The following is a 60948-nucleotide window of genomic DNA, read 5'->3' on the forward strand; positions in this document are numbered from 1 at the left end:
GAATCTTTTGACTGGTGAAGTGTAATTTTGGAGTCTTGTGACTGGTGAAGTGTTATTTTGGAATCTTGTGACTGGTGAAGTTATATTTTGTGGTCTTGTGACTGGTGAAGTGTTATTTTGTAGTTTCGTGACTGCTGAAGTGTTATTTTGTAGTCTTGTGACTGGTGAAGTGTTATTTTGGAGTCTTGTGACTGGTGAAGTATTATTTTGGAGTCTTGTGACTGATGAAGTGTTATTTTGGAATCTTGTGACTGGTGAAGTATTATTTTGGAGTCTTGTGACTGATGAAGTGTTATTTTGGAGTCGTGTGACTGGTGGAGTGTTTTTATGTAGTCATGTGACTGGTGAAGTTATATTTTGTGGTCTTATGACTGGTGAAGTGTTATTTTGTAGTCTCGTGACTGCTGAAGTGTTATTTTGTAGTCTTGTGACTGGTGAAGTGTTATTTTGGAGTCTTGTGACTGGTGAAGTGTTATTTTGGAGTCTTGTGACTGGTGAAGTGTTATTTTGTAGTCATGTGACTGGTGAAGTGTTATTTTGGAGTCTTGTGACTGGTGAAGTGTTATTTTGGAGTCTTGTGACTGGTGAAGTGTTATTTTGTAGTCATGTGACTAGTGAAGTGTAATTTTGTAGTCATGTGACTAGTGAAGTGTTATTTTGGAGTCTTGTGACTGGTGAAGTGTTATTTTGTAGTCTCGTGACTGGTGAAGTATTATTTTGTAGTCTTGTGACAGATGAAGTGTTATTTTAGAGTCTTGTGACTGATGAAGTGTTATGTTGGAGTCTTATGACTGATGGAGTGTTTTTTTGTAGTCATGTGACTGGTGGAGTGTTATTTTGGAGTCTTGTGACTGGTGAAGTGTTATTTTGGAGTCTTGTGACTGGTGTAGTGTTATTTTGTAGTCATGTGACTAGTGAAGTGTAATTTTGTAGTCATGTGACTAGTGAAGTGTTAATTTAGAGTCTTGTGACTGGTGAAGTGTTATTTTACTGATGCAATAAACCCTGTAATTGTTTAACATTTAATTTGACGTTTTTCAGAGTATCGCGATATAACAGGGTCTGATTCGGATCATCTAATATATTTCACTGATCATCCCTCGGCAGTGTCGCGAGAATGTTACTTCATTTGTATCTATAAAGAACACGGTAAATCACGTTCTTCAATACTGTCGTATACGCAATACATTGACAATTGTGATTCATATGCATTGAAGAAAACCACTTCATGTTTGTTATAAACCATGGACGAACAAGGTGGGTGATAGACATGTAAACCGTGTCCTATCTATCTTCACGGTGACTAGAGAATCGTAAATATCATCCGGCATTGGCAATTCTAAGTTATGTGATTTATGAGGAAAAACAGATAGGATTTCACATCGTTATTACTGAATCGTGTAGAGGAAGTGTCTAGAGGAGAGCTAGGATGGACGGCCGTGGAAAGTGGTCGTACAACAGATATAAAACCATACAGCTATATAACTATGATCATATGACAGTTGCTGAAGGCGTTGACAAACGGTCTTGTACGGATGAAAACTCACTCGTAAAAAAGGGTTGTTTGTTTGTGAGAGTCCCATGGTGTGGAGGACGGTAACGTCTGCTATCGTGTGGCGTTTTGTTTACTTTGAGCTCGGTAGGTGTGTGTGTTTGTACATAAGTTCTATCTAAAAGTCACTACCTCAGTCGTCACAGATATATCGGCAAGTTTTGTCCAGCAATGTGACCCTAATTATTGGAATATTTACTCGACAGAGGCACAGATGTTTAAAACACGCCGAGAATAAGGTAGGTTATGTATTGTCACAACTTAGGGTGGTTAGTGGTCAGCTTTAAATCTTTCAATCGATACATCTTCCGCACGTTATATTACAAGGACTACGTTTAAACCTCAACAACAATATCGTGTTAAAGAGTGCCAGCTATTCGATATCTTTATATTTGGTGAAAAAAAACACAATGTCGGGAAAAAATTGTTTACAAACACTATACACAATGTTGTAAGTTGTTTTTTTACCTACTTATGCGCAGCCTCGGTTCCTTGTTACAAAGTTGTTGATATTTTAAATTAGTGTCACGAAAGTGGCTAGAATCTACTTTATATTTAAATGATAATGAAGTTTGAAATAAAGGTTGCCAGAAAAATAAATATATATAACTGAAGTTAAACCTTTGAAAATCACATTTATAAACATTGGTTTATATGAATTATATATATATTGTACATAACTTTTAATATTTGAAGACCTAAGTTGAAACGCAATGATTTATCAATTTTCGAACGTTAAGCATCACAGCTCAGTGGACTTAAGTTACGTACATGGTAAATGTGTTGTAATACTAGCGATGTGTGACCCCTCGTTCTCCCGACATCAGAGAGATCAGTACACGTGTGTCCACAAGGTTCCAGGTCTTTGAAGAATGTTGCTACAGTCTTGCACCATTCCCTAACCGACTTTGCGATGATTATTATCCTGGCGAAACATACCAGCTGATATTATTTTTAGGGGAGAAGTACTAGTGTGTTTTTCAGTTCAATGAGTCCAAACCGAAAATGTAACGTCCCTCTATAAATTTAGCATTTTTGCAATGATTTCACGTGTCTGGCCGGGGAAGAATTTTGTGTGAAGGACAGGAAGGGAATGAGAGAGCCCGATATTGAAAACTCCAGAAGATTTCAGCAGCTTAATTTTGCTTGTGGGTATGGGGAGGTGTTTGGTTACACCTACATTTTAGATATTATAGATACAGAAAGTTTAAGACAATGTGCTGATGTTTTCACACATAGACTAGACATCAAAGTTAGATGTTGGTCAAAATAAGGCACTTAATTATATAAAAGTCAAAATAAGTTACTTAATTACAAAGTCAAAATAAGGAACTTAATTACTTAAAGTCAAAATATGGAACTTAATTACAAAGTCAAAATATGGAACTTAATTACTTAAAGTCAAAATATGGAACTTAATTACAAAGTCAAAATATGGAACTTAATTACTTAGAGCCAAAATATGGAACTTAATTACTTAAAGTCAAAATATGGAACTTAATTACAAAGTCAAAATATGGAACTTAATTACTTAAAGTCAAAATATGGAACTTAATTACAAAATCAAAATATGGAACTTAATTACAAAGTCAAAATATGGAACTTAATTACTTAAAGTCAAAATATGGAACTTAATTACAAAGTCAAAATATGGAACTTAATTACTTAGAGCCAAAATATGGAACTTAATTACTTAAAGTCAAAATATGCAACTTAATTACAAAGTCAAAATATGGAACTTAATTACTTAAAGTCAAAATATGGAACTTAATTACTTAAAGTAAAAATAAGGTAGCTAATTACTTAAAAGTCAAAATAAGGTACTTAATTACTTAAAAGTCAAATAGAAAAGATACAGAATTCATCATTACATTTGCTCGATAACAAATTAAATAACATACTCCACAGATATTAAATTTCTAGAACTAAACATTAAAATTAGACATGTTAAATAACACGGCATGGTTTTATTTCGCTCCAAATTATTTTCACTGATAGGATCATCTTATGGGCTACTTGGCAGCTCCAAATTTTAGATTTAAATTGACACTTAACTAACTTGTTTGTCAAAAGTTTGAAGTAAATTCGTTGGTGTTTCTGATAAAGTAGTTAATGTACGCTGAATGTATTAAACAGATAAAAGGTTGACATGTTTCACAAAAACAAATTGATGTTGAAGTTCTGAACTTCTAACATTGAGCGTAAAATAAGGATGACTTAATTGGTGTGAAATTAGAGGTTTGTAGGTTTTACTGACTACAATCATTTGTATGCATCCTTGAATCTAATGAACAACTATAGTGAAGTAGTGAGATTGTCTACAATGCAAAAACATTTAGTTTACATGTGACCTTGACATCAGCCCTGCAGATTTATCCTGTTGAAAATTCTGGTGAAAATTCCTTTGAGAGAAATAATCTTATTGATGACTTAAGTTGTCAAAGTTCAAAATCCTAGTTCATGCTCGTCTGTCTCTCCAGGTGATCTTTGACCTCAAAATCCTAAAATCCTTATTCATGCTTGTCTGGCCTGCAGGTGATCTCTGGCTGTAGGGGTCTGCGTAAGTCTTAAAAAGGGTGTGTTAAAATGTTCAAAAAGTGTTTGATTTCAGTTATAAATTCCTGTTTGAAAGTTGAAGTTGCCTGTAAAGTTGACCAGGCCGAGAACAATGTGCCCACTTATGACTGTGATTATTACACACTGTGTAGTGTGTCCTATTAAGGTGAGGACAGAGTTTGACAAGTAATGCGATAGGCTTGATAAACATTTAATTTGGGTCAGTGTAAACAAGAAAGGACATATTTGACACAAAGTCAACACTAATCTAGTCAAACAACTTATGTAATTGGCAGTGACTGTGTGACGTTTTATGTGTCACTCAGTTTTATGTTTTGGGAATTTGGACGGGGTTCTACAGTTTCATGTGAAATTGGAAGATGTTCATACCCAGACATTCATTCAAATATATTTTCAATTTTTTTACTGAAAGAATGTGTTATATATAGTAACTGTTATCTTGGTAATAGTGACCTCCATGTGTTTCGAGTACAAAGCTTCATCATTTCAAATATTAATTGCATGATTCTCAGTTTTTGAAACTTTGAAACAGCTTCAGAGAACCTAGGTGGGATGTAGGACTAACAATTTCAGGAGTCATCTTTGTTTAACAACTAGAGGATTATATGAAAGCTGTTAAAATCACAAATTTAAAAAACTTTAAACTTTCACCAGACATCATTTACATGATTTTGGAACAAAGTATCTATTAATAATTATTGGAATCAAATTGTAGATATATACATAAATGACTGTTCAAACAGCCAAGATAGTTAAAGCTTGGTGGTAACAGTAGTATTATTTGATGAAGTTGAATTTTACATTTTTATTTTTTCTAAGATTTCAAGTTGCTCGAGGTCAAATGTCAACATAGTGGTTTGTTACAAGCCCTATTTACCTCTTACTTTTTGAAAAATTGAAGAAAAATATTTTAATCTCATTCTACTGTATTGACTTAATGGACCAAAGGAAAATTCGAAAAAGGAACATGATTTCGCAAACACAGGTAGAAGTGAGAATTAATTTTGTGATTTAGGTCAGCTGGTTATTAGAGGCCTGATAAATTACATAGCAGCAAAGTTAATGGCAGTGAGTGCCAATACATTGAGTGTGATAGTGCATGTTTTACAAGTTATTTTGTCATAGGCGATTGTGTAATATGTGGTTTGGATGTTATAATTAAATGTCACAATATCACACCTGTGGACATTGTCCTTCATTGATTTCAAAACTAGTCTAGATCAGGGGCTATTAAACCAATTAATATTGATAACTTGAATATGTTGTCCAGGTGATAAAATGTTAAAATGTCATTGTTTTTTAGTATAAATCTTAAAAAAAGAGTCTGGGCATTGCCTTTGTTTTTACTCTGTAAATCTCAGAAATTTTAACCGGACTATTTGGAAAAACTGTCACAGATATATTTGAAGATATTTAGAGTGAGAAATATCAAAATTTTGGGCCTTTATTTGTTTATCAAGTCAGAATATGTTTTCATTCTGATCAAATTGATAAACAAGTTATATTCACTTTTGTGTTCAAATTGTAAACAAGTAAAGAAATATCCTTGACAATGATCTCTGAACTCTTTATCTTGACAAATGTTGTTTCATTGTCCTGTAATAAGCCAATCTTACATCACAGGTAACATGCTTGTGTATGGGGTCATATAATAAGCCCACCCCTGATTTTGAGTCAAAGGTCATATGTTGGACCCCTGAGGTTAGGCAATAAGCCCACCCTGACTGTGAGCTAGAAGTCATGTTTTTCCATGGGGCATTTTACAGGATGTAATTCATATGTCGCTACCAAAATTGCCAGATTCATGCAGTATATGCCTGATGCTGAAGAAATGCCCTTGATTGTGACATACAAAATTATCTCTACAGCAATAATATATACTTGTAATTAGATATTTATCAAGGAAGAAGAATTAAAGAAAAGGAATTAAAACAAACACTTTTATCTTTAGAGACTTCATATTTGATACCCCACAAGATGATTTGTAGAAAAAAGTTGCAATTTAAAGGATCATTCTGTTATATAGGAAAAGAATCCAACAATGTCAGGTAAATGTCTAACTATTTTTTCCACTAATTTATCTCTGAAATGGATCATTCTTCATGTTAAGGTTCTTGACCCTAATTACTCAGCTGTGAAAAAACCACCAGGTAATAAAAACAGTCACAACATTTGTGACAGTAGGTGGCTCAAAAACCTTGTATTAGGGTTGTCGATGACTGTGATGTTTTGACAAGAAATTCATTGGAGACTTTTGACGAACTCTAAAGCTACCTGTTACCATTGTGCTTGTATAAGTCAGTAACGGAGCTGAAGGTTGTTAGTAATTGTAGGTAGATAAAGGGGGATTAAACCTCTGTTGTGCTTCAATAAACCGCACAGGATGGTTCAGAGTATTGCCTTTGATGTATTTCAGTATTGACGAATGTCGATACAGGTAAAAATTCCACAGGTATGTGCAGGTATCAACACTACTACGATCATTTCTTAAATACAACGATTTAACAAGGGTTGCAAAGGTTGAAGAGGTCTTCCTCATTTACAATGGTATGGTTCTGCTTGAGTGATTTCTGCCAGATTGAAGACAGGTACGACTTGACAGATAACATGTACAGGTGATTAAGAGGTCAATCTCATTGTTTTTATTTACACACATGTCTACAGGTAGATGTTATACAACCAACACAGGTAGGTAGCTTACCTGTCAAAATACAGCTAATACAGGTAGGTAGCTTACCTGTCAACATATGACCAACACATGAAAGTCACTTACCTGTCAAAATACAACCAACACAGGTAGGTACACAGGTAGGTAGCTTACCTGTCAAAATACAGCTAATACAGGTAGGTAGCTTACCTGTCAAAATGCAATAAACACAGGAAGATAGCTTACCTGTCAACATAAAACCAACACAGGTAGGTAGCTTACCTGTCCACATACAACCAATACAGGTAGGTAGCTTACCTGTCAACATACAACCAACACAGGTAGGTAGCTTACCTGTCAACATACAACCAGCACAGGTAGGTAGCTTACCTGTCAAAATACAGCTAATACAGGTAGGTAGCTTACCTAATACAGGTAGGTAGCTTACCTGTCAACACACAACCAACACAGGTAGGTAGCTTACCTGTCAACATACAACCAACACAGGTAGGTAGCTTACCTGTCAACATACAACCAACACAGGTAGGTAGCTTACCTGTCAACATACAACCAACACAGGTAGGTAGCTTACCTGTCAACACACAACCAACACAGGTAGGTAGCTTACCTGTCAACACACAACCAACACAGGTAGCTAGCTTACCTGTCAAAATGCAATCAGCACAGGTATGTAGCTTAGCTGTCAACAGACAACCAACACAGGTAGGTAGCTTACCTGTCAACATACAACCAACACAGGTAGCTAGCTTACCTGTCAAAATGCAATCAGCACAGGTAGGTAGCTTACCTGTCAACATACAACCAGCACAGGTAGGTAGCTTACCTGTCAACACACAACCAACACAGGTAGCTAGCTTACCTGTCAACATACAACCAACACAGGTAGCTACCAGTATCTTACCTGACATTCTTGATTCAATAAACTTGTTATTAATTGCTAAATAACCAAAATAAAAATTGTTTGGCCATTTTTCATGATCATGCTGAACAGCAGCAATACATGGTTTAATTATTTGTTCATTAATGAAGTAAAATTCAAATTTTGGCATAATTATTTGAGAACAAACTAAAACATCTTGGATTGCTTCTCTAAAACTTTCCTCATGTTCATCCCTCAATTTTCCTCTTATCCAACGGAAAAGGAACGCCAAAAAAGGAAATTTAAAACATAAAAAGACCAAAGAATCATGATGGATTTGTTGCTATTTTGATGATCATTATTGGTAGCAGTTACACTCCTGACCACTGCCATTTTGAAGAAAAGTGTGCTAGTTCCAGAGATTTCTTAAATGAAAAATATTGAGCCTAAATTGCAGGATTCACAGTGCTGAAATATATTAAAGGGCACAGTACACAATTTTTCACAATTTTATATTTTCTGCTAATATGACATAATGAAAGCTGTGATTGTTAATGTTTATGCTTCAGTGAATTGGAAGCCATCATAAATGTGATTGACAAGAAAATATTGTAAAAATCCTCTGTTTATCTTTAGAACTATAAGTCCTACCTCCATCATGTAACTCTTCCTCAAAGCAATAAGTCTTTAATCTATTTATCGTGATAAATTCTTCTTCAAAACCATAAGTCCTACATCCATCATGGTCACTTCTCCATAGCCATAAATAGATCTTTTATGTTTTCATTATTGTCTAGCCTTCTTCAGAACCATAAGTCCTCGGTCTATCTTGGTCAACTCTCCTGATGTAACTATCATTTTATGATTTTATGTATGATATTTATGATATGATCATTTTCAATAAAGTCAAACAATGCCACTTTTAAAGATGAAAATTTGAATAATATTTTATTAAATCTTGCATCAATGAAATAAACTGGATATTTAAAAAGAACACCTATGCCCATTGACACACAAGTGTTACCTGATTGTTTTACAAGCCAGTATGCTTTACAAATCAAATCTTGATTTCAAATTAATGAAAAGTTGATGGTTACAAATTGAACAATATCTTTATAAGAAACTAAAAAAATTCTTTTCCTTGTATTTGTATTGTGAAATTCCAGATTTTTTTTTTATGATATTCAGGGGGAGACCATTTGTTGTGACTTTCACAACACAAGTTGATCTTAGGTTCTTAAGTGCACCTGTTTGAGTGCATCATCACTGACAACTCCGTGAGTGCAAATTGATTCGGGTTTTTTTTCAGGCAATGCAGGTGTTTTAGTAACAATAATGCCAGATATTTCTAATTTTTGTAAGGTCATCTGGTGCAAGAATTTGTTGTATGTATGGCCGTGGTGGCAGTTTGAACACTCATTGGGCTAAAAGTGCTGCGTTCAAATGATAAATTTCATCCTTTTAAGTTGGGCTTAATGATGCAGAGATTTTAACATGAATGATTGCTGTTTTCCAAAGCTGTCTCCCTGCTGAAGCATGCATGGATCCAGTATTCTGGATCAGAGGGGGCACACATTCCTCCAAAGTTTAACTTTAAGACATAGGATAATAATCATGCTGATTTTATTAATAAATTTGAAATAAGAAACTATAGACACTGTGCTGAAATAAAAGTAATGCACACCTTTCCCCTCGGCTCTCGTTATTACATATTTGACAGCAGTTTTACAAGTCCATGAAAGAATGATGGTGAGTTAAGATTTTATGTGAAAGTATGTCGATGATTGAAATTAATCTGCCACTATCTGATCTGAGGCATATCCATCCATCCATTTTTTTTTTTTGTAAATACTAATAAATGTTCTCAAGTATATATATATAGATATATATATCCCCAATGGTTCCACCATTGTTACTGGTCATTTAACATACAACAATTAGTTTGATCATTATTTGCTAATGATGCACAAATTTCCAAAATCTACCTGAAATATTTTATAATAATTAATACAGAGAGACAACATGTTTATAGATGAAACATTCAGTGACTGCCTGGTCCTGGTGTAGACCAGGCTAAGGGCTTAAGAACAGTAGCTGCCTGGTCCTGGTGTAGACCAGGCTCAGGGCTTAAGAACAGTGGCTGCTGGTCCTGTTGGAGACCAACTCAGGTCCTATGAACAGTAGCTGACTGGTCCTGATGGAAACCAACACAGGTCCTCTAAGTAGTAGCACTTGTCTGTTAATATGATTGATTATGCATACAAGAATGTGCTTTATAAGCTACACTAGCTACTTAATTATGTGGTTTGCATTACTTTAGGCTGCAAAGGAGTTATTTCCCTTGAGGAAAATAGTTTATGATTTGGAGTTATTCTACAGAGGAATATAGTTTGTAATCAATGAAGTTATTTCCCCTAGTGGAATATAGTTTGTGAAGGAGTTATTTCCCCTGAGGAATATAGTTTGTGAAGGAGTTATTTCCCCTGAGGAATATAGTTTATAATCAATGGAGTTATTTCCCCTGAGGAATATAGTTTGTAATCAATGGAGTTATTTCCCCCTGAGGAATATAATTTGTAATCAATGGAGTTATTTCCCCTGAGGAATATAGTTTGTAATCAATGGAGTTATTTCCCCTGAGTAATATAGTTTGTAATCAATGGAGTTATTTCCCCTGAGGAATATAGTTATAATCAATGGAGTTATTTCCCCGGAGGAATATAGTTTGTAATCAATGGAGTTATTTCCCCTGAGGAATATAATTTGTAATCAATGGAGTTATTTCCCCAGAGGAATATAGTTTGTAATCAATGGAGTTATTTCCCCTGAGTAATATAGTTTGTAATCAATGGAGTTATTTCCCCTGAGGAATATAGTTTATAATCAATGGAGTTATTTCCCCTGAGGAATATAGTTTATAATCAATGGAGTTATTTCCCCCAAAGGGCTGTAGTTTGTAATGTAGTAAATTGGTGGTTGTAACAGACAATGGACAGATGGTCAGTATGAATACAGTAAGTTAGCATTATATACAGATTTCAATTATATATGTTAATAGTTGTTCATTATGGATTGCCTATAGACTGGTGATTAGCTTTATGAACAGATGGTTTTACTCATATTATTAATGCACAACTACAACATATTATGTTGGTCTTTGTCTTTGTTAACATATATGTCCGGTACAATAATAATTATATGATTACTGCTGTCAGTGTAACAGGTCAGTCAACCCATGCTTGTCTCCCCTGATTGATTGGGCATGTCTAATTGATTGTTACACACCCATTAATTTGTCATCAAGTCATGTGGTGTGGGCTGACCTGCCAGACAGACAACCATGACTCTCATATTTTATTTATTTGAGTTTTTTTAATGGATTTTAGTGTGAATGCAAGATTTAATAAATGTATAGAAATTTAAGAATTTGAAGTGAAATTCGAAGAGACTTGTGCCTAGATGGGAAGGGTGGGATGGGGTAGGATGAGGTTGGGCTTGGTGGATGAATTTGCTACTCTTATTGTTACTGACTCTACCTTTGGTAACTATGTTATAATATACCATTGTTTCTTATTCCAACTTAAACCAAAAACTCAGTGGACTGTACTGCTTTCAAAATCAGATCCATTGAAAAAAAAAAGTGGATTTGGTCCAGTCTGAAAATTTGACTAATGTAAATTAAATTGTTCTGTTCCAACCTCTATAGCACATATTTCACTGTAAATGGTACAGACCCTAGAACAGACTGGTCTTTGTACAACAAACAAACATTAAAGTCATTTTCCATTTCTTCTACCCTTTTGGAATGTGATCAAAAGTTCAGTGAGGCCTAATTAAAACCTCGTTAGTTGTGGTTTTTTTTTTTTAGTAAAGTTCAGTTGACAAATATGTCATATCCTATCCCATGGTATATTACAAATAACTGTTTTAATAACTTTTTCTCTTCTTCTGAAAATTGATGTTGTATTTGAAGTTTGTGTAATTACTGTGTTTTAGACGCTGTGTTAACCAAAAATGTGAGATCTGTGGTGAAATGATTAGGGACTACGTATACATCACTGTTTTATCTTCTGTGCTTATAGATACTCCAGATCAGGCTGAACAATAAAAACCAAACAGCTCATATGTTGTAGTATCTGAAGACTGAAGTGATTGATTTTTATAGATAAGATAAAGTGAACATGGTGTTTTACACAGGTTTTTTTCCTTCTTTTCTATCCTATATGTTACTTATCAGAGCTCCCCTGGATAACACAGAGCTTTAAGTCAAGGCAAACAGTAACTCTGTGTATTTTCCGTGAGTATGAAAGCCGTCAATTTTCCTAATACAATGGCCTATCACTACGGAAGATCTGACGGCTCGATCTGATGATAAAGCTGTGATCTCTATAATCGCGAAAAGTCGATAACCGGTCAACCATGGTTGTATGACCCCTGATGGGTGATGGGGTCACTCAGTACAAGGGTTGGTTTTACACATTCTTTCTAACCCAATTATCAGCCATATTAATACTCTTTAGAGTAAGTTTTGCTAAGTCGGCCCCAGAATTATCAGCCTACTGCTTCCATAAAAAAAAGGTGTTTAGAAACGTACACACGATATCTGCTCTAGGTAGGTTTTCTTTTTCTTTCTTCATGCTTGTAAAAAACATTGTATGCGTGAGGAGATCTCTGTTTATTAAATTGACTCGTTCAGTGTTTGCGCTCGTTGACTGAAAAGAAATTATAACAATTCATTGAACTTTACTACCGATAATGTAGCAGGATTTCTAAAGGAAAATAAGAGTGAAAGTTAGAGCTGGATTTAAATTGATTTGATACGAACCTCATGGCACGTGTGACTCTGGAGTTAACGAGCAGCTATTTATACCACAGTAAGTCTACAATTCTTTCACTTTTTTTCTTCAAGAATCGGGTCTCTCTTTTCTTAAAACTTGCATCAAAAGTTTCAAATATTTTTTTTGTATTTGCCGTTTCTTTTTAGTTATCAAAGCAATCTGTGTGTAGAGGTAGTCTGGTTACCTTGTTCTGACAAGGCAAGGAATGTTTGAGTGTAGCGGTCTTACACAATTTTCATCAGATATTTCAATTGTCAGTTGTTGAACAACACAAGGGCAACAGGTTTAGAAAAAGGTGTTAAATTTCACAACAGAAACACAACAATTGACAATTGACTAAACGTTACACTACAGCTTTACATGTTTATAAAACTATAACACCTGTCTTTGTTGGGAATTTCGTCTTTCTGAAAAATTCATAATTTATATAGAAGTGTTTTTAGCTCAACATTATAATACTGCTGATTGTTGTGTAAGTCACATGATATCTGTAACATAATCTATATTGACATCATAAGACGACAAAAAAAATCATGTGACAATGTGACAATGTGACTGTGACCTAAAGTAACTAAAAAAATTATACGGAAAAGATTTTGTTGTTACAAATCTGCAAAAAATCCATCATTCACATGATAACAAAGTATTAGATTGATGCACCTTGTCATAAATTGTTCGTTTTAAATTGCCAGTTAGATGCTTGTAAACATTAAAAGTTCATTAGACTCCTTTCACAAAGCTACCATGATATGGGATCTTGTGTAAGATATATATGACAGTGTGATATGTTACAATGACATGACATAAAGGTCACGTGACAGCATTATTTGAGGGAAACATGATAAAGTTCTTTCAAATATCTGATATAAACTGATGTCTTTAAACTTTAATGAAAAAAAATGCCACAGAAATAATTGGACTGGAAGAGTAAATTTTTTGTCAGTGTTAATGTTCTGAAGTAGATATCAATTTAGTGAGTTTTAAGAAGTTTATTTCAGAATTTTTCTCCTATATTTAGTTTAAACTGAAATGTACTGTATACACAATAGTACTGTAAGAACAGGGCCGACATAAAGACCTGAGACATGTGGACAGAGGTCCACCGCGAAGTAAAAACAAAATTCATTATTTATGACGGGAGTGATTTTTCATGTGGTAATATCACATCTTCTATGTATAATTAAAATTGTATAGAAGTGTTGGTTTTGAAATCAGTGAGATGTAACCCTAGTGACTAGAGAGTTTATTGAGTTTGGTGTGGGCTGTTATAATGATTAGACAATGAAATCTATTACCAGTGGTACCCGAAGGCATAAAACATTCATTTTTAATTGAATCGCCTGACCATGTTTATGGTTGCCTGATCCTTATGTTGGTATTTGTGTAACTTTGACACTTGTTACCTGTCAGTAAAGAGCTTTTTTACGAGGCGTTTTCATGTGATATTACCTGTAGTTTTGTATGAAGGGACAAAAAAACCTAATAATTAGACACGAAGTTACCACAAAGTAACACAAAGGACAGAACTTATTTATCAGTAAAACAAATTTTATGGAAAGCTTTGATGGTTCTCGCTCCGACCTCTCTTTAAGGGAAGGAAAGGTAAGAGTTCCTTTTGAACCCCCTACCCAAAGTGGCTACCAATGGGTTATTATACCTGGTAAATATAATACAAGTGTCTGAAAGGGTTGATTTCAAGACCATGCCCCAATTTTTCTTGGTACTCCTTAAAATAAACCCTTTTAGATACTTATTATAGCACACTGGTAGTCATTTTGGGTGAGGGGTTCAAAAGGAACTCTTTCCGAAGGAAAATTTCACTTTACAAAGTGCATGTCTGGATTATCTGTAGATAGTGAGTTTTTTTGTGACTTAAGTGATCAGGTGCCACTCAAGGTATTCGTCATTGTAATGTTTTTAGGCTGCTTCTAAAGAAACACAACTAACAGAACACATATATCAAAATAGTCCCTGAAAAAAAGGATAAAAAAATGTAGTGGTCAGGAGATTTATTATTCAACCAGGTATATAGATAAATTTTCATTCCAAAGTCTTGAAATTGGAGGTCAAATAGGGAATTAGATTTGAAATTGACTAAACAGTCGCTGTATATGAATAGCTTAATGCTGCAAAAAGACCTTGAAATATATAATATGAAGATATGTTTTATGTGAAAGCCTATTTATTATAGTCATGTTTTGTATCTGGTATTTAGTTTAAAATAGATACACCTAATTTGATTTTGGACTTGAGGTTATAAAATGTTCAAAGTTTGGATTTTATTGTAAATATATTGGCTTAATAGGTTATTATACAATTATTGACTTCGGTGCTGGTGAATATGATGTGATATGAACCTGAAAAAATGATATTGACCGAGACGAAGCCAAGGTTAATATAATTTTTTCAGGTTTATATCACATCCTATTTACCAGTACGGAAGTCCATAACTGTTTTATTATATGTTCAATAAGAACACAAACATAAACAAAGATTCTGACTTTATTGAAGGCTTTAACATCCTGACAGCAGAATGAGACAAATACAGTATAACAAAATACATTGTATACTCTTTTAACTTAATAATAGTGGAAATTGATCAGAAGAGATATCATCGGCTATATTTAGAAATCGATATTCACCCGAAAATCAGTCCTCATCAGTTTCTGAGAACTGATCACATGTATAGGATCCAGCCAATGCGATTTTCGAGAAAATTTCATGCTTATGATAAATAATTAATAAGTTGTTCTTTTATCAACACAATTGATATGTAAGTAAGTATTTTCCTAGTTTTGTCTGTGTTATTATGATATGGGTAGTGGTGTTCGAAAATGGTCGCACATTACATGGAATATAAGAAAAATTGTTATAACATACACTATATCTGTACAACATTGTGAAAATGTGGCCTGTCCATCTAAGGACTGTGGTAATCACTTTTATTTCGCTGGCGATTTATTTTCATGTAAACAGGTGGTAAGAATCAATCTCTAATTTAAATCCTCACTATTGTTGTACGTAAATAACTCATGTTGACTTGATAACTGTTACAGAGTAAACTTTAGGTCTGTTATAGCTCATCATGGGGGAATTTGAAGTTTTTTCAAGATCAGCATTTGTGAAATCATGTAGAGAAGAGGTGACTTTGCGAAATAAAGTATTTGCTAAATCTAAGTGATTTACACAGTGTGTACATTTCCCACACAGTGGTGTTAACTGTGATGATATGTGTACAGTTCCCACACAGTGGTGTTAACTGTGATGGTATGTGTACAGTTCCCACACAGTGGTGTTAACTGTGATGATATGTGTACAGTTCCCAAAAAGTGGTGTTAACTGTGATGGTATGTGTACAGTTCCCACACAGTGGTGTTGACTGTGATGATATGTGCACAGTTCCCACACAGTGGTGTTAACTGTGATGGTATATGTACAGTTCACACACAGTGGTGTTAACTGTGATGGGTCCCACACAGTGGTGTACTGTGATGGTATGTGCACAGTTCCCACACACAGTGGTGTTCCCACACAACTGTGATGGTATGTGTACAGTTCCCACACAGTGGTGTTGACTGTGATGGTATGTGTACAGTTCCCACACAGTGGTGTTGACTGTGATGGTATGTGTACAGTTCCCACACAGTGGTGTTGACTGTGATGGTATGTGTACAGTTCCCACACAGTGGTGTTGACTGTGATGATATGTGCACAGTTCCCACACAGTGGTGTTGACTGTGATGATATGTGCACAGTTCCCACACAGTGGTGTTGACTGTGATTGTATGTGTACAGTTCCCACACAGTGGTGTTAACTGTGATGGTATGTGTACAGTTCCCACACAGTGGTGTTAACTGTGATGGTATGTGTACAGTTCCCACACAGTGGTGTTAACTGTGATGATATGTGCACAGTTCCCACACAGTGGTGTTGACTGTGATGGTATGTGTACAGTTCCCACACAGTGGTGTTGACTGTGGTGGTATGTGTACACAGTTCCCACACAGTGGTGTTGACTGTGATTGTATGTGTACAGTTCTTACACAGTGGTGTTGACTGTGATGGTATGTACACAGTTCCCACACAGTGGTGTTAACTGTGATGGTATGTACACAGGTCCCACACAGTGGTGTTAACTTTGATGGTATATGTACACAGTTCCTACACAGTGGTGTTAACTGTTCCAACACAAAGGTATGTAAAGTACTGTTGCACTTACTTGATATCTGGTGTGTACACAGTTCCCACACTGTGGTATATTAATAATTCAAGAGGAGGACGTGAGCTAATGATGTTTTTAGTGGCCAAGACGAGATATCAATAAAAATTGGTCAGGTAACGACCACACCAGGACACAAATCCTCTTGACCACTAAGGACATATGCTTCATACCACCAAACACATTGGATGATACGACCCTGATCCCGTCAAACAACATACAGGAAAGAAACTGCAACTGCAGATGCTGATGTTAGGGTAAATGATTAAACACTAGAAAGACTAAATACTGAAATAGAGCTGTAGATTACTGAGGTCTTGACCTCATTGTCCTGGATCATTTAACTGCTGTTTACTTCAGGTTTGCTGGTATCATGGCTTAACATATAGATAACTCTATCACTTGTAAATCAAAAGAATGATTGGTCAGCAAGGTTTGGGATGATCTATGATAAAACAGTTCATTTATAATCTATTTTTTAATGACTTAACATATTATGATGTCCCTGACTGTGACTCTGATTCTATGGCATGTTTACTCCTCATAAATGAATTCACATGATATAATGTCCCTTGCAGTGACTGTGTGACAGAGGTTTTTCTCCTCAGAAGTGAAATTACATGATATAATGTCCCTTGCAGTGACTGTGTGACAGAGGTTTTTCTCCTCAGAAGTGAATTGATATGTTAAGATGTCCCTTGCAGTGACTCTGTGATTCTGTAGCATGTTTACTCCTCAGAAGTGAAATTACATGATATAATGTCCCTTGCAGTGACATAGGTTTTTACTCCTCACAAATGAATTTACATGCCATGGTGTCTCCAGCAGTGACTCTGACGTAGGTCAGACCTGAGCCCATGTGTCCTGTGATAGGGACAGTCAGTCTCCTCAGCATCATTTCCTAACCTGACTGGAGCCTACAACAAGGGACAGAAATGTAGGTACACATTGTCAGGTTTGTGGTAATTTAAACATTGCCAAGAAGAAAGTTAATCATTTTAAAATGAGAAGTATAATTATATTGTTTGATTCAAGTCTGAGATAAGTGTGACAAGTATGTGTTAAATGTATTTATGCATTTAAATTGATGTCCAAGAATGATCTGCTTGATGCTTATAATGATATACTTATATCTTAGCTGCAGAATTATATACTTAATCATTTCTATATAGTTAAATTTAAGTTTGAGAATTAAGATATATACATTATAAATTTAAGTTTGAGAATCAAGATATTTACATTATAAATTTAAGTTTGAGAATCAAGATATTTATTTTGTTAAATATAAGTTTGAGAATAAAGATATTTATTTTGTTAAATTTAAGTTTGAGAATCAAGATATTTATTTTGTTAAATTTAAGTTTGAGAATTAAGATATTTATTTTGTTAAATTTAAGTTTGAGAATCAAGATATTTATTTTGTTAAATATCAAGTTTGAGAAGTGTCTGCAAATTATGTGTATGTACTTAAATTGAATTCCAAGAACAATCTTCTAAATATGTTAATAATTTACTTAAATTTAAGTGTGAGAATTATATGCTAAATATATTTATAGATTTTAAGTGTGAGAATTATATGCTAAATATATTTATAGATTTTAAGTGTGAGAATTATATGCTAAATATATTTATAGATTTTAAGTGTGAGAATTATATGCTAAATATATTTATAGATTTTAAGTGTGAGAATTATTGAACTTGGAAGATCTTTATTATTAGTAATTCATATTTTCTTTTTTCAACACAAATTTTCACCATTCTTAGTCACTTGAATTTAAACTGCCATCTTCGTTAAACTAAAATCCCAAGTAGGATCAAAACCCTGTAGAATTTTTTCATGTCCGAGTTATATAAAAATAACAAATTAGTCTGCAGCCTGAAAGTTCCTCAGATTTGGTCCAAATATCGACGTGTCTGTGATGTGAGGTAAATTCACAGTTTGTCTCTTAAAATCACTAATAATCACTTTTACAGCCAAAAGCAGTTATATTATCAATAGTAGGTGTGTGACTGACTTAGTGATGTAGAAATAGGAAAAAAAAGGAAATTGACCCACAACAGGGTTTTATCATTAGTGGTTTCTAGCTTTTATTAGAATATTGAGTTCTAATTGTAAAGAAGATTTTCAACCCCTAAGGGTTATCTATCAATGCAAAGGAGTTCTGATACAAGGATTACTAGTCTTGATAATACTAAATAAAAAAAAAACCCACAGAAATGTCAGGATACGAAAGGTGCTGAAGTCAGTCTGTTTCCTTACCTTCATTGATGGAGGTAAATTCACTTTTAGTCTCTGTGTCTAAATCACTAATAATCACTTTTCAGCCAAAAGCAGTTATATTTTCATTGGAGGTGTGTGATTTGTCTGTATGATTAGAAATAGGAAAAAAAAGGAAATTGACTGTCCATTTGTCTGTATCAGGGTTTTACTTTCAGTGCTTTCTAGTCCTTTGTCTGTATCAGATTGCCTTTAATTGGAAAGAAGATTTGTCTGTATCAGATTGCCTTTAAGGGTTATCTATCATTTGTCAAAGGATTGCCTTTCATACAAGGTCCATTCTGTGTCCATTTGTCTGTATAATTGCCTTTCAATAAAAAAAAAACCTGTCCAGAATTTGTCTGTATCAGATTGCCTTTCATTGGTGTTCTGTCTGTCCATTTGTCTGTATCAGATTGACTTTCAGTGGTGGTCTGTCTGTCCATTTGTCTGTATCAGATTGCCTTTCATTGGAGGTCTGTCTGTCCATTTGTCTGTATCAGATTGCCTTTCATTGGTGGTCTGTCTGTCCATTTGTCTGTATCAGATTGCCTTTCATTGGTGTTCTGTCTGTCCATTTGTCTGTGTCCATTTGTCTGTATCAAATTGCCTTTCATTGGTGTTCTGTCTGTCCATTTGTCTGTATCAGATTGCCTTTCATTGGTGTTCTGTCTGTCCATTTGTCTGTATCAGATTGCCTTTCATTGGTGGTCTGTCTGTCCATTTGTCTGTATCAAATTGCCTTTCATTGGTGTTCTGTCTGTCCATTTGTCTGTATCAGATTGCCTTTCATTGGTGGTCTGTCTGTCCATTTGTCTGTATCAGATTGCCTTTCATTGGTGGTCTGTCTGTCCATTTGTCAGTATCAGATTGCCTTTCATTGGAGGCCTGTCTGTCCATTTGTCTGTATCAGATTGCCTTTCATTGGTGTTCTGTCCGTCCATTTGCCTGTATCAGATTGTCTTTTACTGGAGGTCTGTCTGTCCATTGGTCTGTATCAGATCACATTTCATTGGAGGTCTGTCTGTCCACCTGTCTGTATAAGATTGCTTTCCATTGGTCTTATGACTGTCCATTAGTCCGTCTGTCCATTAGTCCGTATGTCCATTAGCTTGTTATCAATGATCTTTGTTTAAGTTTTGTTTTACAGTAGAAATGTTAGCTTTGGTTTGACATAATATAATTAGAAGGAATTTGACCCACTCTGCCATCTGCCTCCATTTTAACAGGCAACTGGGGTGAACACATCCACTTGGCTGTAAGTCACCGAGAAATGGCTGCATGTTTTGCTTCATGCTGTATAAACACAAGTAAACAGAGTAATTATTAAAAAAAAATCATCACATTATCTGGAATGAATTCCCAGCAAGTGGTGAGAACCATTACCATGGACTGGTTTGTGTGTAAACTCTCTACATTCATATCAAAATGAAACCTAGTATGTGTCTGTAATGTGCCTTCCTGGAACGCAGCAGGGTCTACAAACTCAGACAAAAATATCCAAATTTTGTGAATAACTTTCTGCAAGATTAATTTCAAAATTTGGGATGATATGGCATAAGCAATTGAAGCTTAATGCTACTTAGAGAATTTCTAGTCGTCTGTATACACAACAGTACTGACAGGGTGGCTCCCCTCTAACAGGGTGAATAAGGGGGAGTCACTGCAGTTAATGGAGGGACACACCTCCTTATATATCTATGAGTAATCTCGGTAGGTAATTTATTCCATCATCACGGAGGTATCAGAAATGGAGCTGCTGTTTTAGGTTAGTGTGTTGTGAAAGCAGCTTGTCAGTACTAAATGGGTCAGTCTATGAAATAATTATTAAGGACATTAAAACCAATTGCAGAATTTTATCTATTTAGCATGAAAGGAGATTATTTTGGATGGAATACCGGTAACTAACAAGCAATTTACTGCCATTAGACAGGCCTATAGACTAGAATTTTGAAAAAGAATGTTGACAATTCTTCATTGAAGTAAGTTATGACAGTATTCCTAGCTTACAATGTCTCCTATTACACTGTTACAAGCATCAATGTACTTGATCAACACTTTACTTCTTAAGATCTTATTCGCATTTTTAAACGGAAAATTTAAGCTATCAACCTGTGCTATGGGTGACCTGGTTATGTGATTGTTTCAAGCTTGCGAGGCCGAAGGTGGAGTTTGGTACAAGACATGTGGAACCTATTTCTGAATTCAGTGCTGTGTTTCTTTTCTCACATTAGAAGACCTATCAGATATCTTAGGCACTTCCATATAATCTAAGGGGTCATCTCCAAGGTCAGTTAGGCACTTCCCCATAATCTAAGGGATCATCTCCAAGGTCAGTTCCCTCCTTCATTCTGTCATACTAAATGTGGGCTGGGATGATCCACTGTTTTCTAAAATCAAAATATTGACTTATTACTGACAAAGATTTCTTTGTAAAAGGTTACTTTCTAGATTAAATGTTCTTAAGTTCATTTGTTGTTTTCATTTTCTGCTTGAGAAGGGAAACTGGTGTTCATCTAGTGATGTACTTTTCACATCTCTTAGGTCCATCCATTCATCTATCTGTCCAGTTGTATATCAATTTGTCTTGATCTATGGTCTGTCCATTCGTCTATCAGTTCCCTTTTTGTCTTTGGTGTCCATCCATCTCTCGATATCTCTTTATGGTCTGTCCATTCATCTGTCAGTTCCTTTTTGTCTGTGTCTATCCATCCATTGGTAAATCTCTCTTTATGGTCTGTCTATTTGCCTGTCAGTCCCTTTTTTTTCTGTGGTCTGTCCATTCATCTGTAAATCTCTCTTTATGGTCTGTCTATTTGTCTGTCAGTCCCTTTTTGCCTGTGGTCTGTCCATTCATCTGTAAATCTCTCTTTATGGTCTGTCAGTTCCTTTTTGCCTGTGTCTATCCATCCATCTGTAAATCTCTCTTTATGGTGTGCCTATATTATATGTCTTTCAGTCCCTTTTTGTCTGTGTCTGTCCATCCATCCATAAATCTCTCTTTATGGTGTGTCTATTTGTCTGTCAGTCCCTTTTTGTCTGTGTCTGTCCATCCATCTATAAATCTCTCTTTATGGTCTGCCTATTTGTCTGTCAGTCCGTTTTTGCCTGTTGTCTGTCCATTCATCCGTCAATATGTCTTCATCTACGGTGGAACTGTTTGTAAGCCCCTACCGAAATCAAGTTTTGTTACTGTCACTTCTCTAAAATTATCTTGTTCTCAAAGTTTATAAATATGTTCAAATCGTCTTTAGGAACTATTTAGGATATTAACTTTTGGTTATTGTGATAGAGATACATCTGGTGTTTTCCTGAAACTTGATGTCTTCTGCAGTATGGGTGTTACCTGTAAATACTATTCAGTACAGTTAGAGATTTTTTTTATTATTTCTGGACTTCAGTTAAGGTTACACATGTATGCACTATTCTTCACTTCAATTTTTATTATCTGAAAATTTTCTATTTTTTAAACATTTAAACAACAAAACACACAGAACACCAAGAATCCTGACAAAGAAGACTGTCGTTTAATTTTTCGCTTGTTTCCTTTACAAATTTACAAAAATATACCAATGATTCTAGGATACCTCTTAATTTATAGAAAATGTCTTTAATGAATGAAATAAAGGAATGTGAAATTGATATCAAAATATCATTCATATATGTTATTCAACTAAATTGTTATAAATTTTCTCAATAAACCAATTTTTCTTTAGAAGAATTTTGTATGTACATGTTGAATAGCATCCATTGATGTGGCATGTCCCTGTGTTATGTTGTAGGAGTTACAATAACTATTTCTACAGACAGCTGTGTGTATTGATAATTATAATTCATGGAATGCTTAAATGAATGTTTATATTTTCAACTTTTGCACCAGAAAACCTCACCACTCCAACTCCACCTCAGAGCACTGAGTCTACGTGTTTGTATTTGAGCAGCCACAGCTCAGTAATGACCCAGTATGTCACTGGTGTAATGTGGATTATATACAAAAAGTGGAATTATTAAATTTCATGTATTATTGCATTAATACATGAGACATGTTGTTTTATACTGATTGTTTTAAAATCACTGTGTGAGATATAAATCACTGTGTGAGATATTGATTGTTGTTATATCACTGTGTGAGATATTAATCACTGTGTGAGATATTGATTGTTGTTACATCACTGTGTGAGATATTAATAACTGTGTGAGATATTGATTGTTGTTAAATCACTGTGTGAGATATTGATTGTTGTTATATCACTGTGTGAGATATTGATTGTTGTTATATCACTGTGTGAGATATTAATCACTGTGTGAGATATTGATTGTTGTTACATCACTGTGTGAGATATTAATAACTGTGTGAGATATTGATTGTTGTTAAATCACTGTGTGAGATATTGATTGTTGTTATATCACTGTGTGAGATATTGATTGTTGTTATATCACTGTGTGAGATATTAATAACTGTGTGAGATATTGATTGTTGTTATATCACTGTGTGAGATATTAATAACTGTGTGAGATATTGATTTTTGTTATATCACTGTGTGAGATATTAATAACTGTGTGAGATATTGATTGTTGTTATATCACTGTGTGAGATATTGATTATTGTTATATCACTGTGTGAGATATTGATTGTTGTTATATCACTGTGTGAGATATTAATCACTGTGTGAGATATTGATTGTTGTTACATCACAGTGTGAGATATTAATAACTGTGTGAGATATTGATTGTTGTTATATCACTGTGTGAGATATTGATTGTTGTTATATCACTGTGTGAGATATTGATTGTTGTTATATCACTGTGTGAGATATTGATTGTTGTTATATCACTGTGTGAGATATTAATAACTGTGTGAGATATTGATTGTTGTTATATCACTGTGTGAGATATTAATAACTGTGTGAGATATTGATTGTTGTTACGTTACTGTGTGAGATATTGATTGTTGTTACATCACTGTGTGAGATATTAATAACTGTGTGAGATATTGATTGTTGTTATATCACTGTGTGAGATATTGATTGGTGTTATATCACTGTGTGAGATATTGATTGTTGTTATATCACTGTGTGAGATATTAATCACTGTGTGAGATATTGATTGTTGTTACATCACTGTGTGAGATATTAATCACTGTGTGAGATATTGATTGTTGTTATATCACTGTGTGAGATATTAATCACTGTGTGAGATATTGATTGTTGTTATATCACTGTGTGAGATATTAATCACTGTGTGAGATATTGATTGTTGTTATATCACTGTGTGAGATATTAATAACTGTGTGAGATATTGATTGTTGTTATATCACTGTGTGAGATATTAATCACTGTGTGAGATATTGATTGTTGTTATATCACTGTGTGAGATATTAATCACTGTGTGAGATATTGATTGTTGTTATATCACTGTGTGAGATATTAATCACTGTGTGAGATATTAATCACTGTGTGAGATATTGATTGTTGTTATATCACTGTGTGAGATATTAATAACTGTGTGAGATATTGATTGTTGTTAAATCACTGTGTAAGATATTGATTGTTGTTACATCACTGTGTGAGATATTAATAACTGTGTGAGATATTGATTGTTGTTAAATCACTGTGTGAGATATTGATTGTTGTTACATCACTGTGTGAGATATTAATAACTGTGTGAGATATTAATTGTTGTTATATCACTGTGTGAGATATTAATCACTGTGTGAGATATTAATCACTGTGTGAGATATTGATTGTTGTTATATCACTGTGTGAGATATTAATCACTGTGTGAGATATTAATCACTGTGTGAGATATTGATTGTTGTTATATCACTGTGTGAGATATTAATCACTGTGTGAGATATTAATCACTGTGTGAGATATTAATCACACTGATTGTTGTTATATCACTGTGTGAGATATTAATAACTGTGTGAGATATTGATTGTTGTTAAATCACTGTGTGAGATATTGATTGTTGTTATATCACTGTGTGAGATATTAATCACTGTGTGAGATATTGATTGTTGTTTTATCACTGTGTGAGATATTAATCACTGTGTGAGATATTGATTGTTGTTATATCACTGTGTGAGATATTGATTTTTGTTATATCACTGTGTGAGATATTGATTGTTGTTATATCACTGTGTGAGATATTAATCACTGTGTGACATATTGATTATTGTTATATCACTGTGTGAGATATAAATCACTGTGTGAGATATTAATCACACTGATTGTTGTTATATCACTGTGTGAGATATTGATTGTTGTTATATCACTGTGTGAGATATTAATCACTGTGTGAGATATTAATCACACTGATTGTTGTTATATCACTGTGTGAGATATAAATCACTGTGTGAGATATTAATCACTGTGTGAGATATAAATCACTGTGTGAGATATTAATCACTGTGTGAGATATTGATTGTTGTTATATCACTGTGTGAGATATTAATCACTGTGTGAGATATTAATCACACTGATTGTTGTTATATCACAGTGTGAGATATTAATCACTGTGTGAAATATTGATTGTTGTTATATATTAATCACACGGATTGTTGTTATATCACTGTGTGAGATATTAATCACTGTGTGAGATATTAATCACACTGATTGTTTTTATATCACAGTGTGAGATATTAATCACTGTGTGAGATATTGATTGTTGTTATATCACTGTGTGAGATATTAATCACTGTGTGAGATATTAATCACACTGATTGTTGTTATATCACTGTGTGAGATATTAATCACTGTGTGAGATATTAATCACACTGATTGTTGTTATATCACTGTGTGAGATATTAATCACTGTGTGAGATATTAATCACACTGATTGTTGTTATATCACTGTGTGAGATATTAATCACTGTGTGAGATATTAATCACACTGATTGTTGTTATATCACTGTGTGAGACATTAATCACTGTGTGAGATATTAATCACACTGATTGTTGTTATATCACTGTGTGAGATATAAATCACTGTGTGAGATATTAATCACACTGATTGTTGTTATATCACTGTGTGAGATATTGATTGTTGTTATATCACTGTGTGAGATATTAATCACTGTGTGAGATATTAATCACACTGATTGTTGTTATATCACAGTGTGAGATATTAATCACTGTGTGAAATATTGATTGTTGTTATATATTAATCACACGGATTGTTTTTATATCACTGTGTGAGATATTAATCACACTGATTGTTTTTATATCACAGTGTGAGATATTAATCACTGTGTGAGATATTGATTGTTGTTATATCACTGTGTGAGATATTAATCACTGTGTGAGATATTAATCACACTGATTGTTGTTATATCACTGTGTGAGATATTAATCACTGTGTGAGATATTAATCACACTGATTGTTGTTATATCACTGTGTGAGATATTAATCACTGTGTGAGATATTAATCACACTGATTGTTGTTATATCACTGTGTGAGATATTAATCACTGTGTGAGATATTAATCACACTGATTGTTGTTATATCACTGTGTGAGATATTAATCACACTGATTGTTGTTATATCACTGTGTGAGATATTAATCACTGTGTGAGATATTAATCACTGTGTGAGATATTAATCACACTGATTGTTGTTATATCACTGTGTGAGATATTAATCACACTGATTGTTGTTATATCACTGTGTGAGATATTGATTGTTTTTATATCACTGTGTGAGATATTAATCACTGTGTGAGATATTGATTGTTGTTATATATTAATCACACGGATTGTTTTTATATCACTGTGTGAGATATTAATCACTGTGTGAGATATTAATCACACTGATTGTTTTTATATCACAGTGTGAGATATTAATCACTGTGTGAGATATTGATTGTTGTTATATCACTGTAATCACACAGATTGTTTTTATATCACTGTGTGAGATATTAATCACTGTGTGAGATATTAATCACACGGATTGTTTTTATATCACTGTGTGAGATATTAATCACTGTGTGAGATATTAATCACTGTGTGAGATATTAATCACACTGATTGTTGTTATATCACTGTGTGAGTGACAGGTGGGAAGGAGATACAGAGCAAGGAGAGGGAATCTCAGTGACAGGTGGGCAGGAGATGGAGGACCACTGGGAGGGGATATCAGGGACTGGGGGCAGGAGATGGAGGACCACTGGGAGGGGATCTCGGTGACAGGTGGCCAGGAGATGGAGGACCACTGGGAGGGTATCTCAGTGACAGGTGGGCAGGAGATGGAGGACCACTGGGAGGGTATCTCAGGGACTGGGGGCAGGAGATGGAGGACCACTGGGAGGGGATCTCAGGGACTGGGGGCAGGAGATGGAGGACCACTGGGAGGGGATCTCAGGGACTGGGGGCAGGAGATGGAGGACCATTGGGAGGGTATCTTAGTGACAGGTGGGCAGGAGATGGAGGACCACTGGGAGGGGATCTCAGGGACTGGGGGCAGGAGATGGAGGACCACTGGGAGGGGATCTCAGGGACTGGGGGCAGGAGATGAAGGACCACTAGGAGGGGATCTCAGGGATCGGTAGACAAGATAAAGAGAGCCAACTGAAGTGATTTCAAGGACTGTTGTTGAGAAGGAAGAGGTGGATGTTTTTGATTTGAAAATAGAATTTCATTAAAGGACTAGTACAGTCCCTGCCGGTCACACTTTCAGAGGTATCAAAATCTAACTTTTGTAATCTCTCTGATTTTTTGGAAAGCCATTCGTAATCTTTGTGATTTTTTATACCCTTTCATCATCACTAGGAATTTTGAGAGTCATCATGAATTCAGAATTTTAAGGTTAGGAGAGAAGTACTGTACATTACGGGGGATCTGCACTTGACATTGCAATATGTCGGAATGTGCATTATCACTATATATATTAACGCTTGTGATTAAAAGATACACATGGAAGATGGTGTTGGAAACCTAGCTACCACGTCTCTGTGATCAGACCTGACAAAGAATGCTTCAGATGTGTCTCGGCAAAGATCAACTGTAACTATTATAGCACGAGCTTTTCTTTATCCAATATATATACATGTCTTTTTTTCTTTGGTACAGTTGTTGATACCGAGAATTTTTTTCTTATAAAATCATACAAAATGTTTGAGACCTGAGCTTACATCCGCGTTGGACTATGTTTAAGTCAAAAAAAACCAATGTACTTATGAAGTTATGCTTTAATAAAATTACTTAGAATCATTACTTTAACATCTCCACCCATTTCCTCCCATCTCCACAGTTTCATCTCTACCACACTTTCAACCCAAACCACACTTTCAACCCAAACCACAGTTTCAACCCACACCACAGTTTCAACCCACACCACAGTTTCAACCCACACCACAGTTTCAACCCACACCACAGTTTCACCCGCTACCACACTTTCAACCCAAACCACAGTATTAACCCAAACCACACTTTCAACCCACACCACACTTTCAACCCACACCACAATTTCAAACACATTTTGGAGAGTGTCACCTTTTCACATAGCGTACTGTATGATAGATCGATCATGAAAACTTTTTATTGATAAAGTGACAGCAGCCATTATCAGAATTGTACCATCCTATCGTTTATGGTGTAATATCGTACAAAGCTAGGTAGAATGGACCTGGTTCCTGTTAAATGTAATATAGTTACAAAAATGATTTTTCTTGCTGACCGAAATGAAGTTTCACATCCCATACTCGGCTTCAAACTGCTCCTGTAAATAGTATTCTGTGTGTACGAGGTGCCAGGTTGTAGACTGTATGTTGTATAACACAGATGTTGCACAGTATTCCGTATCAAACACATAACACTACCCAGTTGTCTCAAAGTTTACTCAGTATGTAGTGCTATCCAATATCCTACAGTATCATTGTTATTACAGTGTTACAAATTAAACTTTTTGTGATCAAATGAGCTTGGCTGAAGGTTAGAGGTCAGTACTACACAAGTTTATCAAGGCCTGGTTGCCAGTTTTTCTAAAATCATTGACAGTTAAAAGTTCCTGGACACAAACTCAGTACACTCATGATTTGGCCTCTGTGTGATGCCATCAATATAAAAAAAAATGGACCATCCAGTAAAGAAAATAACCTCTGTATAGAGGCCAGCTGGACATCCAGTAAAGAAAGTAACCTCTATATAGAGGCCAGCTGGACCATCCAGTAAAGAATGTAAACTCTATATAGAGGCCAGCTGGACATCCAGTAAAGAAAGTAACCTCTGTATAGAGGCCAGCTGGACATCCAGTAAAGAAAGTAACCTCTATATAGAGGCCAGCTGGACATCCAGTAAAGAAAGTAACCTCTATATAGAGGCCAGCTGGACATCCAGTAAAGAAAGTAACATCTATATAGAGGTCAGCTGGTCCATCCAGTAAAGAATGTAACCTCTATATAGAGGTCAGCTGGACCATCCAGTAAAGAAGGTTAACTCTATATAGAGACCAGCTGGACCATCCAGTAAAGAAAATAACCTCTATATAGAGGTCAGCTGGACCATCCAGTAAAGAAGGTAACCCCTATATAGAGGCCAGCTGGACCATTCAGTAAAGAAAGTTACCTCTATATAGAGACCAGCTTGACTGTTGATGATGAAATCTTTCTGTATAGAGACCAGCTTGACTGTTGATGATGAAATCTTTCTGTATAGAGACCAGCTTGACTGTTGATGATGAAATCTTTCTGTATAGAGACCAGCTTGACTGTTGATGATGAAATCTTTCTGTATAGAAGACTAAGAAATTTAATTAAAGATGGGAAAACTGTGGAGTGTATGATCAGATTGGTGATTACTTCCTCTGATGTTTTATTTCTTGATGAGAAATACGTCAACGAAAAATCAGGGTGTAAAATCAAAAATGATTTATATTGTCTGACTCAACTGTTCATGTTTCTTGAGAAAGAGACTAATGCCCCTCTATTACAGCAAACTGCGTGACTGTAAAGGGTAGAATTTTAACAACTGATTGAGTTTGACCTTGGCAGGAATGTTCAAAGGTCACCCAACACAAAACATAAGGTATCTGTGATTTGAAGTCATATGACACCAGTCATGTGATACTGGATTTATGTCAGATTTGTGCTCTTACAATGAGTAATAAAATTCCATAATGTTTTGTTCGAAGTAGCAGCATTTGATTTTTATAAAACACACATCACATTGATATGGAAAGATATACATAAGTTATGACATGTTATATATACATTGTATACAGGATGTTCTTTCAAGTTTTGTGTGGGCAGATGTATGTTATATAGTCGTAATGTTTATGGACAGATGTTATATAGAGGTGACCTATATAGACATGTTATATAGAGGTGACCTATATAGACATATGTTACATAGAGGTGACCATTATAGACAGATGTTATGTAGAGGTGACCTATATAGACAGATGTTATATAGAGGTGACCTATATAGACAGATGTTATATAGAGGTGACCTATATAGACATATGTTACATAGAGGTGACCATTATAGACAGATGTTATATAGAGGTGACCTGTATAGACAGATGTTATATAGAGGTGACCTATATAGACAGATGTTATATAGAGGTGACCTATATAGACAGATGTTATATATAGGTGACCAATATAGACAGATGTTATATAGAGGTGACCTATATAGACAGATGTTATATAGAGGTGACCTATATAGACAGATGTTATATAGAGGTGACCTATATAGACAGATGTTATATAGAGGTAACCTATATAGACAGATGTTATATAGAGGTGACCTGTATAGACAGATGTTATATAGAGGTGACCTATATAGACATGTTATGTAGAGGTGACCTATATAGACAGATGTTATATAGAGGTGACCTATATAGACAGATGTTATATAGAGGTGACCTATATAGACAGATGTTATATAGAGGTGACCTATATAGACATGTTATATAGAGGTAACCTATATAGACAGATGTTATATATAGGTGACCTATATAGACAGATGTTATATAGAGGTGATGTTTTTATTACCTTTCACATATTTGTTTTTGGGTTTGAATGTTTGCTAGATAAATCACGTTGATGAATTTTTTGACATTTAACATTAATCTCTGAGACTAAGCAGGTTGTAATAAGAATCCATTGCTGTGGTTTTTATATAACATAGGCTTTAATTTTGATACAAGTGTAAGCTGACTTTGATAGAAAGATACAGGAGTATAAGGATTTATTTCACGGTGTCATATTTTGTGTAGGGTGTATTCTTGACCCCGACAGATAACACTGGGAGCTGTTTCACTGTACCCAGCGCCTGTCAGGGATTCTTCAAATTTCATGTATTAATTACTCTTTGTGAATACGCCCATCTTTTCTTCATATGTAAAGCACTACCACAATTATGTTTTCAAATTTAAATTTTAAGCAGTATTTTTTAGGCACAATTGTTCATTTCCTTTTACTAGTTTATAAAGATGTATGAAGATATTTTAATACCATTTTCTCATTAATTGTGAACGTCTTTTCAAATAAATAAAAATCATAGGTAAATTATTATAATGTATAGCAATCACAGGATACCGCCTTGCTGTCCAAGCTGTGTTATAAATCGCTCACCCGTGTACAGTTATTGTTGTAAAGAGTATCGGTCTATCTCTCGATCATCACTCCATATTCAGAGAGCAGCAGAGAGTAAGGTTTGTTGTCTTAAATGATTCTATTGTAGGTCATGTTGTCTTCTTCCAAGAGCTTAGATATTCAGAGAGAAAGTACTAAGTAGGGGTGACAAGGAAGCTCTGAGTTGGGTAACAGTTTGAGAAGCTCTGTGTTGGGTGACAGTTTGAGAAATTCTGAGTTAGGTAACAGTTTGAGAAGTTTTGAGTTGTGTGACAGTTTGAGAAGTTCTGAGTTGTGTGACAGTTTGAGAAGTTTTGAGTTGTGTGACAGTTTGAGAAGTTCTGAGTTGGGTGACAGTTTGAGAAATTCTGAGTTGGGTGACAGTTTGAGAAGTTTTGAGTTGTGTGACAGTTTGAGAAGTTCTGTGTTGGGTGACAGTTTGAGAAATTCTGAGTTGGGTGACAGTTTGAGAAGTTCTGAGTTGTGTGACAGTTTGAGAAGTTCTGAGTTAGGTAACAGTTTGAGAAGTTCTGAGTTGGGTAACAGTTTGAGAAGCTCTGAGTTGTGTGACAGTTTGAGAAGTTCTGTGTTGGGTGACAGTTTGAGAAGCTCTGAGTTGGGTGACAGTTTGAGAAATTCTGAGTTGGGTGACAGTTTGAGAAGCTCTGAGTGGGTGACAGTTTGAGAAGTTCTGAGTTGGGTGACAGTTTGAGAAGTTCTGAGTTGGGTGACAGTTTGAGAAGTTCTGGGTTGTGTGACAGTTTGAGAAGTTCTAAGTTGTGTGACAGTTTGAGAAGTTCTGAGTTGGGTGACAGTTTGAGAAGCTCTGAGTTGGGTGACAGTTTGAGAAGTTCTGAGTTGTGTGACAGTTTTAGAAGCTCTGAGTTGGGTGACAGTTTGAGAAGCTCTGAGTTGTGTGACAGTTTGAGAAGCTCAGAGTGGGGTGACAGTTTGAGAAGCTCTGAGTTAGGTGACAGTTTGAGAAGTTCTAAGTTGTGTGACAGTTTGAGAAGTTCTGAGTTGGGTGACAGTTAGAGAAGCTCTGAGTTGTGTGACAGTTTGAGAAGCTCCGAGTTAGGTGACAGTTTGAGAAGTTCTGAGTTGGGTGACAGTTTGAGAAGTTCTGAGTTGGGTGACAGTTTGAGAAGTTCTAAGTTGTATGACAGTTTGAGAAGTTCTGGGTTGTGTGACAGTTTGAGAAGTTCTGAGTTGGGTAACAGTTTGAGAAGTTCTGAGTTGAGTGACAGTTTGAGAAGCTCCGAGTTAGGTGACAGTTTGAGAAGTTCTGGGTTGTGTGACAGTTTGAGAAGTTCTGAGTTGGGTGACAGTTTGAGAAGTTCTGAGTTGGGTGACAGTTTGAGAAGTTCTAAGTTGTGTGACAGTTTGAGAAGTTCTGGGTTGTGTGACAGTTTGAGAAGTTCTGAGTTGGGTAACAGTTTGAGAAGTTCTGAGTTGAGTGACAGTTTGAGAGATCAGAGTTAGGTGACAGTTTGAGAAGTTCTGGGTTGTGTGACAGTTTGAGAAGTTCTGAGTTGGGTAACAGTTTGAGAAGTTCTGAGTTGAGTGACAGTTTGAGAAGCTCCGAGTTAGGTGACAGTTTGAGAAGTTCTGGGTTGTGTGACAGTTTGAGAAGTTCTGAGTTGGGTAACAGTTTGAGAAGTTCTGAGTTGAGTGACAGTTTGAGAAGCTCCGAGTTAGGTGACAGTTTGAGAAGTTCTGGGTTGTGTGACAGTTTGAGAAGTTCTGAGTTGGGTAACAGTTTGAGAAGTTCTGAGTTGAGTGACAGTTTGAGAAGCTCCGAGTTAGGTGACAGTTTGAGAAGTTCTGGGTTGTGTGACAGTTTGAGAAGTTCTGAGTTGGGTGACAGTTTGAGAAGTTCTAATTTGTGTGACAGTTTGAGAAGTTCTGGGTTGGGTGACAGTTTGAGAAGCTCTGAGTTGGGTGACAGTTTGAGAAGTTCTGAGTTAGGTGACAGTTTGAGAAGCTCTGAGTGGGTGACAGTTTGAGAAGTTCTGAGTTAGGTGACAGTTTGAGAAGTTCTAAGTTGTGTGACAGTTTGAGAAGTTCTGAGTTGGGTGACAGTTTGAGAAGTTCTGAGTTGGGTGACAGTTTGAGAAATTCTGAGTTGGGTGACAGAATGAAATGTTTGTGGATACTGTGCCAGTGGTATTGTCAGTGTTTAGTCTGAAGTATTAGCTTACTGTTAATGTTTAGGTGGTAATCTTATTAAACAGTTTTCATGCTGAAGATTTTCTGTTAAAATGTGATTATGTCTATGTTGTTCATATATAACAATTTTACAAATACACATCATTGCTCTCTTTTGCCTAGAAGTGCTCATGTCTGACATGTGATTGAGGTAAAAGTTTATAGTCGTTGGGAGAAAAGGTTCTGTGTCAGGTGGTTTTAACAAGAGAAAAGAATGTGTGATGTAACATGAAAGTAAGACTATTATACTGTTTGTGCAAATCGTTAATTAGTAACTTGACAAACTGTTCACAAATCTGAAAAATCTGGGATATTTTTCCGTCTTCCATACCAAATTTCTTGTCATATGAGAATTGGAAGGGAAGAGAAGTGAGGTAAGCTTGAAGTATTTTCCATTTCGTTGAATCACATTACAAACTCTGTGAATGGAAATATAGATAGGAGGGTTAATATATCAGTGAAAAAACAGTATAGGTTGTGTACTGGAATGATATACTGCAGGTTTGTGATATAGAGACATGCTATGACTGTCATTTCTGTTTGTTGTTTATCACAGCTAATGCTTCCAGTCCAAGACAGAATATCTCACTTTCATCATTAGAGGGTTTAGAATAACATTTATCATTGTTGTAATAACTACACCCAGAACACAGGGTTTTACAGGTGTTGACAATATACCTGCTGCGAGCTAAGATTACTATAGATAAAATCTTGATGTGTTATCTTACAAGTTTTCAATTGATTTTCTACAATACCGTATTCATTTTTCTTGTTTTCAAAAAACTTTATGTAGAAATAGTATAGAGGGTTTGTAAACAGAGTAAAGCTATACATAGTTAAGAGAAATCTATATTTTTAAAATTTTGGCCGTAAAGGAGAATTTGAGATATGGAGTAAATATTGTTTGCACTAAAGTTGTTTTTTTTAATGACAAAAAAAAGCTAAGTTGAGGCTTTGCACGATTTCTTTTGTATGAATTTCTCCTTATCAATGGTAAGGATTTGATAATATGAAGAACAGCTAAATTTACACTGAACAGCTTATAATTCCAAATCTTTGAAATGGTGGTAAACTCTGGTAAGTGAAAATGGTGGTAACTTCTGCCAGTATTTTTCTAGTGTCAATGGTTTGTGATAACTTAATGGTGGTAACTTCTGCCAGTATTTTTCTAGTGTCAATGGTTTTTGACAACTTAATGGTGTAACTTCTGCCGGTATTTTTCTAGTGTCCATGGTTTGTGATAACTTAATGGTGGTAACTTCTGTTGGTATTTTTCTGGTGTCAATGGTTGGTGACAAATTGATGATGTAACTTCTGCTGGTATTTTACTAGTGTCAATGGTTTTTGACAACTTAAATGGTGTAACTTCAGTCGGTATATCTAGTGTCCATGGTTTTTGACAACTTAATGGTGTAACTTCTGTCGGTATATTTCTAGTGTCCATGGTTTTTGACAACTTAATGGTGTAACTTCTGTCGGTATATCTAGTGTCCATGGTTTTTGACAACTTAATGGTGTAACTTCTGCCGGTATTTTTCTAGTGTCAATGGTTTTTGACAACTTAATGGTGGTAACTTCTGCCAGTATTTTTCTAGTGTCAATGGTTTTTGACAACTTAATGGTGTAACTTCTGTCGGTATATTTCTAGTGTCCATGGTTTTTGACATCTTAATGGTGTAACTTCTGTCTGTATTTTTCTAGTGTCAATGGTTGGTGACAAATTAATGGTGTAACTTCTGCCAGTATTTTTCTAGTGTCAATGGTTTTTGACAGCTTAATGGTGGTAACTTCTGTTGGTATATTTCTAGTGTCCATGGTTTTTGACAACTTAATGGTGGTAACTTCTGTCAGTATATTTCTACTGTCAATGGTTTTTGACAACTTAATGGTGTAACTTCTGTCAGTATTTTTCTAGTGTCCATGGTTTTTGACAACTTAATGGTGTAATTTCTGCCAGTTTATTTCTAGTGTCAATGGTTTGTGATAACTTAATGGTGTAACTTCTGTCGGTATATTTCTAGTGTCCCTGGTTTGCGACTGTTCATGCCATGCCTACATATAGCTGGATGGTCAGAGTTTCCTAATGTCCTTTCGGGATTCATACCGGCAACAAACATCTTCTGTATTATGTTTACATTTGCATGACATTGTTTTTATAGAAAATGAAGAGAGATAACATAATTAAGGATTAATAGTTTATTTTGCCCATTATGAAGGAAAGTGAACTTCATGTAGACAAAACAAACAGCAAAGCAGTTCATATACTATTTGTTCAAGTTTCACTTCCCTTCATCACCCCACGCATGTAACACAATCGAATCCCTGTACTTCTATCAACCAAATTCCAAATCCTGCCATTCGAATGCACTTCCAGTGCAAGGCAGTGGTGCTTTGTAACATTGTCAGAGATGCCATACATGTGTGCACACATATACCACCAGGCACCAATAAAATAAAGTTCCAAAGTGTGATTTAATTATTTGAGATAAATGTATTTAAATCTGAAATTTAAAAAAATTTCCTTTCATTCTGAATAAGTAAGAAGCAAGATTTTGATAGTTAACAACTTTCTAAGATGCTGTTTAGTACAGGTTTTATCATGCATATTAATCTCTCCACAGATTTGTGATTTGATCACAACCCTAATAGGACACAAAAAGATGGCAAAAGTCTTGTTTTGGAAATGAAATACACTGATGAAAGTGTAATTTTATATAGCTCATAGGCTGAAACATAAATTATCTGACCACTCTACACATTCTAGTAGAACTGTTATATTGAAGTCTGCCTGTCTGAGCGTAAAACCTGTATCATGATAATACTTTCAGTAATTGTCACTGTTTTGTCAGATCATTTTGTTTTTAGTTCACCTTTCTGAAGGGCAGCTGAGCTTTATTGTCATTCAGCATCTGGCAGCTTTTCTTTAAACTTCTTCTGAAGAACCAAAAGGCAAATAGTCAAGATATTTGGCTTGCAGCTTCATAGGATGGCACACAAATACGTTTGTGCAAAGAAATGATTGACCTACACTCAAGTACAGAATGATGGGGAGAGCAGCTAGGGTGTCATACTTGCTAAAACCTTTAAAAATAGTCCAGAGATATGATATAAGACTGTGATATAAACTCCAAATTGAGGCATGCTATCTATAGCTGCTGTGATATAAACTCCAAAATGAGGCATGCTATTTATAGCTACTGTGATATAAACTCCAAAATGAGACATGCTATTTATAGCTGCTGTGATATAAACTCCAAAATGAAGCATGCTATTTATAGCTACTCTGATGATATTTATAGGTACTGTGATGTAAACTCCAAAATGAGACATGTTATCTATAGCTACTGTGATATAAAATCCAAAATGAGATGTGCTATTTATAGCTGCTGTGATGTAAACTCCAAAGTGAGACATGTTATCTATAGCTACTCTGATATAAACTCCAAGGTGAGGCATGCTATTTATAGGTACTGTGATGTAAACTCCAAAAAGAGACTTACTATATTTGGTAACTGTGAGATTAACATCATGTGGAGATGTGCAATTCATAGCTACAGGACCAATCTACCTTTTGTTTCTTCAGATAGTCAAACATGACAGAGACATTAAAAAATTCCTGTGTGCTATCACCCTCGTTTGAAAGTCCAAACCCTGCTAAAGTCCCTCGACTCCAGGTGAGTACTGATTTGTCTCTGTACTAACACCTGCTCTCATTAACCCGAAATTTACCAAGGGAGATAACTCAGATTTTATGTAATGAACTGCCTGGCATCGAAGGTGTAAAGTGTACTGCAGGTGCTACAGGTATATGAAGATTGTTTAGATGCTTTATAACTTAATGTTTAATATTCAGCTTACTAACCGTCAATAAACCTATTAACCTTTAACTGACAAGGGGAGTTGCACAGTTTTAATTGTGCAGATTCGGATTTCACTGCTAGACATTGAGGAACTAATCACCACACGTTGAGACATATCGATTTTATAACTGGTGCTTATTTATATCAGTGTGTTTCATTGGTGCCTTACTAACATATCTCTACCCATTAACCTGGCATGGGGAGATAACTCTATTTACAGATGATGCCAAATGCCTTTGTAACTTACTGCCACCCAGAATCTCTCATGATGTGCTGCTTCTTATAGTGTCTCTGATTGGTTTAAATGGACTTAGAGACCAGTTGCTTGGTGATGACTGGGTTGTCCTATTCATTCAAATATAGGACCTTGACCTACCTGTGCTTTCAAGGTCTCATGGATCAGATATGTGAAAAAGTAGGCGTTTTCTAAAAAAAGACAAAAAAGTGCAGAGATACTAAGGTTTCAGTTGCGATGACTAAAATCAGAAATTAAGTGTTTTATTAAGTTTGGTGATTTTTCGTTCTAACACATCAGTCTGTATTAGTAACAGAAAGAAGAGGTTGGTTCACATGATGTGAAAATTGTGGGATGGATGTTTAAGTTGTAGAATATTTCTGTATTGACGATTGTTTACCGAGATCTATAATGATGTCCTTTACCGTGAGTTTTGTGTAACTTATAAGCCATTAGCTTCTTGCTGTAATAAAGCTTTAGAAGTGAGCGCTTCCTTTGATGGTGATAAGTTCATGGTACTGAGATCAAATATTTCACCAACTGTGATTACTGGACTGTGAGGTGTTTTATGGTGCCGTGTTTATTGTGAAGTTGTGTTGTCATACTTCGTTATATGTTATGTGTATATGAATCTATATCTGGAGAGACAAATGTTTGTCATATTCAAAACTGTGAATAGTATAGGTAACACATCTGCTGTATATAGTATTTAGGTCTGTTTAGGTATGTATTTTTATCAAGTTTTTAGAATTAAATGGATTGCATGTGAGAAAATGATAAAAGTTATAAATATGATGATTTTGTACATATTGAAATTAATTTGTCACATAATGTTTATTATAAACAAGGTTATATCAATTAACAGGAGAACAAGGTGTTACTGACTGATGATAACAAATATTACTAATATGTCACTGACTGATGATAACAAATGTTACTAATATGTTACTGACTGATGATAACTAATGTTACTGATACGTTACTGACTGATGATAACAAATGTTACTAATATGTTACTGACTGATGATAACTAATGTTACTGATACGTTACTGACTGATGATAACTAATGTTACTAATATGTTACTGACTGATGATAACAAATGTTACTAATATGTTACTGACTGATGATGACAAATGTTACTAATACGTTACTGACTGATGATAACTAATGTTACTAATATGTTACTGACTGATGATAAAAAATGTTACTAATATGTTACTGACTTAACACAAATGTTACTAATAATAGGATAATTAGTTGTTACTAATATGTTACTGACTGATATAAAAATGTTACTAATATGTTACTGATGAAAGAAAATGTTACTAATATGTTACTGAATGATGATAAAAAACGTTACTAATATGTTACTGACTGATGATAAAAAACGTTACTAATATGTTACTGACTGATGATAAAAAATGTTACTAATATGTTACTGACTGATGATAAAAAATGTTACTAATACGTTACTGACTGATGATAAAAAATGTTACTAATACGTTACTGACTGATGATAAAAAATGTTACTAATATGTTACTGACTTGATAAAAATGTTGTTATTAATATGATGAGATGTTACTAATATGTTACTAACTGATAATGTTACCATACAGGTCTATCTTAGGAATGTAGGGATGAACTTAAAACATTAAGTTATTCTTTCTGAATCAAAATATGACAATGACAAAGAGCACCAGCTTTTATTTGAAAGATTCTTTCGTGACCAATCTGTGTATTGGTAGTAGTGTATCGTTGACAATGAGGCCTATAAATAACTCCCTGTGACCCTCACACTGTATAGGATAACACCACACCAGACCCATTCTAGTTATAAATTACATCTTTAGGTAAATTGAAAACAAGGAGATACCAACAAATCTTATTATCTATAGAGGTGAATTCCACAAAGGAAATATTTTGTGACTGGAATTCTTCTTGTCAAGAGGTGATTAACAAGTGTGAACAGATTACTGCTGGTGAGATCCTGGGTATTAACAAGACCCTCTTCCTGTCACTGCACTCACTAATGAGGACAAAGTCACAGTCTCCAGAGATATAAATCACATTCATATGCCTTGATGAACACATCCCAACCATCTTACTGAAGAATAGTGTATCTCTTAACATCAAAATATGTAAACTTGAAATAGTCCTTACAATACTGCAACCAAATCCGATATAAAGTACATCTACAAATATAAAGAATCAGGACTGAGGAGACATCAAAACAAGGGACAAGAATAGGAACTGAGGAGACAACAAAACAAGGGACAAGACTAGGAACTGAGGAGACATCAAAACAAGGGACAAGACTAGGAACTGAGGAGACATCAAAACAAGGGACAAGACTAGGAACTGAGGAGACAGCAAAACAAGGGACAAGACTAGGAACTGAGGAGACATCAAAACAAGGGACAAGACTAGGAACTGAGGAGACATCAAAACAAAGGACAAGACTAGGAACTGAGGAGACATCAAAACAAGGGACAAGACTAGGAACTGAGGAGACATCAAAACAAGGGACAAGACTAGGAACTGAGGGAGACATCAGGAGACATCAAAACAAGGGACAAAGGGAACTGAAGACATCAAAACAAGGACAAGACTAGGAACTGAGGAGACATCAAAACAAAACAAAGGGAACAAGACAAGGAACTGAGGAGACATCAAAACAAGGGACAAGAATGGGAACTGAGGAGACATCAAAACAAAGGACAAGACTAGGAACTGAGGAGACATCAAAACAAGGGACAAGACAAGGAACTGAGGAGACATCAAAACAAGGGACAAGACTAGGAACTGAGGAGACATCAAAACAAGGGACAAGACTAGGAACTGATGAGACAACAAAACAAGGGACAAGACTAGGAACTGAGGAGACATCAAAACAAGGGACAAGAGTAGGAACTGAGGAGACATCAAAACAAGGGACAAGAATGGGAACTGATGAGACATCAAAACAAGGGACAAGACTAGGAACTGAGGAGACATCAAAACAAGGGACAAGACTAGAAACTGAGGAGACATCAAAACAAGGGACAAGACTAGGAACTGAGGAGACATCAAAACAAGGGACAAGAGTAGGAACTGATGAGACATCAAAACAAGGGACTAGAATAGGAACTGAGGAGACATCAAAACAAAGGACAAGACTAGGAACTGATGAGACATCAAAACAAAGGACAAGACTAGGAACTGATGAGACATCAAAACAAGGGACAAGACTAGGAACTGAGGAGACAGCAAAACAAGGGACAAGAATGGGAACTGATGAGACATCAAAACAAGGGACAAGACTAGGAACTGAGGAGACATCAAAACAAGGGACAAGACTAGGAACTGAGGAGACATCAAAACAAGGGACAAGAATAGGAACTGATGAGACATCAAAACAAGGGACAAGAATAGGAACTGAGGAGACATCAAAACAAAGGACAAGACTAGGAACTGATGAGACATCAAAACAAGGGACAAGACTAGGAACTGAGGAGACAGCAAAACAAGGGACAAGAATAGGGACTGATGAGACAGCAAAACAAGGGACAAGAATAGGAACTGATGAGACAGCAAAACAAGGGACAAGAATTGGAACTGAGGAGACATCAAAACAAGGGACAAGAGTAGGAACTGAGGAGACATCAAAACAAGGGACAAGAGTAGGAACTGAGGAGACATCAAAACAAGGGACAAGAATAGGAACTGAGGAGACATCAAAACAAGGGACAAGAATAGGAACTGAGGAGACATCAAAACAAGGGACAAGACTAGGAACTGAGGAGACATCAAAACAAGGGACAAGAATGGGAACTGATGAGACATCAAAACAAGGGACAAGACTAGGAACTGAGGAGACATCAAAACAAGGGACAAGAATAGGAACTGATGAGACATCAAAACAAGGGACAAGACTAGGAACTGAGGAGACATCAAAACAAGGGACAAGAATAGGAACTGAGGAGACATCAAAACAAGAGACAAGAAAAGAAACTGAGGAGACATAAAAACAAACTGAAAGACAGCTGAAGAATGATGTGCTGACTTGAATACTCTGGTTGTTATGTCCCAGTCCACAGAATAGATCTCATGGAAGATTCTCAACACATACCTCCTCCCCCAACCATTCACAAGCTCCAAAGCCCCTATCACATGCCCCTGTCACACAAGCCCTGTCTAAAAATCCTTTTACAAGCCCCTATTTTAAACACTCTATCAAAAGCTGCTGTCACAAGCCTCTCTCTGATACATCCTTTTACAAGCCCCTATTTTAAACACGCTATCAAAAGCTGCTGACACAAGCCCCTCTCCGATACATCCTTTTACAAGCCCCTATTTTAAACACTCTATCAAAAGCTGCTGTCACAAGCCTCTCTCCGATACATCCTTTTACAAGCCCCTATTTTAAACACTCTATCAAAAGCTGCTGTCACAAGCCTGTCTCCGATACATCCTTTTACAAGCCCCTATTTTAAACACTCTATCAAAAGCTGCTGTCACAAGCCTCTCTCTGATACATCCTTTTACAAGCCCCTATTTTAAACACTCTATCAAAAGCTGCTGTCACAAGCCTGTCTCCGATACATCCTTTTACAAGCCCCTATTTTAAACACTCTATCAAAAGCTGCTGTCACAAGCCTGTCTCCGATACATCCTTTTACAAGCCCCTATTTTAAACACTCTATCAAAAGCTGCTGTCACAAGCCCCTCTCTGATACATCCTATTACAATCGCCTACAAGTGCCTATTACAAAATAATCATTATAGGTTTAAGTCTATTATAAGCTGACTTGTGGTTTTACTGAACAGAGATGAACTGGTCATGCATGATTCACCCTACCAAGACCACACTTTCCCATTGAACAAGAGTTCATGTAGTTTCTGCCTAATATCGACATTTACTCTATTTGAACAAGTACACATTTTGTGCGAGCTCTGTACTTTTTATCTGGTACATTATGGTAATTCAGCCTAATTTTCCGGTTTGGGACCTCAGGCAACTAACAGTTAACGGCAATGATGGGGCAAATTATAGTTAAATCTTGATAACCTGCTGACATTCATAATAAAATTCACAGACAAATTTCCACATCTACATAAAAAATGTACAAGGAGTAATTTATCATCTCCAAATGTGCATTAAGAGATAATTGATAGCAACATATGATGAAATTTGATTTGATACCAATCTTGATGAAATTGTCCTGTAAAGAGAATATTTCTGTTAATATAAATAACTTACTTTTTCATGTGGTTACAAAAAACGATGGAAAATTTCTGAAGTTTCTCATTAATTGACGACTATCTGTAGAATGTTCCTGAATTATAAAACCAATTATTATACACAAACAAGAGACTCGATGAGAACATTCCTCAAAACAGAACCATCATTATGGAATTTTCAGTGTCCATCTTGCAGTCCAGCAGTGTCCCAAGTCAGTCTTGTGTTGTCCAACAGTGTCCCAAGTCCGTCTTGTGTTGTCCAACAGTGTCCCATGTCAGTCTTGTGTTGTCCAACAGTGTCCCAAGTCAGTCTTGTGTTGTCCAACAGTGTCCCATGTCAGTCTTGTATAGTCCAACAGTGTCCCATGTCAGTCTTGTATAGTCCAACAGTGTCCCATGTCAGTCTTGTGTTGTCCAACAGTGTCCCATGTCAGTCTTATGTTGTCCAATAGTGTCCCATGTCAGTTTTGTGTTGTCCAACAGTGTCCCATGTCAGTCTTATGTTGTCCAACAGTGTCCCATGTCAGTTTTGTGTTGTCCAACAGTGTCCCATGTCAGTTTTGTGTTGTCCAACAGTGTCCCATGTCAGTCTTATGTTGTCCAACAGTGTCCCATGTCAGTTTTGTGTTGTCCATCAGTGTCCCATGTCAGTCTTATGTTGTCCAACAGTGTCCCATGTCAGTTTTGTGTTGTCCAACAGTGTCCCATGTCAGTCTTATGTTGTCCAACAGTGTCCCATGTCAGTCTTATGTTGTCCAACAGTGTCCCATGTCAGTTTTGTGTTGTCCAACAGTGTCCCATGTCAGTTTTGTGTTGTCCAACAGTGTCCCATGTCAGTCTTATGTTGTCCAACAGTGTCCCATGTCAGTTTTGTGTTGTCCAACAGTGTCCCATGGCAATCTTGTATAGTGTTTTTGAACATTAAAACATGAAAACATGATATGTTTAAGTCAAGGACAATTACTGATTATCCTAAATTTTTCACTGATGTTACTGTTAAGATAAACGGCATCAAATTAAGAGATGAATTCTTCAATAGTCAAGATAATAGATGTGTGTGACTGATGTGTGTGAGTGATGTGTGTGACTGATGTGTGTGTGTGATGTGTGTGTGTGATGTGTGTGACTGATGTGTGTGAGTGATGTGTGTGACTGATGTGTGTGACTGACTGATGTATGTGACTGACGTGTGTGAGTGATGAGTGTGACTGATGAGTGTGAATGATGTGTGTGACTGATGTGTGTGACTGATGTGTGTGACTGATGTGTGTAACTGATGTGTGTGACTGATGTGTGTAACTGATGTGTGTGACTGATGTGTGTGAGTGATGTATGTAACTGATGTGTGTGACTGATATGTGTGACTGATGTGTGTTACTGATGTGTGTTACTGATGTGTGTAACTGTTGTGTGTTACTGATGTGTGTTACTGATGTTTGTTACTGACATGTGTCACTGACATGTGTTACTGACATGTGTCACTGATGTGTGTTACTGACATGTGTTACTGACCTGTTTCATTGATGTGTGTTACTGACCTGTGTCACTGACATGTGTCCCTGACATGTGTCACTGATGTGTGTTACTGACATGTGTCACTGATTTGTGTCACTGATGTGTGTCACTGACTTCTGTTCCTGACTTGTGCTGAAATGTGAGGTCGTACAGACCATGTTCGAGTATATATTGTTATACACAGCTACTCATCCACTTGAAACTGTTATACTGTTCATCAAGTACTTTCCTGTGTTCATACAACTGCAAAGATGTGATAAACATTAGTGATATAAATGCTTTAAAACCACAGGTATCTAACCTAGGGACGCAGAACGTTGTTGTCACAGTTTACGAAATCAAACATGCTTCATTCTGGCTGTGAGATAAAATTTGTGGTCTGTATTTCTGGCTCCACTCTGGCTGTAAGATAAAATGTGTGGTCTGTATTTCAGGCTTCACACTGACTATGATAAAATGTCTGGTCTCTGTTTCAGGCTCCACTCTGGCTGTAAGATAAAATGTGTGGTCTGTATTTCAGGCTTCACACTGACTATGATAAAATGTCAGGTCTCTGTTTCAGGCTCCAAGCTGGCTGTATGATAAAAGTCTGGTCTCTTTTCAGGCTCCACGCTGACTATGATAAAATGTCTGGTCTCTGTTTCAGGCTCCGTGCTGACTATGATGAAATGTGTGGTCTCTGTTTCAGGCTCCACGCTGGCTGTATGATAAAATGTCAGGCTCCACGCTGGCTGTATGATAAAATGTCTGGTCTCTGTTTCAGGCTCCATGCTGACTATGATAAAATGTCAGGTCTCTGTTTCAGGCTCCACGCTGACTATGATAAAATGTCTGGTCTCTGTTTCAGGCTCCATGCTGACTATGATAAAATGTGTGGTCTCTGTTTCAGGCTCCACGCTGACTATGATAAAATGTGTGGTCTCTGTTTCAGGCTCCACGCTGACTATGATAAAATGTCAGGTCTCTGTTTCAGGCTCCGTGCTGACTATGATAAAATGTCAGGTCTCTGTTTCAGGCTCCACTCTGGATGTATGATAAAATGTGTGGTCTCTGTTTCAGGCTCCACGCTGGCTGTATGATAAAATGTAGCAATTCTCTTGGTGTTAGGCTTGGTGCTGGCTAATGATAAAATCCAGGTCTCTGTTTCAGGCTCTCACACTGGAAATTATGATAAAATGTGTGGTCTCTGTTTCAGGCTCCACGCTGGCTGTATGATAAAATGTCAGGTCTCTGTTTCAGGCTCCACGCTGACTATGATAAAATGTCTGGTCTCTGTTTCAGGCTCCATGCTGACTATGATAAAATGTGTGGTCTCTGTTTCAGGCTCCACGCTGACTATGATAAAATGTGTGGTCTCTGTTTCAGGCTCCACGCTGACTATGATAAAATGTCAGGTCTCTGTTTCAGGCTCCGTGCTGACTATGATACAACATGTGGTCTCTGTTTCAGGCTCCACGCTGACCATGATAAAATGTGTGGTCTCTGTTTCAGGCTCCACGCTGGTTGGCTGCCATGTGGAAGAAGGTCCTAGCAATTCTTCTTGGTGTTATAGTTGGATACTGGCTAATAGATGACTTTAATCCAGGTATGCCTTTATCAGGAGTGACCTCTCTTTACCACTGGAAATTATAAAGGGATCTTGACCTTGAACTATATTCAAGGTCACATGGGCAAAATTGTCAAAACCTGTAGAAGACTTCTCTTAATTAAAAAGTCCGGAAAGCAGGATATTTGATGGTAAGGTATTTCTAGGTAAAAGCCAAATAAATTTTGAGAAAATAAGAAATGACATTTACCTAAAATCCAGGTCGTAAATGTCATTGATTAGAGTCGAGTATAATAAGTCGTGGAAATGAATTAGAATTGATTGGATTTAAATGCTAAAGGCATTGATGAATTTGTGATAAACAACCATTCTATTTGTAATGAACATTCAATACAAGGCGAGTGATGCAGGTCAAGTGGGGTTCTTGTAAAACACAGCTAGCTTTCTTATTGTTGTTTCTGGTCAACATCTGGATCTGTAGATTTTGAAACATTAAGAAACCGAGGGAAAAAAAACTTTTTTTTCTGAAAATCCAATTTTCAACATTTCCTATGTGTGATCACAAAGTATATACAGACTGTTTCTGAGGGCGAAAAGCTCTTGATTTATCAATGTTATAAGCATAAGCCCTTAACTGTCCTTATTTTACAGATGTTGTACAAGGGAAACGAGTGCTTATCACAGGAGCTTCCACAGGTATCGGTGAGCAGATGGCATATCATTTTGCACGGATGGGAGCCAGTGTTATAGTTACAGCTCGGAGGGAGCAACGTCTACAGGAGGTGTGTTTATATCTACCGCTATTCAAGTTAATCTATATTTATCCAGTCACTACTAACCTGGTGTCCCACTCTCCAGTCACCACTAACCAAGTGTCCCACTCTTCAGTCAACACTAACCTGGTGTCCCTCTATCCAGTCACCACTAACCTGGTGTCCCTCTATCCAGTCACTACTAACCTGGTGTCCCACTCTCCAGTCACCACTAACCAGGTGTCCCTCTCTACAGTCACCACTAACCAGATGTCCCTCTCTCCAGTCACCACTAACCTGATGTCCCTCTATCCAGTCACTACTAACCTGGTGTCCCTCTATCCAGTCACTACTAACCTGGTGTCCCTCTATCCAGTCACTACTAACCTGATGTCCCTCTATCCAGTCACTGCTAACCTGGTGTCCCTCTATCCAGTCACTACTCACCTGGTGTCCCTCTATCCAGTCACTACTAACCTGATGTCCCTCTATCCAGTCACTACTAACCTGGTGTCCCTCTATCCAGTCACTGCTAACCTGGTGTACCTCTATCCAGTCACTGCTAACCTGGTGTACCTCTATCCAGTCACTACTAACCTGATGTCCCTCTATCTAGTCACTACTAACCTGGTGTCCCTCTATCCAGTCACTACTCACCTGATGTCCCTCTATCCAGTCACTGCTAACCTGGTGTACCTCTATCCAGTCACTACTAACCTACCTAACCTGATGTCCCTCTATCAGTCACTACTAACCTGGTGTCCCTCTATCCAGTCACTACTAACCTGGTGTCCCTCTATCCAGTCACCACTAACCTGGTGTCCCTCTATCCAGTCACCACTAACCTGGTGTCCCTCTATCCAGTCACCACTAACCTGATGTCCCTCTATCCAGTCACTACTAACCTGGTGTCCCTCTATCCAGTCACTACTAACCTGGTGTCCCTCTATCCAGTCACCACTAACCTGGTGTACCTCTATCCAGTCACTACTAACCTGGTGTCCCTCTATCCAGTCACTACTAACCTGATGTCCCTCTATCCAGTCACTACTAACCTGGTGTACCTCTATCCAGTCACTACTAACCTGATGTCCCTCTATCCAGTCACTACTAACCTGGTGTCCCTCTATCCAGTCACCACTAACCTGGTGTCCCTCTATCCAGTCACTACTAACCTGGTGTACCTCTATCCAGTCACTACTAACCTGATGTCCCTCTATCCAGTCACCACTAACCTGGTGTCCCTCTATCCAGTTACCACTAGCCTGGTGTCCCACTCTCCAGTCACCACTAACCGGATGTCCCTCTCTCCAGTCACCACTAACCTGGTGTCCCTCTATCCAGTAACCACTAACCTGGTGTCCCTCTATCCAGTCACCACTAACCTGGTGTCCCTCATATTTCATGTGTATGTTTTCCTTGATCAGTAATTGTGCCTGTTTAATTTTAGTACCGATCAGAAAAAACAAAATGGCCCACAAGCAGCCATCTTGGATTTTGACTTTGAAAGTTTTTTTATCACTATTTCTTGAGAACTACTCCATAGATCTTTCTCAAATTTCATTTATAGGTTTGTTTAGGTCCCTAGTTGTGCCTGTTTGAGTTTGGGACTGCTGAGAAAAATTAAATGGCCGACAGGTAGCCATCTTGGATTTTGCCTAGTAAAGATTTTTATTGATGTTTCTTAAGAAGTGCTGAATGGATATCTCTCAAATTTCATATGTATGTTCCCTTGGGGCTCTCCTTGTGCTCATTTGATTTTGGAACTGATCAGAAGAAACAAAATGACTTCCAGGCAGCCATTTTGGATTTTGCAGGTAGAGATTATCATCGTTATTTCTGCAATGGAATGTTCAAATATCTTATCATTAAGAGCAAAAACTGAGAAAAGAAGAGATAAGAAGGGAAAAGATCCAACTTTCAAAGAGCATACAGAGATAAAACAATGGGCGCCAAGATTCCTCTGAGATCTCTTGTTTCAGGGTAACATTGCCACTAGATTCTCTTTAATAAATATGCTTATGTCTCTTTGTTCTCCAGGTTATTGCACGATGTCGTGAGCTTGGAGGCAAGTCTGCCATCTTTGATTACATCTCTGCTGACATGTCCAATCTGACTGACACAGATCGAGTTATCAGTGTATGTATTACGGTACCTTGATAGGTTTAATGATGACTATTTACTTGTGTAAAGTTGTCAGTTTAATCTAGGTCACATGACTATTTACTTGTGTAAAGTTGTCAGTATAATCTAGGTCACATGACTATTTACTTGTGTAAAGTTGTCAGTATAATCTAGGTCACATGACTATTTACTTGTGTAAAGTTGTCAGTATAATCTAGGTCACATGACTATCTACTTGTCTAAAGTTGTCAGTATAATCTAGGTCACATGACCATTTACTTGTGTAAAGTTGTCAGTATAATCTAGGTCACATGACTATTTACTTGTGTAAAGTTGTCAGTATAATCTAGGTCACATGACTATTTACTTGTGTAAAGTTGTCAGTATAATCTAGGTCACATGACCATTTACTTGTGTAAAGTTGTCAGTATAATCTAGGTCACATGACCATTTACTTGTCTAAAGTTGTCAGTATAATCTAGGTCACATGACTATTTACTTGTCTAAAGTTGTCAGTATAATCTAGGTCACATGACTATTTACTTGTCTAAAGTTGTCAGTTAAATCTAGGTCACATGACTATTTACTTGTCTAAAGTTGTCAGTTAAATCTAGGTCACATGACTATTTACTTGTCTAAAGTTGTCAGTTTAATCTAGGTCACATGACTATTTACTTGTGTAAAGTTGTCAGTTTAATCTAGGTCACATGACTATTTACTTGTCTAAAGTTGTCAGTTTAATCTAGGTCACATGACTATTTACTTGTGTAAAGTTGTCAGTATAATCTAGGTCACATGACTATTTACTTGTCTAAAGTTGTCAGTTTAATCTAGGTCACGTGACTATTTACTTGTGTAAAGTTGTCAGTTTAATCTAGGTCACGTGACTATTTACTTGTGTAAAGTTGTCAGTTTAATCTAGGTCACGTGACTATTTACTTGTGTAAAGTTGTCAGTTTAATCTAGGTCACATGACTATTTACTTGTGTAAAGTTGTCAGTAAAATCTAGGTCACATGACTATTTACTTGTGTAAAGTTGTTAGTTTAATCTAGGTCACATGACTATATACTTGTGTAAAGTTGTCAAGTTAATCTAGGTAATATGTAATATGAATCACTATATTTTCTTTACACTCTCAGGGAAGACTGGCAGTGAACACTAGAGGGTTTTTATCTACACATAGTGTGGCTGATACTGATATTGTAACTTAGATATCACTGGATCTTATGATCAAGCTATTTTCTACAAATGAAATTAAGTAAACAATCTTTCTGATAGAAAAGAGAGATTTTTGCACTCCCCTCTACAGGAGATGTGGCTGGGAGGGTTAGATTGCCTGTTTAAGTTTGGACTCCCCTCTACAGGAGATGTGGCTGGGAGGGTTAGATTGCCTGTTTAAGTTTGGACTCCCCTCTACAGGAGATGTGGCTGGGAGGGTTAGATTGCCTGTTTGAGTTTGGACTCCCCTCTACAGGAGATGTGGCTGGGAGGGTTAGATTACCTGTTTAAGTTTGGACTCCCCTCTACAGGAGATGTGGCTGGGAGGGTTAGATTACCTGTTTAAGTTTGGACTCCCCTCTACAGGAGATGTGGCTGGGAGGGTTAGATTGCCTGTTTAAGTGTGGACTCCCCTCTACAGGAGATGTGGCTGGGAGGGTTAGATTGCCTGTTTAAGTTTGGACTCCCCTCTACAGGAGATGTGGCTGGGAGGGTTAGATTGCCTGTTTAAGTTTGGACTCCCCTCTACAGGAGATATGGCTGGGAGGGTAAGATTACCTGTTTAAGTTTGGACTCCCCTCTACAGGAGATGTGGACTTGGGGGTTAGATTGCCTGTTTAAGTTTGGACTCCCCTCTACAGGAGGTGTGGACTTGGGGGTTAGATTGCCTGTTTAAGTTTGGACTCCCCTCTACAGGAGATGTGGGTGGGGGGGTTAGATTGCCTGTTTAAGTTTGGACTCCCCTCTACAGGAGATGTGGATGGGAGGGTTAGATTGCCCGTTTAAGTTTGGACTCCCTTCTACAGGAGATGTGGCTGGGAGGGTTAGATTGCCTGTTTAAGTTTGGACTCCCCTCTACAGGAGATGTGGCTGGGAGGGTTAGATTACCTGTTTAAGTGTGGACTCCCCTCTACAGGAGGTGTATACTGGAACAGTTAGATTACCTGTTTAAGTGTGGACTCCCCTCTACAGGAGGTGTATACTGGAATGGTTAGATTACCTGTTTAAGTGTGGACTCCCCTCTACAGGAGGTGTATACTGGAACGGTTAGATTACCTGTTTAAGTGTGGACTCCCCTCTACAGGAGGTGTATACTGGAATGGTTAGATTACCTGTTTAAGTGTGGACTCCCCTCTACAGGAGGTGTATACTGGAACGGTTAGATTACCTGTTTAAGTGTGGACTTCCCTCTACAGGAGGTGTATACTGGAACGGTTAGATTACCTGTTTAAGTGTGGACTCCCCTCTACAGGAGGTGTATACTGGAATGGTTAGATTACCTGTTTAAGTGTGGACTCCCCTCTACAGGAGGTGTTGATTGGAAGGGTTAGATTGCCTGTTTGAGTTTGAACTCTTTTCTACAGGAGGTGTGAATTTGAGGGTTAGAAATTAGAATACCTGTTAATATTTGAACTCTTTACAGGAGGTGTGGATTAGGAGGGTTAGAAATTAGAATACCTGTTAATATTTGAACTCTTCTTTACAGGAGGTGAGGACTCGTCTTGGAGGGTTAGATTATCTAGTACTGAATCATATTATCAGTGCCCCTCTAGGGCTCTGGGTTGGTAGTACAGAAAACCTCACACATCTTGACAAGCTGTTTGATGTTAACTTCAAGGCATATGTTCATCTGACATCACATGCTCTTCCTCTACTTACACAGAGCAAGGGTCATATCATCGTCATGTCATCACTATCAGGTGAGTTGTCCTTCCTTGTATCATGTGAGTTGTCTCCCTTGTATCAAGTGAGTTGTCTGTCCATTCATCAGGTGAGTTGTCTCCCTTGTATCAGATAAGTTGCCTGTCCATTTATCAGGTGAGTGTCTCTCCTTATAAAATCTATTACTTGTCTCAGTTTACATTGGTGATTTGCATCCCCTTTCAAAAGGTAGACTTGACTCCCCTTACATAATTTGAGATAACTGCCCTGATATCAGGTGAGTTGACTGCGCTGACATCAGGTGTTACGTCTGTCCTTACATCAGGTGTGATGACTGCCTTTACATCAGGTGTGACAACTGCCTTACATCAGGTGTGATGACTGTCCTTACATCAGGTGTGATGACTGCCTTTACATCAGGTGTGACGACTGTCCTTACATCAGGTGTGATGACATCAGGTGTGACGACTGCCTTACATCAGGTGTGACAACTGCCTTACATCAGGTGTGAAGACTGTCCTTACATCAGGTGTGACGACTGCCCTTACATCAGGTGTGACGACAGCCCTTACATCAGGTGTGATGGCTGTCCTTACATCAGGTGTGAGGACTGCCTTACATCAGGTGTGACGTCTGTCCTTACATCAGGTGTGATGACTGCCTTTACATCAGGTGTGACGACTGCCTTACATCAGGTGTGACGTCTGTCCTTACATCAGGTGTGATGACTGTCCTTACATCAGGTGTGATGACTGCCTTTACATCAGGTGTGACGACTGTCCTTACATCAGGTGTGATGACATCAGGTGTGACGACTGCCTTACATCAGGTGTGACGACTGCCCTTACATCAGGTGTGACAACTGCCTTACGTCAGGTCTGAAGACTGTCCTTACATCAGGTGTGACGACTGCCCTTACATCAGGTGTGACGACAGCCCTTACATCAGGTGTGATGGCTGTCCTTACATCAGGTGTGAGGACTGCCCTTACTTCAGGTGTGACGACTGCCCTTACATCATAAGAGTTGACTGTCCTAACATTAGGTGTGACGTCTGTCTTTACATCAGGTGTGACGACTGTCCTTACATCAGGTGTGACGACATCAGGTGTGAGGACTGCCCTTACATCAGGTGTGACAACTGCCCTTACATCAGGTGTGACGACTGTCCTTACATTGGGTGTGACGACATCAGGTGTGAGGACTGCCTTTACATCAGGTGTTATGACTGCCCTTACATCAGGTGAGTTGTCTCCCCTGATATCGATTTGTCATCCTTTATATTTGGTGATCCTTACTTGAACGTGATAGGCAGTGACTGTATTACTCCTTTGTGACAAATTAGAACCTTATTTTCTCAAAAAAGTACAACATTGGTTGAATTGTACATCAGCTCAAAATTAAGAAATTCCATACTTTCAGAGCAAAGAGAAATTAAAATTATGTCAAAATCATATATTTTGTAAGAATGTTAAACATTAACATTGGAATTAATTATGGTCTTACGCCATAGATATAGTCACCTGGTGACTTCCCATATAACTGAGATGTGCCATAGGACTTTCCTTCTTTACAAAGAAATGTCTTCCAGCCGGTGTAAAAATTTGTGATTTTGAATTGTTTCATTTGAAACTACACTTTTCAGATCTGTATAACAATTAAGGAACACTATTTGTAATATTACCACCCTTATATAAAGCTTGGTGTCTAGGTAAACTGCAGTACAGCATCACTTTGTTGCTATATAAAGTAATAATATTACCACCCTTATATAAAGCTTGGTGTCTAGGTAAACTGCAGTACAGCATCACTTTGTTGCTATATAAAGTAATGATATTATCATCCTTATATAAAGCTTGATGTCTTAATTAATTAAACCGCAGTACAGCATCACTTTGTTGCTATATAAAGTAATTAAACCGCAGTACAGCATCACTTTGTTGCTATATAAAGTAGCATATTTCTTTGTATTGGTTTTATACTGTCAGACTTCTCTCAAAACTTTCTTTTTAAGGCTCCAGATATATGCTGAAAATTAGGTTTAAACAAGAGATGCTAAAAGGGAGGTAATCCAGATTTATTGGTGGTTAAGAGTGTGTAACAAGAGATAATTTTGTTTCTTTTCTACAGGAAAAATAGCCCAACCATTCACAGTAGCTTACTCGGCTTCCAAATTTGCTCTGAATGGGTTCTTTAACGGTTTACGCCAGGAGCTTAAGATGAAGAATTGTGATATTTCTATAACACTTTGTGTTATCGGATTTGTGGGTAAGTACTCATAGTACATGTATTTTCTTTACAGAACGCAGAAAATTGAAAATAAATAGGAAATATGATATATCTTAAGCTCACCTCTTGTTTCACAATGTTAAGTTTTTGGTGAAAGGTTGAAAGGTATCAGTAAACTCCTATATAAGTATACTGGGTATGATATTTGGTGTGAGAGTTTCTGTGGGGCTTAACTGTTACTTCCTTCAGTTAGACTATATGATTTCTCATATAAAAAAGGATGTTTTTTAACATCAGGAACTTGGACTTTTTATGTCTAATGCAATCTACACAAATCTAATTTTAAGTTTTTGATGTCAGTTGTAAAAGATTTTATTTCTTGTGCAAGTATCAGTATATTGGGATAAAGATTTCTCTCGGTTAAAACCACCATTTATGTTAGATTGAAGTTTAGTGATAAAAAGTGCAAGGCTTTTGTAATATCGATGGTTTGTGTTTAAACTGTTGATAACAGGGGATAGATTTCTTATTTAACGAAGATAAAATTTTTTTATATGCATAGCTATATTGAATTGTATTGATACAAACATGATGAATATTTTAGTAAATCATTATCTCTCTTTGTGTCGCATCAGGTACAGAGAATGCTGTACGAGAGTTGGAAAATTTTCGTCAAGATTTTTTACTGAAAAGCGTTCCACCAGAGGATCCTTCAGATGCTGCTCTCGCGGTGATAAAGGGCGGGGCAACGGGTGTTAGGGAACTACATTTCCCATACTTTTCTATGAAGCTTGTGACTCTACTCAGGGACATTGTTCCACAGACTGTGGAACTGTTTTTTAGACAAGTTTATCAGTTAAACTCCTAGCAGCTGTGTACTCTTGTGTAAATGATGTGTCTTAGTGTTATTCAACTCTTGTTAACAAATTGTGAAAAATTAACATAAATCTTTTTTGTTCTTGTACTTACTGTTGAGTTTATAGTTTTTCCCTTGAAACGATATCTATATCATAATGATATTATCTGGATGGTACACGATTTATCATGTAACGTTACTGTATGAACCTTATATGTAATCCAGACACAGATAGTATTTCCTGTCGAAGCTTTGTATAATTCAGGGCCAGTAAAATCCAGATACTGACTGTTGTGGTACTATTGTTTATCAAAGCTCTGTTTGATTCGGAGCCAATCCAGATATCAACTGTTGTGGTACTGTTACTTATCAAAGCTCTGTTTGATTCACAGCCAGTCCAGATATCGACTGTTGTGGTACTATTACTTATCAAATCTCTGTTTGATTCGCAGCCAATCCAGATATCGACTGTTGTGGTACTATTGGTTATCAAAGCTCTGTTTGATTCAGAGCCAATCCAGATATCGACTGTTGTGGTACTATTGGTTATCAAAGCTCTGTTTGATTCGGAGCCAATCCAGATATCGACTGTTGTGGTACTATTACTTATCAAAGCTCTGCTTGATTCAGAGCCAGTCCAGATATCGACTGTTGTGGTACTATTGTTTATCAAAGCTCTGTTTGATTCGGAGCCAATCCAGATATCGACTGTTGTGGTACTATTGTTTATCAAAGCTCTGTTTGATTCAGAGCCAGTCCAGATATCGACTGTTGTGGTACTATTGTTTATCAAAGCTCTGTTTGATTCGGAGCCAGTCCAGATATCGACTGTTGTGTTACTATTGTTTATCAAAGCTCTGTTTGATTCAGAGCCAGTCCAGATATCGACTGTTGTGGTACTATTACTTATCAAAGCTCTGTTTGATTCGGAGCCAATCCAGATACTGGTGGTTTGGTTATATCTATTTTCTATTTATTATTTTCTGTTAGAAAGCAGGATTAATTTTCTGTTAGACAATAGAATTAATATTTTCTGTTAGAGAACAAGATTTATTTTCTATCGAGAAAATCATTGTTGTTATGATGTTTTTGCTTACTATTTTTTTTAGTTTAGAAGTTGTTTCATAGATTTTTTTAAATCCAAGACAATATTGTTACAATGGCTGTATCCCAGAACACATAAATACTATAAACATGTACCTGGAACTTTGTTTTTACAGTGATTATAGTCTATATCATTAATGTTAGTCCGGTTTTTACAGTGATTATAGTCTATATCATTAATGTTAGTTCGGGTTTTACAGTGATTATAGTCTATATCATTAATGTTAGTTCGGTTTTTACAGTGATTATAGTCTATATCATTAATTTTAGTTCGGTTTACCTGTGTTCTTACCTGTGGTTCTCACCTGTACATGTATAAAAAAAACTCAGCCAAAAAAAGGCGTTAAATTGAACTTTTAGTGCTGTAAATAAGTTTCTTCTTTGAAGTTATCATTAATGTTAATCTTTTAATATTTGTAACTAATGTCCTTCATGTAACTTTGCAGTCGAAAATAAAAAATTACAGGTTGATCCACAAGTAAAATATCTCAGGTAAATGCAGTACTTATATGAAACAGACTATAATTACCCTCCCTTTGATGTTTCTACCTATTGTCCTGGACATGTGTGCATTCAGGGAACACCCCGTTACAATTTAGGCAGTAGCACAATTTGTCACGTGACATGTTTGTTTCTGTTTCGGTGTTTCGTTGGTCGATGATATCTATGTACAGAAGAAATCAAAAGATTAATGTTCACATAATTATTTCCACATAATTGTTATAAAGATCACTTGAAAAAAAAATAGATTTCTACATATCTCTTATATCTAATTTTAGAATTTATATTCTATAAGTTGATGATCTTGTCTGTGACAAGTTTTGTTCAGTCTGATAATGGAGCTGACTTCTAATCCATTAGGCCTGTGATGAAAATCTATATTTTGTCTACTTCATAATTACCTTCTTATGAAAGAGAACAAACTTTGTAATCAGAACATTTCCAAAAATATAACTTTTTTTATGATTTTGTTGTATACTAAATTTTTTAATTCAATTTTCATGTATTATACAGTAACATCATTAAATGCCCTAGTTATGTCCCCTTGGTGAGATCTCTAAAGATGTTTATGATTTTGTGAGGTGTATTACCCCAGAGTGTTCTTGATTAATTTCCTTTTTACCTCAGCTGTCTTGAAATCGGACATTTAATTCAAAGTTTCTTCAAAGAGCATATCACAATATTTAGATAGAGACATCCCTACCCAAAAATCTAGATAGGGACATCCCCCTGGGAACCAGTCAACTCAAAAATCTAGATAGAGACATCCCCCTGGGAACCAGTCAACCCAAAAATCTAGATAGAGACATCCCCCTGGCAACCAGTCACCAGGCCCAAAATGATAGACTGGAACTGTTTGAATTAGATTCTCATGCCATAGTATCTAGATCCTGAGGAGAGTGATTAATCACATCATCACTAAAACATATAGGACCGCATGTTTGAAACATCAAAATGGGGCTTGACTTATAATATGGCATATTGAATCTGTGCTTGATATATTATTTACAATATCTTGGCTTACACAGCAGACAGGATGGAAAAAGGCACCTTATTTTAGTACATCAAGTAGGTTTCTATTGAAGAGGAGTTCCAAATGGTCTGAAGAGGAGTTCCAAATGATATGATATGATATGATAGATAATGGACGCAGGCATTCTTATACCTCTATATCGTTAAATTATAAAAAGACATATATAATTAATGGTCACTTCCAGTAAAGGATTTGACACTAGCAAGATGGTTAAATTTTAGTTCTAAGTATTCCCTCATCTTTAGGAAATCATGTTATTGGCAGCTTTGTTCTCACATTTAATCTGTATACTTTGTATTAAAAGGCTGTGAGTAAGAGAGAAAACTTTTTAGCTGAGGGAGACATTTTTGTAACTTCAAGAGATAATTCCACAGTTACAGGATGAATCAGTCCTACCAGGTGACTTGAGTCTGTGAGTTCATGTATCAGACAGGTAGGAGGGCAGAAAAAGTCTTATCAACAGCTTTATAGGTCGTCTAAAACACCAACTAGATAATGTGGTTTTAAAGAATTAAAAATTTGACTGTGTTTAACGCAGCTTTCTATAATTTTTTTCCCTTATTCCTTCATTTGTAATTGTTTACTTTGATATGGCTATACATTTTACGTACGGGGTTACAGATGAGGGTAAAGCAATGAAGGTCACTGAATGATTGTCGTTATGTATACACAGGGATTTGTTTTATCTTATTCAAGCAATACTCATTTTATTTAGTCCATGATGTTCATACAAGTTTTCAATTTTTTAAATGTGAATGAAACAGTAGTAATTTATTCATTTTGTATTGTCATTATAATGATTAAAAATGTTGAATATCAAAGCTGAAGTTGTTATATGTGTATAGAACTGGGGTAAATAGCTACAGGGACACTCTTGTGTCCCCCGTGTTGATGATTTCTGGGGTAAATAGCTACAGGGACACTCTTGTGTCCCCCGTGTTGATGATTTCTGGGGTAAATAGCTACAGGGACACTCTTGTGTCCCCGTGTTGATGATTTCTGGGGTAAATAGCTACAGGGACACTCTTGTGTCCCCCGTGTTGATGATTTCTGGGGTAAATAGCTACAGGGACACTCTTGTGTCCCCCGTGTTGATGATTCCTGGGTAAATAGCTACAGGGACACTCTTGTGTCCCCCGTGTTGATGATTCCTGGGGTAAATAGCTACAGGGACACTCTTGTGTCCCCCGTGTTGGGTAAATAGCTATAGAGACACTCTTGTGTCCCTCATGTTGATGATTCCTGGGGTAAATAGCTACAGGGACACTCTTGTGTCCCTCGTGTTGATGATTTCTGGGGTAAATAGCTATAGGGACACTCTTGTGTCCCCCGTGTTGATGATTTCTGGGGTAAATAGCTATAGGGACACTCTTGTGTCCCCCGTGTTGATGATTTCTGGGTAAATAGCTACAGGGACACTCTTGTGTCCCTCGTGTTGATGATTTCTGGGGTAAATAGCTACAGGGACACTCTTGTGTCCCTCGTGTTGATGATTTCTGGGGTAAATAGCTACAGGGACACTCTTGTGTCCCCCGTGTTGATGATTCCTGGGTAAATAGCTACAGGGACACTCTTGTGTCCCCCGTGTTGATGATTCCTGGGTAAATAGCTACAGGGACACTCTTGTGTCCCCCGTGTTGATGATTCCTGGGTAAATAGCTACAGGGACACTCTTGTGTCCCCCGTGTTGATGATTCCTGGGGTAAATAGCTACAGGGACACTCTTGTGTCCCCCGTGTTGATGATTCCTGGGGTAAATAGTTACAGGGACACTCTTGTGTCCCTCGTGTTTGATGATTCCCTTGATAATACGATATGTACAAGTAACAAAACCCATGCAAATGAAAGTATCAAACTCCCTCTTTTAAAGAACCTATAAATTCATAATCAATTGATCCAAACTGCATCCCTACTATCTTTGCTAGACCATAGAGGCCAAAACTTCAGACAGTAACGCATTGTCTGACTGAAGTGCAGACCACTGAAGAAACTTGCACGACACTTTATCTGGGAAAATTGTCCTAAAAACATAACGACCCGAGCGTGTATGAAATTGAAAAAAATGGAAATGATTTTCACAAAAATTCACTTTGTCATTTTAAGTCCTCCTTCATGTTCAATATCATGATGATAACTTGACGAAGTGTAGATAGGAGACTATCAACAAATCAATTAATTTTCTCAGATTGAGTACTGTCAATAATCAATAATTTATTACATATTTTACAATATTTTACATCTTTTCTTTTGTTAAAACATAATGTACAATTGCAGATTTTCAAAGGCATTTGATGTCGTTGGAGATACCAGTAATTTGTGCTTGACGTTGATGATTGGTTTTGTGAAATCTGTTTATGAATCTGTTAAAGCTCAAGTAAAATTAGAATAAAAGAATAACATTATGGATTAATACAAATGTATAACGAAGGGAAAACACGGTAAAAGTTGGTCCCCAGTTGTGATGAATAATCATTTGTATTGCGACGTCTTATTGTGTTTATCAAGGCGTTATTGTCAAATGAATAAAGAGAGAACAATTATATAAAGAACAAAACTTAGATCATAAAATTACCCCAGAGCAAAAAAGATCCCAACATGTCAAACAAAATTTAAAATATTTGAACTTAATGGACTGATGAATACAGACGGAATACAATACTCAGTCAATATGAAAAAGTCTATGTGTACAAAATGTTATAGGCTTTTTTCAGATATTTTTTTTAATTTTCGAGAAATCTACAATGTCAGGGTGTTTCACTGCACAGTAATCTTATCATACAAAGCATTTAAATTGATGTATATCTATTTATCCTGCCTATTCCACCCTAGGGGGCCAAGATCCATCATTTGATTTCCCTTCAAATAGGTGGAACACTACCATCAGATGATGGGGAGGTAGAAATAGGTGGAACACTACCATCAGATGATGGGGAGGTAGAAATAGGTGGAACACTACCATCAGATGATGGGGAGGTAGAAATAGGTGGAACACTACCATCAGATGATGGGGGTCCAGAAAAAGGTGGAACACTACCATCAGATGATGGGGAGGTAGAAATAGGTGGAACACTACCATCAGATGATGGGGAGGTAGAAGTAGGTGGGACACTACCATCAGATGATGGGGAGGTAGAAGTAGGTGGGATACTACCATCAGAAGGTAGAAGTAGGTGGAACACTACCATCAGAGGATGGGGAGAGAGAAATAGGTGGAACACTACCATCAGATGATGGGGAGGTAGAAATAGGTGGAACACTACCATCAGATGATGGGGAGGTAGAAATTGGTGGAACACTACCATCAGATGATGGGGAGATAGAAAGAGGTGGAACAC

General features: G+C 36.7%; 2 protein-coding genes across 5 annotated transcripts; one reads left to right on the forward strand and one right to left on the reverse strand.

Moving 5' to 3' along the window:
- The first annotated feature begins 1741 nt into the window (after window positions 1-1741).
- On the forward strand, window positions 1742-58434 carry LOC132554821 (hydroxysteroid 11-beta-dehydrogenase 1-like protein). 4 transcript variants are annotated; one of them, XM_060219137.1, is made up of 8 exons: window positions 1742-1791; window positions 37338-37428; window positions 46079-46172; window positions 46785-46915; window positions 48926-49024; window positions 51716-51929; window positions 54021-54158; window positions 54755-58434. In XM_060219137.1, the coding sequence occupies exons 2-8, from the start codon at window positions 37348-37350 to the stop codon at window positions 54985-54987; spliced, it is 990 nt and encodes a 329-aa protein (XP_060075120.1). In that variant the 5' UTR covers window positions 1742-1791; window positions 37338-37347; the 3' UTR covers window positions 54988-58434. The 4 variants fall into 4 exon arrangements, with proteins under 4 accessions (XP_060075120.1, XP_060075122.1, XP_060075121.1 ...); XM_060219136.1 differs by lacking the exon at window positions 1742-1791 and adding an exon at window positions 17607-17651; XM_060219139.1 differs by lacking the exon at window positions 37338-37428 and having other exon boundaries at window positions 1745-1791.
- Window positions 31688-36173, reverse strand: LOC132554853 (histone-lysine N-methyltransferase 2D-like). Its single transcript, XM_060219175.1, has 3 exons — window positions 36083-36173; window positions 33034-33532; window positions 31688-32426 (listed from the first exon to the last, which is right to left on the reverse strand). Exons 1-3 carry the CDS (start codon window positions 36171-36173, stop codon window positions 31688-31690), a joined length of 1329 nt encoding a protein of 442 aa, XP_060075158.1.
- Window positions 58435-60948: the final 2514 nt, after the last annotated feature.

The sequence above is a fragment of the Ylistrum balloti genome, unplaced genomic scaffold, assembly GCF_031769215.1.
Source record: "Ylistrum balloti isolate Yb309-2 unplaced genomic scaffold, AGI_CSIRO_Ybal_v1 Utg370448, whole genome shotgun sequence".
Lineage (NCBI taxonomy): Eukaryota > Metazoa > Mollusca > Bivalvia > Pectinida > Pectinidae > Ylistrum > Ylistrum balloti.

What these genes read in the sequence shown, in the direction of transcription:
- LOC132554853 (XM_060219175.1), bottom strand. Translation starts at nt 36,173, where the DNA reads ATGTATGGCATCTCTGACAATGTTACAAAGCACCACTGCCTTGCACTG. An exon ending in TTGGAATTTGGTTGATAGAA is followed by an intron (nt 33,533 to 36,082) that starts GTACAGGGATTC and finishes TCACCCACTCAG; the next exon opens with AGCTTCTCAAACTGTCACCT. An exon ending in AACCCAGAACTTCTCAAACT is followed by an intron (nt 32,427 to 33,033) that starts GTCACCTAACTC and finishes CACCCAACTCAG; the next exon opens with AGCTTCTAAAACTGTCACAC.
- LOC132554821 (XM_060219137.1), top strand. Translation starts at nt 37,348, where the DNA reads ATGACAGAGACATTAAAAAATTCCTGTGTGCTATCACCCTCGTTTGAA. An exon ending in CGTCATGTCATCACTATCAG is followed by an intron (nt 51,930 to 54,020) that starts GTGAGTTGTCCT and finishes TCTTTTCTACAG; the next exon opens with GAAAAATAGCCCAACCATTC. An exon ending in TTGTGTTATCGGATTTGTGG is followed by an intron (nt 54,159 to 54,754) that starts GTAAGTACTCAT and finishes GTGTCGCATCAG; the next exon opens with GTACAGAGAATGCTGTACGA.